This window comes from Dermochelys coriacea, chromosome 14 (genome assembly GCF_009764565.3).
Source record: "Dermochelys coriacea isolate rDerCor1 chromosome 14, rDerCor1.pri.v4, whole genome shotgun sequence".
NCBI classification, from domain to species: Eukaryota; Metazoa; Chordata; order Testudines; family Dermochelyidae; genus Dermochelys; species Dermochelys coriacea.
In genome coordinates this window covers 39,521,023-39,589,288 of record NC_050081.1, presented here as the reverse complement: position 1 = coordinate 39,589,288, position 68,266 = coordinate 39,521,023, and the positions used below count along the sequence as shown (strand labels likewise).

Here is a 68,266-nt window from a genome sequence, read left to right as displayed (position 1 = left end):
CGGGAGAAGCCTAAGCTACTGGGACAGCTGGTGACCATGAATGGCTGTGGTCCCAGTGACCCAACAACCTGGACTACTCCAGTCCCAGGCGGGGTGCGACAGGGGCTGGGAGACTAAAGCTAAGGAAAGAGCAAACCTAAGTGGAATTTACCTCCGGGCTTTAAATCCTTGAGCGCCACAGGTGCACGGGGGGCTGGCGTTTAATATTGGGGTCACGTGATGTCTTCTACAAATTCATGGATGGGAATCTGCAAAACGCATTCAGGGCACAAGAGATTAGGTGGGGAAGTGTCTGGGTTACCTGTAAAGCGGCTGCCTCACCTCATCCACACCTTTGGAGGGAGCAGTAGGGAGGAGCGGCTGTTCTGGGGAAGCTCCCAGGACAAGCCAAGCAGGCCGGATCTACAGGGACCTGGAGACCCTCAGCTCTGGGACAGCATGGAACCGGCTGAGAGAACACCACAGGTCAGGAAGGAGGAGTTGGGGATGGCACAGCCCAGGCACCTGCAGCTGCATCTTTGTGGCACAGATCCCAGGATGGGACAGTGCTGTCCCTGGGACTGTCAGGCTGGGGGGCGGTGGGGGAAGAGAATACTTTAAGTTAGGCCACACGGTGAAGCAATATTTGAATGAGGCATCCTCTGAACACCCTTGGAACTGCACACACTCCCCCAGCCAATAAAGATCAACTGGGGACACACACACACACACACACACACACGCACCTCCCACCCTCTGGGCCTCAGACACTCCCATGCCCAGCCCACAGGGCTCATTACCGGCAGGCCCAGCTTGACAGCATCGACCGGCTGGCGGAAAGGCCAGGCGAACTGATGTTTCCACAGGGCCTTCATCACCACTTTGTGGAGATACTGCAGCTGGTTGGTGACCCTGCCAGGCTTTTTGGGGTTGGACACCTCCGGTGGTGGAGGGTTCACCTGAGGCAGGTGCAGGGCTGGCACCGACGCCATGGTGGGGCTCTCGAAACCCTCGTAGAGCAGTGACGGCTTGCGGATCCGCTTGCCCGGGGTCGACTCTGTTGCCAGGCCCATGAGCCCAGTACTGCCCTCCCCCAAAATCCTGAAATGGGAGCAAAGACACCATTAAAAGGGCAACTCTAGGACTAAGAGAGAAGCTCATGCCATCTGGCCCAGGGCCACCAGCACAGAGCAACACTTTGAGCAAAAGGGCCTGCAGACACCACTGGGGCAGGACACCTGTGGTGCAGGGAAAGAACTCCCTGCCTGTTGGCGACAGCTACTCCTGGGTCCGGGAAGGTGCTCTTCTGGAAAGCCTCCCCAAAAACTATTCCTGAAGCAAAGCCAAGAGGCGCCTGTGCTATATATACACACCCACTCCTAGGGCACAATTCGTGCTGGGAAGATTCCTCTGCTTATCTTTAAGCTCCGAAAACATCCATCCAAAACTAAGCGAAAGGCGTACCAGGCAATCTGTTTCTCAGGGACTTGAATTCTCAGCCCCACCCGTGCCCAGGGAGAGGCCATGAACTCTAGCCAGTTGCTGCTAGCCTAGGGCTACATTCCCAACTGTTTCTATGGGAGCACGAACCAAGGGCCTTTCCTAAGGGCCCAGACCCCAGAGATCTTGCTGTCCAACACCAACGCCCCACACAACACTAGTGTGTCACCAGTGAGGGACTAGCTACAAATCCACACTGCAGGCACCAGAGAGATTCAGGGCTGCAGAGCCAAGGTTCTGGCACACATCCAGGTTATGTCTGGAAACAAAGGGTGGCAGATTAGCTCCATGAAAAGCCTCATCTATTTCTATCCCTTCTGGACAGGACTGTTCCCTAGAAGTCACTGCCCAAGGTCCCTAGCAGAAGATACCGAATGGCACAGGGCAGGGCACTGCACCAGGAAATGGAAGGGACAGGAGATGGGGACTCCACTTAGGCAGCATTACACGCCCATGAGGCACAGGTAGCAGAAGTCACACCACAGCGGTCTCCTGCTCCTCAGCAATCTAGCATGGAAGAAGCTATAGATTCATTCCTACTTTAGGGCAAGTCTGACCTCCTGCGTATCCCAGGCTGGTACATTTCAGCCATTTCCCTCTAATGCTATGGGTCGCCAGGGCCAGCGTCAGACTGTCACCGCCCAGGGCTCAGGCTTCTGCTTCAGCCCTGGGTGAATGAGTTCAGGTTACAGCACCCTGCCCCCCCAACATGAAGCTCTTGGGCCTTTGGCTTTGACCTCCCCCAGCCGGCTCAGGTCCCCACTCCTAGGGTTATTTAGTCATTTTTGTTGAGAACCCCTGCTCTAATGAACCGAGGCACGTGCCCTATACAGAGCGGAGCTGTGCACACTAGCCAGAGACAGACAATGAATAAACTCAGGAGAACAGCATCCCCAGGGCCAAACTGTAAGGAACCAGACATCCCCACCACTCTTCTTAGAGGCACACACAGCAAGGCAATGGTAGGGGCTGGGACTGTGTCACCAGGTTGCTATGGGGCCCTCTAATCACAGCCCTGTAATAACCAGGGGAACTGACCAGCTGTTACAATCCCAGTTCACAGCCTGCATCGCACTTAACAAGGAATGAGGTGGGGGGTCCCCTGGCTCCACAGTTTGGGGAACCTGGGTTTCTTATACCTGGCAACCAGCCAGAAATCAGGGAGTAATCTTGGGATACTGAAATTCCCCGCCCCCAGCCCTCTCCAGCCAGGGCCTTTGGACAGGCTGATCAAAGGTGGAGGGCTGGCCCCTTAGTAGATCTAGTCCACACCTGAGAAGCTTATTTTCCACACAGGGGATTTAAGTCACCCCCACAAGGCTGCATATGCTTCTGTTTGGGTTGGGTTCAGTGTCAGGTCCAGCCCAGGTGGTCCCCTTGGGAGGTCTGGAGAGAGGCTGAGGTCATAAGCAATCCCAAAGGGTTGACCTCACACCTGTCCCCTCTCAGGCACTGGAGATAACAAGGGAGCTGGAAGCAGGGATCGTGGAGTAGAATTCTCTATGTTGTACAAATCAGACAGGTTTCTAATGACCCCTTCTTGCCTTAACATGAACCTATGAATCCACTCTTTCTACCTCCGTGGACTAGGAGCAGTGGTGGGAGCAGGCCAGGGACAAGCTGGCAAACTGGCCACCCGCACAGAGGGCTGACATGTGCCTGACTGCAGCCCTCCTCCCTCTGCCACAAGCATGACTGCACAGAAAACTCACCCCTCCCAATACATTCCCCAACCCAAGCCCTGAGAGAAGCCCCAGACCCCATTCCAATGACCCTGCTGTAAGGCACAACTGCAGTGACAGCACAGCCCCACCTCTGGGCAGGCCCCCATCAAACACCCCAATCACCGAAGCCAAGAAATAGCAGTGCAATGAAAGCTGTGCTAGGACTCAGAGTACCCATGCACATAACACCAAAACGTGGCAGGTGCAGACCCAGTATCCTCCCACAAAAGAGCAGGATAGAAATTGATTCTATGTAAATAACCCCAGACCATCAAATGCATAAATTCCCTACATAATACAGGAACCCCAGAGGCAGAGCTCCCTCATTTAACACATTGTTTATCTAAAAAAAAAAAAACAAAAACCACTCCACAAATACACTGGCAGCATCTGGCGCTCCCAATTAACATAATAAAGCAAATAGTTACTACACAACTAAACAGTACCTCCACATGCAGTGACATTGGCCGGCAAAGCACACCCTTGTAAGTAGGAGCTGGCACCCCCAATTAACTGTGCATTGCAGAAACACAGGCTGCCAGGCGCCTTGCTACCATAAAGCGAATCAATGAAAAACCCTAACCCTGCATAAATAGAAGGTCCCCAATTTGTTTCCCTCTCCCCCATGTAACATAGCACTAATCACATACAACAGTGCTGAAAAGTAATGCTGAACAGCAACTTTCCCCACTACGTACCACGAGGACACTGAATGCAAGTATCCCCCAGTGCAAACCAGTCACAGGCCCCAGTCCCTCCATTTACCCCAGTAATGGAAAGTGACGGTGTAAATAAACCCAAGTCATCTAACACATGACAACGGGTCACTGAAGACGCACCATTTCCCTGCAGTAGAGGCAGCAACGCAAGACAGCTTTGCCCAGAACATACATGGGGCCTGCTGGGGGCAACCCCAATCAAAACCGGTGGCAGAGCCCACTGCCGCCATCCCCTGGGCATACCACACCGCCATGAAATGCAAACCGGGGGAGAGCCCAGGCTCCCCCAGGGAGAGACCTAGGTACCTACTTGTTGTGGGGATTCACATTCTGCAACATGCCTGCAGCTGCTGCTTTCCAGGGTCTCTCTCCCAGGAGTCCACCTCCTCCTCCTCCTCCTCCTCCTCCAGGTTCTGTGTCCTCGGATGACCCCCCCACTTTGCCAGGATGCGGGGGGCAGGCGTGGGGAAGAGCAATCTCAGTGACACATGCTGTGACCGCACCTCTGGGAGCAGGGGTGCCCGCTGCCGAGCATCACAGACGGAAGGCGGGCGGCTCCCCCCAGCACGCCCTTCACACGAGGGGGGAAGGCGCTAGGGGAGGGGGATCAGCCTGGCACCCCCTCCCCCCCCGCCGGTGGATTCTAACCAGATGCAGGGGCTCAGGCTAGCAGCAGCCGGGGTGCCGGGCCCATGCACAGCAGCGGGCCCGATGGTCTCCAGCTAGGCTAGCAGCGGCACCAGCAAGGGGCGGGGGGCACCAATCCAAGGAAGCGGGGACCCCAGCACCATTCACCGGAGTTTACATGAATGGAAGCAAAGAAAATGGCGGCGGCGGCAGCTGCGGGGGGGATGCAGGGTGGGGGGCCCCCCTCTTCGGAGCCCCCGACGGGCTCCAAATCCTGACGGGATCCGGTCAATATAGGGCTCGTTGGGTCCCTCGGCTCCTCCTCTGCCCGTAGAGGCCGGTCCCGAGAAGGATGGTCCCCGTCAGGGAGGCGGATGGCAGTGGATTGTGCTGGGATCACTGGCCCGGCTCCATCTTGGCTGCCAGGGGCATGGGAGCGTTCTGCGAGGGCCCTCGAGGCCGCAGGCAGGGGTCTCTACGGAAGCCGGGGAGGTCCTGCGAGCCCGTCGGTGGTGTGGAGGCGGGGGTTGGGGGCCGCCCGGCGGAGGATGGATCCGGATTGAGTCCGCCCCCTTCACGGACCAGGCCTCGACCAGCTCCTTCCTCCGCTTCAGCGAAATGGCGCCTCCCGGCCTGCCCCCGGTCGGCCTTATATAGACAGCAGCTCGCCTCTGATTGGGCGTCGACAGCTGTGACATCACCCCACCGTCCGGACTCGCCCCTTCGCCGGCTCATTGGGCGGAGGCTTGCCAGGCGCCGCGTTCTGATGGGCCTCCATAACCATCAGTCACATACCCCCTCGTCCCCGCCCCCTCGTCAGGCGCCCGAGCCGCCGGCCTAGGCGTCGCGCGCTGCCATTGGCCAGCGCTGCCATTCGTTGCTGGCTAACTGGCTGCCGAGGCACGCGGGGGCGGGGCGACCGTTGGAACTGGCAGTTGGATGTTGTTGTTCTGCACCCCGCGAAGGAGGGGGAGAGAAGCGCCATTTTGAGCTGCAGCAGGGAACGGGCGGTGCTCCCTTCAGACGGCCCCGCACCCCCATACTCAGCCAGCCGCTCCGAAAATCCTGTCTCAGACGTGCCCCCGAAGTCGCGCCGCCCCTCAGCCTGGGCGCCCCCTCGCCCCAAAAGACGGAGAGCCCCAATAAAAGATGCAAGGCACCCACAAACCTGTCAGAAAACCTGCCCCAACCTGGTGACCCCAAAACTAAGCTGGCACTTGTGCCAACGCCTGGCGCTCAGTCCAGCCCCTGCTCGGACGCGGACAGCAGCGTCCCCCATCCCAGCCATACCCCACCTATGCAGTTCGGGCCCCCCAAACATGGGGTACGCGAAATCCCGCCCGAAACGCATCCCTATGCCCCCCACAATGCTAACATCTCCCTCCCCATCCTGCTCTCACCCCAACCTCTCTGCAGCCCCCCCTCAGAACAGATCTCAACAGCAGCGCCCCCCCATCCCAGCGAACCCCGATAACCCACAGACGGCACCAAAAATCCTCTCCGAAAACCACTCCAACCCCCCCGGAACTCCCGTCTCCGCACCCCCTTCCGAGCTGAGCCCCCCAGCGCGGGCGCTCATGGCGCCATCGCCCCCAGCGACCTCCCCCTCGTGCCCCGGCACCTTTCGCACCGCGGGGCCGGCTCATCTCGGGGACACAGAACCCCAGGAGGGAGCCGGCCGGCCGGGCTCCCCCGAGGGGCAGATGTGGGGGTTCTAAGTCACCCCCAAAGTGGCCAGCAAGGGTAAGCGAGCGGGGCTTCTCCCAGAGCGCCACGGGTCGCCGGCGGGACGGACACGTTGCGCTGGGCCTCCGCTGCCAGCCTGTCTCCAAGGCGCGGGCAGCCGCCATCTTGGCAGCCCCGCTCCCTCCGCCTCCCCCCTAGGGCGGGCAGCAAGTCTCCGGAGGGCGGGGAAAGGGACGATTACGGGGTAACTGGAGGGGGCGCCGGGGGGCTTTCGCCCCCCTTGTCCCGCAGGCGGGCGTGGGCCCCGCCCCGCCTTCTCCGCCCTCATTCAGCGAGACGGTTCCCCGCTCACGCCGCGGTCCCGGGCTGAGCCCCAGGCGGGACGGCGCTGCTGCGGGCATCGGGGATCTCCGAACAGGGGCTTAGAGCCACACGCAGCGCGCAGGCCGAGCCCGCCCCTCAGCTCTGCCTGCAGCGGCCATTTTACACGGGCCGCTCCCAGCCCGACGCCCCAAGAACCCCCCGGCGGCTCAGGCGCGGCCCCTGCAGGCTGGCGGACGCGGCGCGCCGCGAAGTCACCAGGTCTTTGCGCGAGGCGGGCCCGCGCGCTCCCGCTGCAGGGCCCGCGCGCTCCCGCAGCCATGACCCAGCGTCGCCCCGGCCGCGGGAAAGGGCCCTGCAGGGACAGATGTGCAGTTGGGGAGGGCGATGCGAGGGATCTGGGGGTGTTCAACCCCTTGCGCTGCAGGCAGTGAAGAGCTGGGAAGGCCCCGGCAGATTTGAACCTCATTTGTCCTGGTACTTTACATCCGACCCCATCATTTCATATGGTTGCTTCGTACCAATATTTGGTTTTAAGCATCTTTTATGGTTGGCACCAACTCTCCGCCTCTCTCTCGCCCACTCACCCCCACGGCTGCTTATCCAAGGGGCAAATACCCCCTTTGTGCAAGGTCAGCAACAGACCCCTGGGCCACGGCGGAACCAGCCCCCTTTCGAGTAACTGCGCTGCCCCTACCCTGCGTGAAACCCAGATCCCAAGCCAGGAGAACGCCCATCGCACAGGCCCCTGCGCTAACCCCGAGATACGGCCACACCCCTATTCGCCTTCCCCCCACTCCAGGGCTCCCACTGCCCCCCTTCCCCAGAGCAATCCCCACCCCTAGCTCCCTCAGCCCCCCTCCACAGCAACCCCTCAGCCCTCCTTGCCCTGACTGACGCCGGCTCCCACTTCCCTCCTTCCCCACAGTGACCCCCACCCCCTTCTCCAGACTGGCCCCCCCCAGGCTCTCGCTGCCCCCTTCTCCTAGGGATCCCCACCCCAGAGATCTCCCCCCGCCCCTACCCCGACTGGCCCCAGCCCAGGCTCTCCCTGTTCCTTCCCCCCAGGGATCCCTCCCCCCAGGGATCCCTCAGCCCTCCCCCCAGGCTCTCGCTGCCCCCTTCTCCCAGGGATCCCCACCCCAGGGATCCCTCAGCCCTCCCCCCAGGCTCTCGCTGCCCCCTTCTCCCAGGGATCCCCACCCCAGGGATCCCTCAGCCCTCCCCCCAGGCTCTCGCTGCCCCCTTCTCCCAGGGATCCCCACCCCAGGGATCCCTCAGCCCCCCCCCAGGCTCTCGCTGCCCCCTTCTCCCAGGGATCCCCACCCCAGGGATCCCTCAGCCCTCCCCCAGGCTCTCGCTGCCCCCTTCTCCCAGGGATCCCCACCCCAGGGATCCCTCAGCCCTCCCCCAGGCTCTCGCTGCCCCTTCTCCCAGGGATCCCCACCCCAGGGATCCCTCAGCCCTCCCCCAGGCTCTCGCTGCCCCCTTCTCCCGGGATCCCCACCCAGGGATCCTCAGCCCTCCCCCAGGCTCTCGCTGCCCCCTTCTCCCAGGGATCCCCACCCCAGGGATCCCTCAGCCCTCCCCCAGGCTCTCGCTGCCCCTTCTCCCCGGGATCCCCACCCCAGGGATCCCTCCGCCCCCCCCCAGGCTCTCGCTGCCCCCTTCTCCCAGGGATCCCCCCCCCAGGGATCCCTCAGCCCTCCCCCCAGGCTCTCGCTGCCCCCTTCTCCCAGGGATCCCCACCCCAGGGATCCCTCAGCCCTCCCCCCAGGCTCTCGCTGCCCCCTTCTCCCAGGGATCCCCACCCAGGGATCCCTCAGCCCTCCCCCCAGGCTCTCGCTGCCCCCTTCTCCCAGGGATCCCCACCCAGGGATCCCTCAGCCCTCCCCCCAGGCTCTCGCTGCCCCTTCTCCCAGGGATCCCCACCCCAGGGATCCCTCAGCCCTCCCCCCAGGCTCTCGCTGCCCCCTTCTCCCAGGGATCCCCACCCCAGGGATCCCTCAGCCCTCCCCCCAGGCTCTCGCTGCCCCCTTCTCCCAGGGATCCCCACCCCAGGGATCTCCCCCCGCCCCTACCCCGACTGGCCCCACCCCAGGCTCTCCCTGTTCCCTCCCCCCAGGGATCCCTCAGCCCCTCCCTTGCCCTAACCGGCCTCACCCCAGGCGCTTACTGCCCCCTTCCCCCCACCCCAGACCCCCTCCCCCTGTCAAGCCTAGCCCCTTTGCTCCAGGAATCCCCAGCCCCCCAAGAGCCTGTCCTCACCCCCACCCGAGTTTCCCCAAATTAATAAGACCTATGCTAATGTTTGCTAATTACCACCCTAGACTGTTCGTTACGGCACCGTACCCCTCCCCCCCGATTATAAAGCCCCCCCCCACTGTTCGGCCCCACACAATGGTGGCGCCCCCCACGAGCAGACCACGTGACCCAATCGATGGGCGCGAGAGTCCCGCGCCCGACTATCACCGCCATCCTCGGCCCCAATTGGCGGGAAATCAGCGCGGGGGCGGGCACACGATTGATTGACGGCTCCACACGCCACGTGGCTCTCCCCTCCCCCCAGCCCTTAAAGGCACAGGACGCACTCACCGCATGGGCTGCCGGGCGGGCGGCAAAGCCCCGGCCCGGGGTGCGGGGGTCCCATCTCCTCGGCCCCCGGCGGAGCCCGGCCGAAATCCCCGCGGCGCGGCGCCCCGCCCGGGTGGGGGCCCAACGCATCCCGGGGCGGAGGGAGCCGCCGCGTACGTCACCGCCGCGCTGATTGGCTTCCGCCGTCACGTGACGCGCCACCTCGCTCTCCCCCCCCTCGGGGGCCGATCCCCCCCGCTCGGTGCCGGGAAAGCCGCTCGGGGGCCACGCGCCGGCCGGGCCCGAGACGCGGGGCCCGCGGGGGGGGCCCTGCCCACCAGGCCCCCCCGGGCTCCTGCTTTGGGTTAATGTCAGCATGGCGGCAGCACAAGGAGCCCAGTGCGCGTGCGCGGGGAGGGGCGCATGCGCGTTGGGCTCTCGCTGCGGACCCGACTCTCCCACACCTCCTCCAGGGCTGGGCGGAGCCGGCCGCGAGCTGCTGCTCCGCGGGGGAGGGGCGGCAGCCTTGGGAGCAGGCAGCGCTCTGCAGTGTCTGGGGCAGCGTGCACGTGACTGCAGTGCATACAGTGATGCAGTGACCCCGGGCGAGCAGCGTGAGGCCGCCGGACGCGCCGCGAGGGAGCATTTCACTGCAAGGGTAACGAGGTTAACAACGCAGTGGCAATTGGGCAGTGCCAAAGAAAGTGAATGCAAGCAACATCCTGCAGTGTGCAATGGGAAAACCCTGCAGGGAGAGAGGGCGCATGTCCAGCTGGAAATACTGGCATGCAGTGTGAGTCAGAGAACCACACTGTGAATTGGCAGGCTACAAATAGAAATGACCCCATGCTGCATGCAACAGTGCGCAGTAAAATAGAGCAGCGGGCATGCTACATTCTGCGCTATTGAATTTGAAAGTGAAAAGCAAGAAAATGCATTGCAGATTTCCCATTTGACCTCTGCGTCTGAAAAAGTGGGGGGTTTTTTACCCATAAAAGCTTACGCCCAAATAAATCTGTTCGTCTTTAAGGTGCCACTGGACTCTTCCTTGTTCATGTGCACGCTAGTTAATAGTGCAAAGCACAGATGCTATGCAGTTTGAAATTCAGCACATGCAAAACAAGAAGAATACTGCATGAAGTAGCAGAAGGCTACATTGGAAGGAATATTAAAAGGTCCTAGTCCTGCTAACGCTTAAGCAAGTGCCTGATTTTACTCCCACAAGTAGTCAGTGGAATGACTCTAGTGCTTAGAGTGATGCAGGGCCAGAAAGGGTTAAGCATCCGAGGAAGAGACTGTAGTCCACGAAAGCTTATGCTCTAATAAATTTCTTAGTCTCTAAGGTGCCACAAGTACTCCTGTTTTTGTTTTTGCTTTTTTTGTAAACATAGTGACATCTGACATCTGCTGGGAGAGGAATATAGCAGTGCACAGACAATCCAGGAAGTTTTTGGAGTGCGTTGGGGACAACTTCCTGGTGCAAGTGCTGGAGGAACCAACTAGGGGCCGTTCTTTTCTTGACCTGCTGCTCACAAACAGGGAAGAATTGGTAGGGGAAGTAGAAGTGGGTGGCAACCTGGGCAGCAGTGACCATGAGATGGTTGAGTTCAGAATCCTGATAAAAGGAAGAAAGGAGAGCAGCAGCATACGGACCCTGGCCTTCAGAAAAGCAGACTTTGACTCCCTCAGGGAAATGGTGGGCAGGATCCCCAGGGATGCGAATATGAGGTGGGAAGGAGTCCAGGAGAGCTGGTTGTATTTTAAAGAAGACTTTTTGAGGGAGCAGGAACAAACCATCCCGATATGCAGAAAGAATAGCAAATATGGCAGGCAACCAGCTTGGCTTAGCAGAGAAATCTTTGGTGAGCTTAAACACAAAAAGGAAGCTTACAAGAAGTGGAAACTTGGACAGGTGACTAGAGAGGAATATAAAAATGTTGCTCGACTAGGAAGGCCAAAGCACAATTGCAGTTGCAGCTAGCAAGGGATGTGAAGGGTAACAAGAAGGGTTTCTGTGGGTATGTTAGCAACAAGAAGAAGGTCAGGGAAAGTGTGGGACCCCTACTGAATGGGGGAGGCAACCTAGTAACAGATGATGTGGAAAAAGCTGAAGTACTCAATGCTTTTTTTGCCTCGGTCTTCACAGACAAGGTGCACTGGGCAGCAGGTGAGCAGCCCTTAGTGGTGAAGGAACAGGTTCAGGACTATTTAGAAAACCTGGACGTGCACAAGTCCATGGGGCCGGATGCGCTGCATCCGAGGGAGCTGAGGGACTTGGCTGATGTGATTGCAGAGCCATTGGCCATTATCTTTGAAAACTCATGGCGATCGGGGGAGGTCCCGGACAATTGGAAAAAGGCTAATGTAGTGCCCATCTTTTAAAAAGGGAAGAAGGAGAACCCGGGGAACTACAGACCAGTCAGTCTCACCTCAGTCCCTGAAAAAAATCATGGAGCAGGTCCTCAAGGAATCCATTTTGAAGCACTTGGCGTAGAGGAAGGTGATCAGGAACAGTCAACATGGATTCACCAAGGGCAAGTCATGCCTGACCCACCTGATTGCCTTCTCTGATGAGATAACTGGCTCTGTGGATATGGGGAAAGCAGTGGACATATATCTTGACTTTAGCAAAGCTTTTGATACAGTCTCCCACAATATTCTTGCCAGCAAGTTAAAGAAGTATGGATTGGATGAATGGACTCTAAGGTGGATAGAAAGCTGACTAGATCAATGGGTAGTGATCAATGGCTCGATGTCTAGTTGGCAGCCAGTATCAAGTGGAGTGCCCTAAGGGTTGGTCCTGGGGCCGGTTTTGTTCAACATCTTCATTAATGATTTGGAGGATGGGATAGGATTGCACCCTCGGCAAGTTCACAGATGACACGAAACTGTGGGGAGAGGTAGCTACGCTGGAGGGAAGGGATAGGGTCCAGAGTGACCTAATCAAACTGGAGGATTGGGCCAAAAGAAATCTGATGGGGTTCATCAAGGACAAGTGCAGAGTCCTGCACTTAGGAAGGAAGAATCCCATGCACCGCTATAGGCTGGGTACCGATGGGCTAAGTGACAGTTCTGCAGAAAAGGACCTGGGGATTACAGGTCTACTTCAAAGTCTCCATGATTGCCTATTTTTCACCTAAGGACTCCAAGCTGTCAAGAGAAGACCTGGAACTGTATAAAAAACCCCTTGGGTCCTGATCCTTTTTATTTCAGATCTGTGTGATGCTTCATGCAGGGGAAGTTTAAATCGTAAAACTAAGATCTCCAGTCCTAATCTAGATCACCCTGAGTATGAACATTGGACTATAACATATGGACTGATTCTGAAAGAACTCTTTGCAACTACAATGCTCACCATCTCTACCATGAATCTGAGCTCAGAACTGTACTCATGTCTGTATGTATACTGATCTTTTAACCAATATTCTCTTTTCTTTTTAAATAAATTTTAGTTTAGTTAATAAGAATTGGCTGTAGCGTGTATTTGGGTAAGATCTGGAATATTCATTAACCTGAGAGGTAATGTGTCTGATCCTTTGGGATTGGTAGAATTTTCTTATATGATTAATACGATTTTCAGTAATCCTTATCATATTTGACTTGGCTGGCTGGCTGGGAGCCCACGGCTGGATTGCTTCAAAGGAACTGTGTTGTGCTGGCTTGGTGAATTTAAGTATTAGACTATCCACCAGCTTTGGGGATTGTCTGCCCCATTCTTTGCAGTTTGCCCTAATTGAGTAACTCCAGTGTGGCCCCCTGGGAGCCCAGTCACATATGTACATCACAGTATTGGGGTTTAGATATAGTAACTCCAGCTTGTGATAGCAGAGCACGGGGAACAAGGCTACTAAAGACTGCATAGGTTCTGGGCCTGTGCAGTGTGACCTATACAATGCAGCACAGAATACAATCATGCGCTGTGAAATAATGCAGTACAGCTTGATGTCAAATGAAATAAAACCATATAATAGTCACTAATACAAAGCACTATAAAAATGGGAAAATATACCCAGGAAATCATTCTAGGCAATACAAGAGGAAATGCAATGCAATGCACAACAGCATATTACAGCATAAAATAGGGTAGCACTCTGTGAAATATTATCATCAATTATGCAAAGTAAAAGAGTGGTGGGCAATGCAATATGAAATCACATATTGTAAAATACATGCAGGTCCATATCCGAGAAGACTGACCAGTGCTGTAAAGCACTGAATGCTCACTCTATACTGCCTCTAGGGTATGAGAGGATCAAGCCTGAAATTGGGCAGAAAGGAATTTAAAAGCAAATAGATATTGGGACCTAGCTGCTGCTGAAATGGACTTCAGGCCCTGGGGCAGTTTGCAAGATTTTAGTCTTAGTGCCGTCTTCTGCAGAGTTTAAGATTTGATTTAAAAAAATAGATTTCTATTTAATTTTGCAGCAAAGATGGAGTTAACCCTGTCACTTACCCTGTTAGCCAGACAGTGTTGCAGGAAATAAATAGCAGCTTCAGCAAAACCCCATTCAGCTCAATGACCTGTTAATTCAGCCCAGCTATGAATCCTTCCAGGGCTCAGATCTGGGCTCTGCAAACCATTCACCCAGTTAAGATCACAGTTGAAATTAAAGGTACGAAAGTTTCTATTAAAGTTATTAAATTGCAATTTAACTCAATGGCGTGAACTAGTTTGGAAAGGCTAGTCTAGAGACACATCCCAACCCTTTGAACAATGACTCTAGGGACAGGACATGAAGGTTGTGATTTGCATGCAATTAACTCAGGAGGAATGATTGTAAAAAGTGACATTAACTCCTCTGCAAGGGTCAGGGATAAATAGTTCCAGCATTTCCTCAACCCCCCTGGTCACATCCTGGGGTGCAATCCAGATCAGTGCAGGGCAGGCAGTGACACCCCTGCATCCAAAGATCAGTAAGGCTGGGACCAGAAGGGACCGCTGTGATCATCCAGGCTAGTAGAGCACAGGCCACAGGGCTACCTTGAATTTACCCCAGATTGAGCTAGAATAGCTTTTAGAAAAACAACCAAGCTTGATTTAAAAATTGCCCCGATAGAGAACCTATTATGAGCCAGAGCCGCAGAAATAATGAGATTTCATGATTTTTAAGCCAATCTAAAGAAAGTAATAAAGGCTGGGTTCTTTTTACTTGCCTCCTATTATTGTTTGGTTTTTTGAGCCATTCAGGATCATTGCTTCAAGATTTTCTCCCCAGCCATTTAGAGTTAACAACTTGCTTTTTAAAGACAAGCACCGAGGTTCTTATACAATCTCACGACCCTGGGAGCTGAGACGTCACTCACTTGCCACGAGAGAGCTGGCCACACAGCCTCTGTTCCAAGAGACAAGCTGCAAATGTTTCTATCCCAGATGAAGTTTGATTAAATAGATATTAAGGCCAAAAGGGTCCCCTGTAGTCTGACCTCCTCTACATCACAGGCAGAGAATCTCAGCCACTCATTCCAGCATCAAACCCATGGCCCCTGCTTAGCTCCAGCTTGTCCTTTAGAAATAGGGTGACCAGATGTCCTGATTATATAGGGACAGTCCTGATATTTTGGCTTTTTCTTATATAGGCACCTATTACCCCCCACACTCTGTCCTGATTTTTCATACTTGCTATCTGGGCACCCTATTTAGAAAGAGCTGCAGTCTTGATGTAAAGACTCCAGGTGATGGAGAACCACGAGAGCCCAGGTTAGTTACCCTCACTGTTTAAAGAATTGCCCCTCACTTCTACCCTGAACGTATCTAGTTTCAGCTCCCTTGGATTTCATTGTGCCATGCCCACTGGGTGCCCTGACTAGCCTTTGTAAATGCAGGTTAATTGACAGGCAATTAACTTAATAAAACCTCCAGTGCAGACCTGCCCAATGGAAGGTGAATTCTGTAACCTATTCCGTTGAAAGCCTTGGGAGTCTCTCAGAGCCCGGAAGAGTCATTCAAAACAAGCCATTCTACTAAGATGAATTAAATAGAGGCACTGTAACTCCATTGATGAGGCATAAAGGTCATGGCTTTAAATGAATACACTCGACAGAAGGATCCCAGAGTGGCTCCCGGAGGAAATACTTCTGATGGGACTAGTTGGGCAGTGAAGGGTATGTTCTGTGTATGTTCCAACTCAGATCTGAGCTGTAGTTTTAATTGCTAAAGACTTAATTATTGTGCTAGCCTTCTAAAGGGGAGTGAATGCAGCATTGCCAACTCTCCCCATTTTATTGCAAGTCTCGTGATAGGTGGTGGTTTTCTTAAAGCCCCAGCTCCCAGAGTCATGGTATTACGTAAGAATCTCAGCTTTCATTTTAAAAAAAAAGTTTCTAGCTCTCTTAGCTGTGGAGAAAAGCTTGAAAACACAAACTAGAAGGCAAATAAAAGATCTCAAAATTGTTGTTTTGAAAATGTCATGATTTTAAACCAAACTTATGGGTTTTTTTTGCTGGGGGGGAGGCAGTGATTCATGACTTTTTGAATCCTTGTGCTTGCTGATGATGTGAATTTCATTTCCCATAATAAAACCGGGATTAAGTATTCATTGACTCTTAGGCCTGAGGGACCCACTGTGATCATTCTAGTCTGACCTCATTTATACACAGGCCATAGGACTGCCCTGAATTCAATCCTGATTGAATTAGAGCAAGGGCAGGCAAATATTTTGGCCCACGGGTCACATCTGGGAATAGAAATTGTATGGTGGGCCACGAATGCTCACAAATTTTAGGTTGGGGTGCAGGAGGGGGTGAGGGCTCTGGTTGGGGGTGCAGACTCTGGGGTGGGATCTGAGGAGTTGGGGGTGCAGGAGGTTGCTCTAGGCTGGGATCGAGTGGTTTGGAGGGTGGGAGGGGTTCAGGGTTGGGGCAGGGGGCTGGGCCACAGGGAGAGACTCAGGGATGCAGGCTCCGGGTGGTGCTTACCTCAAGTGGCTCCTGGAAGCAGCAGCATGACCCTCTTCAGCTCCTACGTGGAGGTACAGCCAGGTGTCTCTGCACGTTAACCCATCCGCAGGCACCACCCCTGCAGCTTCCATTGGCCGTGGTTCCCGGCCAATGGGTGCTGCGGGGGTGGCATTGGGGTGGGGGTAGCAGGCAGAGCAGAGCCCCCTGGCTGCCCCATGCGTAGGATCCAGAGATGGGCCATGCCGCTGCTTCCAGGAGCTCTTTGGAGTGGCCCCCGACCCTGCTCCCTGGTTGGAGTGCAGGAGCGGGGCAAGCCCCAGACCCCACTCCCCAGCAGGAGCTCGAGGGCCAGATTAAAACAGCTGGTGGGTCGGATCTGGCCCTGGGGACATAGTTTGCCAACCCCTGAATTAGAGCAAATCTTATAGAAAAACATTGCCAGTGACAGCAAATAGATCTAAGCGTTGCTAGTGATGTCACCATTTGATTTAAATCAGTCTGCCCTGATAGGTGTTCTGGGAACATGATTTCTACAGGCTCTAACTGAAATCACGGAACTGTATATAATTAATTAATCAATCCAAATGTTAATATTTATAGATAAACATATACAAATATGAGCACAATAGAAATAAATACATAGGAAGTGTTATATTTGTGCGCCCCTATCCTAGGCAATGCATATAAACATCATGATCTGTATAAATAAAGCATTTCCAATTGTTTTACAGCACCCCAGCCCATGCTTGGCATAGCACATGCTTTCCTGAATCGGGGCCCATGCTCGGTAGTGTACATTAAGGCAAAGGACTTACATACTTCACTTGAAGCATGTGCTTAAATCCCATTCACTCCAAAGGGATTTAAGTTAGTCCCATAACGTTGAATGCATGAGTAAGTGCTTTGCTGAGTTTGGGTGCAGATAAGTGCATTCCCTGCCCTGTGTTGCTTACATCCAACGGAACTGGTACAGATGCAGGGGCTGGATAGCAAAGCAGAATTAGCATTGTATTATTATCATTTCGCTAATTTTTCTAGGTACAAAACCGCGGAATTCCTGCGCTGGATCAGTTCAATGGGCCCATCTATCCCGGCATCCTGTCTCTGAGAGCGGCCAGCACCAGCTACTCCAGAGACAGGGGCTAAAGCCCTACAAGGATGGGCTCATCTGCCCTCAGGGGATGAGTCCCCACTCCTCAGCCATATCAGATTAGGGTTTGAGAGTTTACATCCCCAGTCAATTGATGTTTGATCCTATCTAGTGTCACTCTGGATTGCCTCACTGTCCATAGAAATCTCCCACCCTTTGGGGGATCCCGCTGAGCTCTTGGCCCCAGTGAGGTCTCGTGGTAATGAGTTCCACAGTCTAACTATAGGAGAGACAGTGTTACCTAGTGGCTAGAGCACTGGACTGGGACTCAGGAAACGTGGCTTCCATACCTGGCTCTGCTGGGTGACGTTAGCCAGTCATAGCCCCTCTCTGTGCCTCAGTTTCCCCCTCTATATGAGGGGAATAATCATCCTGACTCCTTTGTACAATGCATTGTGAGCTGCTGATGAGATGAGCACGCCACTATTGTTTTCAAGTCCCCTCTTATTTGCCTCCTATTGTTAATTATTCTCTCCCTTGCTGGGGTGCCGGCAGGCTGCAGTCCTGGCTCAGGGCTGTGTAGAGAGACAGGCCATTCCGCAATCTGAGATAGACAGACGGGGGAGCACAAGGACGCAGTGAGGCTCCACATTGGGGGCACCCCACTGGCCAGGCGCCCACCAGCCCAGCCCTGACAAAGGTCTAACGACCTCCTATGGCTGGAAGTTGAAGCTGGACAAATTCTGCTGGGAAATAAGGTGCGAATTTGTACCCCAGTGGAACTAACGACTGGGACAAGATGCCCAGGGCAGTGGTGGGTTCCCTGTTCTTGACAATGTAGGGCACTGAGATGGGGGGGTTTGTCAGGGTGTGTCTGCATGGCAATACCCCCCCCCAGCAGTGAGTCTCAGACCCCGGGTGGGGTCTGCAGACTGGGGCTCATGCTACGGCCCTACAAACAGCCATGTAGCCACTTGGGCTGGGGCTGGAGCTCGGGTTCTGCACCCACCCCAGGTCCAGTGCTTGGGCCCATTTCCCCCCCCCCGCCCATGGGGTGTACGCCCCCTCGAGCTCCCCCATATCCCCCTAGTGGTGAACTCGTTATGTGCAGAGTTGCCACTTTAGCCATTTTCCAACTAGCTCTAATTCCAAATTTTCTAGTTAGAAAATAATTCCATTTGGTTGGAAATTTGAATTGAAACTGAAACCTGACCAGTCACTTTCAAAGCACATAGGTGATAAAAGGCTCGTCTCTGAAAACACATAACAGGTTTGAAAGGAGGAATGACGACTCGTTGCCTCACATCGCTGTGTTTGTTCTGACAATGCCAGCAGCCGGCACCCAGCCCAGCGCCCAGCCCAGCGCCCAGCCTAGCCACATTGGCCGACCTGATAATGTCACATTCTGATTTATAAAAAGAAAAGGAGTACTTGTGGCACCTTAGAGACTAACAAATTTATTAGAGCATAAGCTTTCGTGAGCTATGCATCCGATGAAGTGAGCTGTAGCTCACGAAAGCTGATGCTCTAATAAATTTGTTAGTCTCTAAGGTGCCACAAGTCCTCCAGTTCTTTTTGCGAATACAGACTAACACGGCTGCTACTCTGAATTCTGATTTATAAACAACAATAAATCATCAGAAGCCCCAAGGCTGCTGTTTATTGGTGTTTTATTCTGTCTAGAATGTGGGGCTGAGACTTAGCACCGAATGGCCTTCCTGGTGAAAACATACGGTCCACCTTCGCCTCAGGGCCTTGCCCTTCACCCCTGGAAAATTCAAACACCCTCTCCCCTCTGATTTCAATTCCTGGGGAAAACACTGACACTGCCGACCACGTCTGCAGACCCTGGCTTTGCGCGGCCCCGGTTTTTGTTTGGCTGCGTGGACATCCCAAAGAGATCAGCTCTAGTTTAGCCCGGGGTGAATCTGGAGCAGGGCCTGGCCTGTCTATACAGGAGTGAATCTGGAGCAGGGGCTATCGGGGTGAATCTGGAACAGGGCTCTGGCCTGTGCTATACAGGGGTGAATCCAGAGCAGGCCTCCAGCATGTCTAGACAGAAGTGAATCCAGAGCAGGGCTCTGGCCTGTCTATACAGGAGTGAATCTGGAGCAGGGCTCTGGCTTGTCTATACAGGAGTGAATCTGGAGCAGGGCTCTGGCCTGTGCTATACAGGGGTGAATCCAGAGCAGGGCTCTGGCCTGTCTATACAGGAATGAATCCAGAGCAGGGGCTATCTGGGGTGAATCCGGAACAGGGCTCTGGCCTGTCTAGACAGGAGTCAGACCAGATGCTCACAATGGTCCCTCCGGGCCTCGGACCTTCACACGTGTCCCCATCCCAGCCGCCCGTCTGTGCTACCCGGCCCTCCGCGGAGGGCGTCCCCCCGGTAACAGGTGACAAGGGCTGGCGGGCCCCAGCCATTGGCCAGGAGGCGGCGGGGCGCCCGGGGATTGGCCGGCAGCCGGCCGGGGATGCCCCGGGAGCCCAGGCTGGGACGGCAGCAGAGGCAGCCCGGCGGGGATGGAGGCGCCCGGCTGCTGGGGGCTGCTGCTGGCCCTGGGGCTGCTGCGGGGGGCGGCGGCCATCGCCGCGACAGAGGGTAGGAGCTGCCCGCGGGCGTTACTGGCGGGGGGGGACCATTGCACGGCCAGTGTGCGTGTGTTTTCTGTGCACAAGGGGATTGTGTGAGTGCAGTTGTGTGTGTGCATGTTCGGGGATTGTGTGTGTGGTTGTGTGTGTGCACAAGGGGATTGTATGTGTGGTTGTGTGTGCACAAGCGGATTGTATGTGTGGTTGTGTGTGCATGCTCGGGGATTGTATGTGTGGTGTGTGCACAAGGGGATGGTGTGTGTCGTCATGTGTGTGCATGTTCAGGGATTGTATGTGTGGTTGTGTGTGCATGCTCTGGGATTGTGTGTGTGGTTGTGTGTGTGCACAAGGGGATTGTGTGTGTGGTTGTGTGTGCATGCTCGGGGATTGTGTGCACATAAAGATTGTGTGTCTGTGCAGAAGGGGACTTTCTGTGTGTATGTACAGGGGGACTGTGTCTGAGAATGACTGTGCACATGCGGACAGTGTGTGGGATTGTGTGTGTACAGGTCCATGGATGCATCTCGGGGGAGTGTGTGTTTTTGCGTGGGGGTGAAAGTGTGTCACGGTTGTGTGTGTGTGTGGAATTGGGCACGCATGGAGATTGTGTGTAAATAGGGTGTGTTATACTGTATGTGCATGAGAGCAAGCACTTCCCAGGGGTTAGCCAGGCACTACCTGAGTGTGTGTGGGAAGGATTGTGTGTGTTTGAGGGAGCTATTTCTGCTCTTTCAGTGTATGTCCATGTCCGATGTTGTGTTCATGGGTATTGCTGGGTGTTTATGGGGTTGCAGGGTGTGTAACCATATAAATGGGAGCGTGGTGTGGCAGTAGATTTTGCGAGTGTATGTGATTGTGCACACAGGGAAGTGAAAAGTGTGGGGGGATTGGTTGTGTGTGATTGTGTAGGTGTGCAGTGTGGGGTCAGGGTTGGGGGGCTTGTGGTGTGTTTTGTCACTACGTGCACATGCAGACTGTGTGTGTATATAGGGTATTTAATGCATGTGTGTGGTTGTGTGTACAGGGTGTGTAGTGTGGGTGAGCGTGGGTGTATGGGAAGAGTATGCTTACACATGGGTTGTAATGTGTATTTGTGTGTGAGGGATAGCAGCATTGTGTGATGGGGGGGTCTGTGTGTGCCCGGGGACTGTGTGTGTACCAGGGCTGTAGTGTGAGGGTGAGTGTGTGTGGGTGAATGGACTGTGTGTGCAAAGGAATGTGTGTGTATAGGGACTGTCATGCCTCTGTGGGTATGTGACTATGTGTGCTTGCATGTAAATGGCAGTCATGTGTGTGAACATGTATGTATAGGGTGTGTGTGTCTGTGTGCATGAGGAGTGTGTGAACTGGTGTGTGCATAGAAAACGGGGTACTGTGTGCACAATGTGTGTGAATCGTTTGTGTGACAGTGTGCGTATAGGGGGATGGTGAGTGTGTCATGTGGGGGATTGTTTGTGTAGTACTGTGTATGCACAGCATGTGTGTGTGCCCCGTTGCTGACCCCGGTCGGTGTCTCTCTCCCGCAGCGCCCCCGGCCCACGTCCTGTCCCGGGTGCTGTTCTGCCAGCCGGACCGCCCCTCGCAGGGCCTGGCCGACACCTTCGACGGGGACCAGCTCTTCTCCTTCGACTTCCCCGGGGCGCGCTGGGAGCCCCGGCTGCCCGACTTCCAGCCCTGGGTGGGCGCCCAGGAGAGCACGGAGCAGATCCGCAACAACTCCCGTCTGTGCCAGCACCTGCTCTTGGCACTCACCAACATGACCGAGGGCCTGCTGCCCGAGGCCAAAGGTACCCGGCCCTTGCTGCCCGTGTCTGCCCCCATACCCGCGGCCCCTCCTCACGGCACCCCCAGCGCCCAGGGATCACTGATACTGCCCTGTCCCTGCCCGAGGCCAAAGGTACCCGGCCCTCAGTGCCCATATCTCCCCCAGCACCCGCGGCCCCTCCTCACTGCACCCCCAACACCCAGCGATCACTGATACTACCCTGCCCCTGCCCGAGGCCAAAGGTACCCGGCCCTCAGTGCCCATGTCTGCCCCAGCACCCGCGGCCCCTCCTCATAGCACCCCCAGCGCCCACTGATACTGCCCTGCCCCTGCCCAAGGCGAAAGGTACCCGGCCCTCAGTGCCTGTGTCTCCCCCAGCCCCATGGCACCCCCAGCACACAGCGATCACTGATAGTGCCCTGCCCCTGCCTGAGGCCAAAGGTACCTGGCCCGCGGTGCCCGTGTCTCCTCCAGCGCCCGCGGCCCCTCCTCATGGCACCCCCAGCGCCCAGGGATCACTGATATTGCCCTGCCCCTGCCCGAGGCCAAAGGTACCCGGCCCTCAGTGCCCATGTCTCCCCCAGCGCCCGTGGTCCCTGCCCACACCACCCCCAGCTCCCAGGGATCACTGATATTGCCCTGCCCCTGCCCGAGGCCAAAGGTACCCGGCCCTCGGTGCCTGTGTCTGCCCCAGTGCCCGTGGCCCCTGCCCACAGCACCCCAGCGCCCAGGAATCACTGATACTGCTCTGCCCCTGCCTGAGGCCAAAGGTACCCGGCCCTCAGTGCCCATGTCTCCCCCAGCGCCCGTGGTCCCTGCCCACAGCACCCCCAGCTCCCAGGGATCACTGATATTGCCCTGCCCCTGCCCGAGGCCAAAGGTACCCGGCCCTTGTTGCCTGTGTCTCCCCCAGCGCCCACGGCCCCTTCCCACAGCCCCCCCAGCACCCACTGATACTGCCCTGCCCAAGGCCAGGGTGCCCACCCCCCCCCCCGTGGCACCCCGGTGTCTGTGCACCCATGCCCTTCACCTCACAGCACTCCCTGCACAGGTGCCCATGCCCCTTATGGTGGTACCCCCCCCCGCCGACATCCCCTCAGCAACCCCATCCCCCCTTCCCCAGCCCCCCACACCCCCTCCTCCTCCCCACATATCCCCAGTGCTTCATCCCCTGCATGCCCCCCCTTACCATCTCCCCTCTCCCCACAGGAACCCCCATGGCCAACGTGTTCACAGCCCGGCCCCTGGAGCTGGGAAAACCCAACACCCTGATCTGCCAGGTGGGCAACCTCTTCCCGGCCTCGGTGACAGTTTCATGGCAGCGGCTGGGGAAGCCGGTGAGCCAGGGCATCAACACCACGCGGTACTACCCCACTGAGGATCTGGGCTTCCTGCTCTTCTCTTACCTGGAGTTCACCCCGCAGGAGGGGGACGTCTACACCTGCACCATCACGCGGCCCAGGGACCGCTTCACCACTGTGGCCTACTGGGGTGAGAGATCCTCCCGATCCTCTCCCTAATCCACCCCCCGCACTCCGATCCTCCCCGCTGCACCTCGTTCCTCTCACTGCACCCCTACCCTCCTGCTGCACTCCGATCCTCCCCGCTGCATCCCGTTCCTCCCACTGCACCCCTATCCTCCTGCTGCACCCCGATCCTCCCCCTGCACCCCGATCCTCCCCCCAACACCCCATTCCTCCCACTGCACCCCTACCCTCCTGCTGCACTCCGATCCTCCCCGCTGCATCCCGTTCCTCCCACTGCACCCCTACCCTCCTGCTGCACTCCGATCCTCCCCCCTGCACCCCGATCCTCCCCCCAACACCCCGTTCCTCCCTGCTGCACCCCTACCCTCCTGCTGCACTCCGATCCTCCCCGCTGCATCCCGTTCCTCCCACTGCACCCCTATCCTCCTGCTGCACTCCGATCCTCCCCCCTGCACCCCGATCCTCCCCCCAACACCCCATTCCTCCCACTGCACCCCTACCCTCCTGCTGCACTCCGAACCTCCCCGCTGCATCCCGTTCCTCCCACTGCACCCCTATCCTCCTGCTGCACCCCTACCCTCCTGCTGCACTCCGATCCTCCCCGCTGCATCCTGTTCCTCCCACTGCACCCCTATCCTCCTGCTGCACTCCGATCCTCCCCGCTGCACCCCGTTCCTCTCACTGCACCCCTACCCTCCTGCTGCACTCCGATCCTCCCCCCTGCACCCCGATCCTCCCCCCAACACCCCGTTCCTCCCTGCTGCACCCCTACCCTCCTGCTGCACTCCGATCCTCCCCGCTGCATCCCGTTCCTCCCACTGCACCCCTACCCTCCTTCTGCACCCCGTTCCCCCCTGCACCCTATTCCTCCCCCGCACCCCTACCCTCCTGATGCACCCCGATCCTCCCCCCTGCACCACGATCCTCCCACTGCACCCCTATCCTCCTGCTGCACCCCTCCCCTCCCCCCGGCACCCCATTCCTCCTGCTGCACTCCGATCCTCCCCCCTGCACGCCGTTCCTCCCACTGCACCCCTACCCTCCTGCTGCACCCCGTTCCTCCCCCCTGCACCCTGTTACTCCCACTGCACCCCTACCCTCCTGCTGCACTGCCATCCTCCCCCCTGCACCCCAATCCTTCCTCCTGCACCCCATTCCTCCCCGCTGCACCCTGTTCCTCCCCCCCCTGCATCCTGACCCTGCTGCTGCACCCTGGCCCTCCCGCTGCACCCCAATCCTTCCCCTGCACCCCCATCCTCCCTCCTGCACTCCGTTCCTCCCTCCTGCACCCCAGTCCTCCCCCTGACCCCGATCCTCCCCCTGCACTCCAATCCTCCCCCCTGCACCTCGATCCTCCCCCATCCTTCTATCCATCCCCGGCACGTCTCCCCATCGGCACCATCATGCAGCCCGGGGACCACTTCTCCACTGTGGCCGACTGGGGTGAGAAATTTCCCCCCTGCACTTGATTCAAGCCCCCGCCCCGAACTCGATCCCCTCCATACCCAATCCCCCTCCACCTGATCCTGCACCTCCCTAGCTACCCCCCTGCTGCTGGGATCCTTCCCTGATTTCCCGCCCTTGGCCTGTATGCCCCACACCTCCCACCTCCCCCGCTACCAGGAGCCCCCCCAACCTCCCTGGTAGCCCTGGCCTCACCTTGTATCGCCCCCCCCGCGGTGTCTCTAGTGCCCCAGAACCCCATCCCGTCGGAGCTGCTGGAGAATGTACTGTGTGGTGTGGCCATCGCCCTGGGCATCTTCTTCTTGGTCACCGGGATCGTCCTCCTCCTCAAATCCCGCAGGCCCAGCCCCACAGGTACACCAGGCGCTGCCCCAGCTTGGGATGGGGGGGAGTCTAGAGCAAGGGGCTGGGGGCCAGGACTCCTGGATTTTTTCCCAGGTCTGGGAGGGGAGTGGGGGCTGGTGGGTTAGAGCAGGGGGGCTGGGAGCCAGGGCTCCTGGGTTCTATCCCTGCCATTGAATCTCCTTGTGCTGTGTTTTCACCCTCAGAGTGAACACCGAGTGGCTGGAAACGCCTGAAGAACTATGAGGAGACGTCCCGTGTTCCCCGAATCCCTCCCCATTCCAGCCCCCCCGCCCTTGGGAACTGTGGGAAAGGTAGTTCCTGGACCAGCTGCAGTCAGCACGGTGCTGAGACTGGACACACTACACACGGGGCACGTCCATGGGAACCTGGTGCCTCTCCTCCAGGGGTACCACGCTCTGCCCCCTCCAGCATTCCAGCAGATCCAGAGGCAGACTCCGACCCCCAGCCTGTGCCGGGATCGCCCCACTCCGGCGTATCGGTGCCTTATCCAGCCTCCTGCTAATAAAGGTCTATTTCCTGGAGCTGTTGTGCCACTGCCCCTCTGTATCCGGAGCTCTCCCCATAGCCTTCGCCACATGCACCCCCCAACCCGTCTCCTGTCCTGCAGACACCCCGCTGGGTGGGAGGGGAGCTCACACACTGCGGCCAGTTCAGCCCTCAGCCCGGCTGCTGGCGAAGGGGCCGGTTACTGCCAGTGCTGGAGGCACCTGCCCTGCTAGGATCTGGGCTGAGACCCACCAAGTTCGTTACACTGATCAGAACCTGCATCCCATTCTTTGCCGCCCGAGCCAGCCAGTCCCTGCCTGGGGCCGTATCGGAACCAATGCCCCCTGGAAGGGAAAGGCCCCGGTTCCCATTCCCCACTGCCCGTTCCCGAACTGGCCAGTTCCCTCTGGATAATCAAAGTCTCTGTCTCCGTCAGAGGGGAAGTGAAAGTGTCTCAAGCTGAGCCCGTTCACGTCCCCATGCAGCTTGGGGGCCAGCTGCCTGTGAAGTGCCAGGCTCCACTTCCCCATGCCGGGGGGGGGAGGGGAGAAGGGGGAGGGGATACATGCGGGAGGGGGGCGTTAGCTTTGCTGGAAACAGAAAGCCGTTGGCACCAGGCTGAGGGGAAGAGTCTGGTGCACCGTGGGGAAATGGGGCCATGGTTTTCACCCAGGGGCCCCCTCGGGAGCCTCAAGCAGGTTTCAGGGGGTCCTCCAAGCATGGCCAGCGTTAGACACTCAGGGGCCCAGGGCAGAAAACCAAAGCCCCACTACATGGGGCTGAAGCCCACGGGCCCCGAGTCCTGCCACCTGGGGCTGCAGCCGAAGCCTGAGCAGCTTAGCTTCATGGGAGGCCCCGTGGGGTGGGGCCCTGAGGAATTGCCTGGCTGGCTGCCCCCTAACGCTGGCCCTGGCTTTATGTGCAGAAAAACAGTTATTGAGGCAGAGATGGGTTGTGGAGTTTTTATAGCATGGGGGGGGTGGGGCGTGGGGGGTGGGGCCCCCAGAAAGAAAAAGGTTGTGAACCCCTGAAATAGGGGAAGCTGGGCCCAAAATAGGGGAAGCAGCAGGCCAGGAGGTTTCAGTCACGCCAGAGCCAGCCCTGCCCATGGGAGAAGTGAAATCCTCAGGTTGGGAGACATGGGGCCCATCCCCTGTTCTGACTAGAGCAGCCGCCCCTCCCCGCAGCTGTTCCTCTGCCAGGATCCCATCCCCTCCTCCATGGCCCCCTCTGCCAAGATCCCCCCGCAGCTTCCCCCTCTGCCAGGATCCCCTTCCCCCAGCTGCTCCTCTGCCAGGATCCCATCCCCTCCTCCATGGCCCCCTCTGCCAAGATCCCCCCCAGCTGCCCCCTCTGCCAGGATCCCTTGCCCAGCTGCCCCCTCTGCCAGGATCCCTTGCCCAGCTGCCCCCTCTACCAGGAACCCCTCCCCCCAACTGCTCCTCTGCCAGGATCCCATCCCCTCCTCCATGGCCCCCTCTGCCAAGATCCCCCCCAGCTGCCCCCTCTGCCAGGATCCCTTGCCCAGCTGCCCCCTCTGCCAGGAACCCCTCCCCCCAACTGCTCCTCTGCCAGGATCCCATCCCCTCCTCCGTGGCCCCCCTCTGCCAGGATCCCCCCCAGCTGCCCCCTCTGCCAGGAACCCCTCCCCCCAGCTGCTCCTCTGCCAGGATCCCATTCCCTCCTCCATGGCCCCCTCTGCCAAGATCCCCCCCCAGCTGCCCCCTCTGCCAGGATCCCTCGCCCAGCTGCCCCCTCTGCCAGGAACCCCTCCCCGCAACTGCTCCTCTGCCAGGATCCCATCCCCTCCTCCGTGGCCCCCCTCTGCCAGGATCCCCCCCAGCTGCCCCCTCTGTCGGGATCCCCACCCCCCAGCACTCGTCCCTTTCCCCGGCAGCCAAGCCCTCCACCACACGTCTGGCCCCGTTCCCCATGGCTGCTCCGTGCCTCAGTTTCCCCACCTGTAATGGGGGCGGGGGGGGCTGTCACAGATCCCCTGATGCCGCGCGAGGTCCGGGGAGATAAACCCACCACGGACCGAGGGCTGCCCCGAGTCTGGGCCCAGCCCCCAGGCGTAGCGGGACATCTCCCCGTCGGGCTCCGGGCCCGGCCGCCTCCACCCAGCGACTGATGATGCTGCAACGGAGCCGGCTGCCATTGGCCAGGGCCGGCTGTGGGCGGGGTCAGGACTGCGGGACCTGCCTGCACAGTCCGGAGCCAGACCCCAGGGATCCCAGTGGGAGATCTGCCCCCCCAGAGCCCGGGATCCCAGTGGGAGATCTGCCCCCCCCCGAGTCTGGGCTCCCAGAGAGAGATCTGCCCCCCCAGAGCCCGGGATCCCAGTGGGAGATCTGCCCCCCCAGAGTCTGGGCTCCCAGAGAGAGATCTGCCCCCCCAGAGCCCGGGATCCCAGTGGGAGATCTGCCCCCCCAGAGTCTGGGCTCCCAGAGAGAGATCTGCCCCCCCAGAGCCCGGGATCCCAGTGGGAGATCTGCCCCCCCCAGAGTCTGGGCTCCCAGAGAGAGATCTGCCCCCCCAGAGCCCGGGATCCCAGTGGGAGATCTGCCCCCCCAGATCCCGGGATCCCAGAGAGAGATCTGCCCCTCCAGAGCCCGGGCTCCCAGAGAGAGATCTGCCCCCACAAAGCCAGGGATCCCAGAGAGAGCTCTCCTGCAACAGACCCAGAGATCTCCAGCACCCCCAACAAGCCAGGGATCCTGTGGGATCACCCCAAAGCAGCTGGAATCCAGCAGCAGAGAAGTCTGACGCCCAGGATCCAGAGAGAGCCTCTCCCGGAGCCCCTGGGATCCAGCGATCTCCCCCCACAGAGCCGGGGATCCCAGGGCAGGGAGAAGGACCTGTGGGACCCCGAGAGATCCTCCAGCCAGAGATCCCAGAGCACACCCGCCACAGAGACAGGGAGCTGGAAACGTGCTTCAAGGAGCAGAGACCCCCGAACCGAGCCGGGGACCCCGCACCACAGACCTGCCCTGGCCTGGGACCGAGGGGCCGCCATGAAGCTGGTGCTGTGGCTGCTGTCCATGGCTCTGAGCCACCACGGAGCAGGTGAGGGCGCCCGTCGATGCCACAGGCCTGGGGGGAGCTTGGGGTCCCTGCCCCCTATAATCCTCTCCCGGGGTCCCCGCCTCAGAAACCGGCCTAGCGACCATCTGACCACCTGTCTCCAGGGACCAGGACCCATGCTGGAGATGTCAGGATAGGGCTTAAACCCCATGTCTACCCTTAGGGGACAGTGCCTGTGTGTGGCTGTGGTTTAACCCCAGTCTGTACCCCTCCACCCAGCGTCTGCTGGGCTGTGTCTGTGTGTGGATGGGGGATAACCCCATTTTGTACCCCTAGGGGGCTGTGTGTGTGTGGGGGGGTATAACCCCAGTCTGTCTGTACCCCTGGGGGCTGTGTCTGTGTGTGTGTGGGGGGGGGGTATAACCCCAGTCTGTCTGTACCCCTGTGGGCTGTGTCTGTGTGTGGGGGGGTATAACCCCAGTCTGTCTGTACCCCTGGGGGCTGTGTCTGTGTGTGGGGGGGGGTATAACCCCAGTCTGTCTGTACCCCTGGGGGCTGTGTCTGTGTGTGTGGGGGGTATAACCCCAGTTTGTACTACTAGGGGGCTGTGTCTGTGTGGGGGGGTATAACCCCAGTCTGTCTGTACCCATGGGGGCTGTGTCTGTGTGTGTGGGGGGGAGGGTATAACCCCAGTCTGTCTGTACCCCTTGGGGGCTGTGTCTGGCTGTGCAGGGGGTATAAGTCCACTCTGTCTGTATCCCTAGAGGGCTGTGCCTGTGTGTGGGGCATAACCCCAGTCTGTACCCCTAGGGGCTTTGTCTCTGGGGAGGGCTTGTCTGTGTGGGGGTATAACCCTAGATTGTACCCCTAGGGGGCTGTGTCCATGTGTGTGGGGGGGTATAACTCCAGTCTGTCTGTAAGCCTGGGGGGGAGGAGCATGTCTGTGTGTGTGTAGGGGAGGTATAACCCCAGTCTGTACACCTATGGGGCTGTGGCTGTAACCGCAGTCTGTACCCCAAGGGGCTGTGTCTGTGGGGGGGTATTACCCCAGTCTGTAGCCATAGGGGGCTGCGTCAGTGTGTGTGGGGTGATAACCCCAGTCTGTACGCCTAGGGGGCTGTGGCTGTGTGTAGATGTGGGTATAACCCCAGTCTGTACCCCCAGGGGGCTGTGTCTGTGTGTGTGTGTGGGGGTATAACCCCAGTCTGTAGCCCTAGGGGGCTGTGTGTGTGGGGGGGTAGCCCTGTTCTGTACCCCTAGGGGCTGTGTGTGTGTAGGGGAGGTTAACCCTATTGTTCCCAGTGTACACACCCACAGTAGGGCTCTACAGTTGCAGAGGAACCATCTGGATGGGGTTTAAACCCAACATCCCCTGGTCTACACCCCAGGGGCATGGCCTACTGTAGAACCGGTCCCCATCTGTCCCCATAACCTCCCTGATCCCCATCCCCCCAATGGCCTGCCCTCCTTGACCCATTCCTCCATCACCCCCTGGTCACTTCTGACCCCCAACCCCCATTGTCCCAACGTCTCTGTGCCTGTCCCCTATGTCCCGTCCTGCCCCTGCCCCGAACCCGCTTCTGACGGCCCCATCCCCGCAGGTGGGTTCCTGGTGCACCTGGCCAGCGAGTGTCCCCTGGCAGCCAACGGCTCCGTGCTCTGGTTTGGCTTTGCCTTCGTCTTCAACAAGAACCCGCTGGTGTGTTACAACGACCACGACCAGCTCTTCGAGGCCTGTGACATGGGGCTGCTCCACGACGTGGCCGTGGACATGGCCACCCATCTCAACTGGGACGCTGACTGGCGCCAGCGCATGGCAGGGGGGCGCCAGGCCTGCCAGAGCCAGATCCAGCGGCTCTGGAGCCGCACGGGGCAAAGGAAGAGTGAGTGGGGGCTGCAGGGCACCGAGCCGGGGTGGGAGAGGGGGCTGTGGGACCCGTGGCACTGAGCTGGGGTGGGGAAGGGGCTGCGGGGCCCCTGGCACCAAGCCGGGGCGGGAGAGGGGGCTGCGTGGCCCCTGGCACTGAGCCAGAGTGGGAGAGGGGGCTGCGGGGATCCTGGCACTGAGCTGGGGTGGGGAAGGGGCTGCGGGGCCCGTGGCACCGAGCCGGGGCGGGGGAGGGGGCTGCGGGGCCCGTGGCACCGAGCCGGGGCGGGAGAGCGGGCTGCGGGGCCCGTGGCACCGAGCTGGGGCGGGAGAGGGGGCTGCGGGGCCCCTGGCACCGAGCCGGGGCGGGGGAGGGGGCTGCGGGGCCCGTGGCACCGAGCCGGGGCGGGGGAGGGGTTTGATGTGGGGGGATACTGGGCTGGGGGCCCGTGGGTCCGATCCCCGTGTGTGGTGGGGGGACCAGGAGCCGGTCCACACAGTGACCCCCCCCAACAGCGCCTCCTAGTGTCCGCATCGTCTCCATGGCCCTGTCGAACCCCGCGGGGACCATGCACCTCACCTGTTACGTTTGGGGCTTCTACCCGGCGGACGTGCGGGTCACCTGGCTGCGGAACGGGAGCCCCGTGGAGCCCACCGAGAACGGCCTGAGCCCGGCGCTGGCCAACGGCGACTGGACCTACCAGACCCACGTCAGCCTGCTCACCACCCCCAAGCCCGGGGACACCTACACCTGCCACGTGCAGCATGCCAGCCTGCCCGAGCCCCACCAGGAGGAGTGGGGTGAGCCCGAGCAGGGCAGGGTATGGGTTTGGGGGCCAGAGGCATAGGGTGGGGGGGACAGAGTGCTGGGTGGTTGGGGTGATGGGGGGCAGCATGAGAGGGGTACAGAGCAGGGGAAGGGCAGGTTGGGGGGCAGGGCATGGAGTAGGGGGAAGGGGGTGCAGGGGCAGGGGTACAGGGTGGGGGAGAGCATGCTGGGGTTTGGGGGGCAGCAGGAGTGGGGTGCAGGGCAGGGGAATGGGGTGCTGGGGGGCAGTGGTCTGGGCAGGGAGCGGGGAGAGAAACATGGGGTGAAGGGGATCTGGGTAGGACTCCAGCTAGGGGTGCAGGGGTGCTGTGGGGGGCTCCCCAGTCTACCCCCATGAACTCCTCCCCTGCTGTCCCCCCCAGGGCCCAGCCTGTCCCCAGGGCTGACGGTCAAGGTCAGCGTGGCTGTCGTGGTGCTGATCGTGGGCCTCATCGTCCTGGGCAGCGGCCTGGTCTCCTGGTGGAGGGCACCTGCCCCGGGTAAGGGGGGGGCTGGGGCCGTGTGTCCCCCTCGCCTGGGGCCCTGAGCCCCCAATTCCCAACGCAGGGGGGCGCCCGCCCCGGGTAAGGGGGAGGCTGGGGTCATGTGTCCCCCTCGCCTGGGGCCCTGAGCCCCCAATTCCCAAAGCAGGGGGGCGCCCACCCCGGGGTCCCTGCAAGAGATGGGGACAATGTGAGGCCCATTTCCCGGGTGCTGGGGATTGAGAGAGAGAGAGAGAGAGAGAGAGAGTGTGTGTGTGCGTGTGCGTGTGCGTGTGCGTGCGCTTGTGCGTGCGCTTGTGCCCCGCTGCCCCCTGCTGGCTGGGGCAGAGCATGTGCGGGGGGGGCCGGATCTCCTCTGACTCTGTTTCCTTCCCCTTTCCAGGTTATTCTCCCCTCGCAGGGCACAACTATGCAGGAGGTAACAGTCACCTGGCTGGCTGAGTATCCCTGCGTCCTCCCCACACCCCCCATCTCCCCACAGACCCCTCCCTACACCCTCCATCCCTCCCCTCACAGACCCCTTCCCACCCCCCCATCCCTCCAATCATCCCTCCCCTCATCCCCCCATCTCCCCACAGACCCCTCCCCACACCCTCCATCCCTCCCCTCACAGACCCCTTCCCACCCCCCCATCCCTCCAATCCTCCCTCCCCTCATCCCCCCCTCTCCCCACCGACCCCTCCCCACACCCTCCATCCCTCCCCTCACAGACCCCTTCCCACCCCCCCATCCCTCCAATCATCCCTCCCCTCATCCCCCCATCTCCCCACAGACCCCTCCCCACACCCTCCATCCCTCCCCTCACAGACCCCTTCCCACCCCCCCATCCCTCCAATCATCCCTCCCCTCATCCCCCCATCTCCCCACAGACCCCTCCCCACACCCTCCATCCCTCCCCTCACAGACCCCTTCCCACCCCCCCATCCCTCCAATCATCCCTCCCCTCATCCCCCCATCTCCCCACAGACCCCTCCCCACACCCTCCATCCCTCCCCTCACAGACCCCTTCCCACCCCCCCATCCCTCCAATCATCCCTCCCCTCATCCCCCCATCTCCCCACAGACCCCTCCCCACACCCTCCATCCCTCCCCTCACAGACCCCTTCCCACCCCCCCATCCCTCCAATCATCCCTCCTCTCATCCCCCCATCTCCCCACAGACCCCTCCCCACACCCTCCATCCCTCCCCTCACAGACCCCTTCCCACCCCCCCATCCCTCCAATCATCCCTCCTCTCATCCCCCATCTCCCCACAGACCCCTCCCCACACCCTCCATCCCTCCCCTCACAGACCCCTTCCCACCCCCCCATCCCTCCAATCATCCCTCCTCTCATCCCCCATCTCCCCACAGACCCCTCCCCACACCTCTCCCTTCCTCCCTCTACAGACCCCTCCCTACAGACCCCTCCCCACACCCTTCCATTCCTCCCCCCACAGACCCCTCCCCACACCTCTCCATTCCTCCCCCTACAGACCCCTCCCCACCCCCCCATCCCTCCAATCATCCCTCCTCTCATCCCCCATCTCCCCACAGACCCCTCCCCACACCTCTCCATTCCTCCCCCTACAGACCCCTCCCCACCCCCCCATCCCTCCAATCATCCCTCCCCTCATCCCCCCATCTCCCCACAGACCCCTCCCCACACCCTCCATCCCTCCCCTCACAGACCCCTTCCCACCCCCCCATCCCTCCAATCATCCCTCCTCTCATCCCCCATCTCCCCACAGACCCCTCCCCACACCTCTCCCTTCCTCCCTCTACAGACCCCCCCTACAGACCCCTCCCCACACCCTTCCATTCCTCCCCCCACAGACCCCTCCCCACACCTCTCCATTCCTCCCCCTACAGACCCCTCCCCACACCTCTCCACCCTCCAACCATCCCTCCCATCATCCCCCATCCCCACACAGACTCCTCTCCACACCCCCCCCACCACTCCCCTCATCCCCCCACAGACCCCCTCCTCCGACCATCCCTCCATCCACCACCCCCCTCTGTCTCGGTCTCTCCATCCGTCCGTCTGCCCCCCTCTGTCTCTGTCTCTCTGTCTGTCTGCCCCCCCCTCCGTCTCAGTCTCTCCATCCGTCTGTCTCTGTCCCGGTTCATTCACGCCTCTCTCGCTGTGTTTACCCTGCAGGCAGCACCTAACACCCCTGGGCACTGAGACCCCTGGCTCCAGCCCCCCAGCCCCAGTGGAGGATCCCGACTCATCCTGTCTGTCAGCCCCCCAGCTTAGCCACCCATCCCCATGGAGTTTCGATCCATGGGACCGAGACGGAACATGTCTCCGTGCCAGCCGGGCACCGCAGTGAGGACGGCTCAGACGAGATCCCCCATGGAGCCTGTACAGCCCAGCACCTCCTGCTCCCCTCCCCCCACCGTGGCTGTATATACTGGGACCTATAGATGACTATAGAGACCTCCCCTTCCCAACTCCAAGCACCAGATGCAAGTAGGACAAAATAACAATATAATGACCTGATTGCTGGCCTCAAGCCCCATCCCAAATTAGAGCTGACTACACTATATAGACCAGAGGGCCAATACAGAGATATAATGACCTGAATACAGATCCCCTACACAACCCATTCTCAACTTCTCAACTCCGAGCCCCAGAGCCCATACAGACTGCCCCCCCACTCTTGCACACTACACTTGTATAGTGGGGCTATAGGTGGATATAGGGACCAGACCCTGCCACCCCCTCCAGAGAGAGAGCCCCTGAGACCACAAGGACTGCCCCCCATGTACCCACTGTGTATAGCAGGGCCCTTAAAGGGCTAGAGGAACCCCAGGATAGACCCCCATCCCCATAGACTTGGAGTCCTCTGCCCTGTACAGCTCAGTGGGGCAATACAGGGATATAATGATCTGATCAGATCCCTAACCTCTTCCCAGCCCCCCAGATCCCTCAGCATTGGGGGATGTGCCCAAATCCCCACACCCGGTACAATCCCACTCCCCCCACCAGGGGTCACCCTAGACCAGGGCTCCCACCTGATTCATCATACAATTCCCCCATTACTCACCCAGCCACCCCTCAAGCCTGGCAGCCAACACCCCCTCTTCCCCCCCATTAGCCCCTCCTCCTCCCAGGCAGGCAGAACATCCTCACACCCCCACCTGGCAGACAAGCCCTGGCACTCTCCACCCCGGGGTGGGGCGCGGGCAGGGCTATAGGGAGTGGGTGCCCGAGTCAGGGTGCTGACCGCGTGTGGTGTATACGGAGAGGGTGGCTGTTGTAATCTGCTGCCCCCCCATTAAAGATCCTCTCTGGTGCAGCAGGGAATGCTCTGTGGATGGCTGCCCATGTCCTCAGCCACAAAGCGGGCGGAGGGGGCGTGGAATTTGGACAGAGGGATAGGAACGTAGCACTGGTTCCTCCCCACCCAGAGATCAAACCCAGGAGTCCTGGCTCCCAGCCCCCCTGCTCTAACCCACTAGCCCGCACTCCCCTCCCAGAGCTGGGATAGAACCCAGGAGTCCCGGCTCCCAGCCCCCCTGCTCTAACCCACCAGACAGGAGCGGCAGGTTTGTATAATTTTTGGTGGTGCCCAGAACAGGTCCAAGTTGTGCCCCCCGACCCCACCTCCCTAAGGGTCTGGGCGGAAGTTTGGGCACAAGAGGGAGGAGGCGTTGGGCTCTGGGAGGGCGTTTGGGTGCAGGGTGTGGGTTCTGGGCTCGGGCAAGGGGTTGGGGGGCAGGAGCAGGTGTGGGAGGCAGGCTCTGGGAGGGAGTTGGGGTGCAGGGGGGGCTCAGGGGTGAGGCTGAGGGTTGGGGTGCAGGGGGTGAGGGCTCTGGGGTGTGGTGGGGCTGGGGATGAGGAGTTTGGGGGGCAGGCAAGCTGCGCCGGGGCTGGGGCCAGAGAGGAGGACTCCCCCCAGCCCTCTTCCTGCCGGCAGCCGTGAGCTCTGGGGGGGCCCCCTCTCCCCCCCGGCAACATCCTCACCCCCACCACTGTCACTGCACATGCTCCTAGGGCCCCTCTCAGGTCCAGGAAGCTCCCTCGCCTCTCCCAAGCTGGGTGCTGGGGCGGGGCTGCCATCACGTGTGGCCTCCTCCCTGGCTGCTGCCCCTCACCGTAGCCTCACTGTGGGTGGGGGATGGGCTTCCCCGTTGCACAGCATGGGGCAGGAGCAGTGACTGCGGGGTGGGGGGGTCACAGGGTCAGACACTCACCGTAGCCTCAGCGTGGGCCAGGAGCAGTGACTGCAGGCAGGGGCGGGGAGGCACGGTTCACAGGGTCAGACACTCACTGAAGCCCCAGCATGGGGCAGGAGCGGTGACTGCAGGGCCTGGGGGCAGTTCACAGGGTCAGACACTCACTGAAGCCCCAGCGTGGGGCAGGAGCGATGACTGCAGGGCCTGGGGGCGGTTCACAGGGTCAGACACTGTAGCCCCAGCATGGGGCAGGAGCGGTGACTGCAGGGCCTGGGGGCGGTTCACAGGGTCAGACACTCACTGAAGCCCCAGCATGGGGCAGGAGCGGTGACTGCAGGGCCTGGGGGCAGTTCACAGGGTCAGACACTCACTGTAGCCCCAGCGTGGGGCAGGAGCGGTGACTGCAGGGCCTGGGGGCAGTTCACAGGGTCAGACACTCACTGTAGCCCCAGCGTGGGGCAGGAGCGATGACTGCAGGGCCTGGGGGCAGTTCACAGGGTCAGACACTGTAGCCCCAGCATGGGGCAGGAGCGATGACTGCAGGGCCTGGGGGCAGTTCACAGGGTCAGACACTCACTGAAGCCCCAGCGTGGGGCAGGAGCGATGACTGCAGGGCCTGGGGGCGGTTCACAGGGTCAGACACTGTAGCCCCAGCATGGGGCAGGAGCGGTGACTGCAGGGCCTGGGGGCGGTTCACAGGGTCAGACACTCACTGAAGCCCCAGCATGGGGCAGGAGCGGTGACTGCAGGGCCTGGGGGCAGTTCACAGGGTCAGACACTCACTGTAGCCCCAGCGTGGGGCAGGAGCGGTGACTGCGGGCCTGGGGGCAGTTCACAGGGTCAGACACTCACTGTAGCCCCAGCGTGGGGCAGGAGCGATGACTGCAGGGCCTGGGGGCAGTTCACAGGGTCAGACACTGTAGCCCCAGCATGGGGCAGGAGCGATGACTGCAGGGCCTGGGGCAGTTCACAGGGTCAGACACTCACTGAAGCCCCAGCGTGGGGCAGGAGCGATGACTGCAGGGCCTGGGGCAGTTCACAGGGTCAGACACTCACTGAAGCCCCAGCATGGGGCAGGAGCGGTGACTGCAGGGCCTGGGGGCAGTTCACAGGGTCAGACACTCACTGTAGCCCCAGCGTGGGGCAGGAGCGATGACTGCAGGGCCTGGGGGCAGTTCACAGGGTCAGACACTGTAGCCCCAGCGTGGGGCAGGAGCGGTGACTGCAGGGCCTGGGGGCGGTTCACAGGGTCAGACACTCACTGTAGCCCCAGCGTGGGGCAGGAGCGATGACTGCGGGGCCTGGAGGCAGTTCACAGGGTCAGACACTATAGCCCCAGCATGGGGCAGGAGCGATGACTGAAGGGCCTGGGGGCGGTTCACAGGGTCAGACACTCACTGAAGCCCCAGCGTGGGGCAGGAGCAGTGACTGCGGGGCCTGGGGGCAGTTCACAGGGTCAGACACTGTAGCCCCAGCATGGGGCAGGAGCGATGACTGCAGGGCCTGGGGGCGGTTCACAGGGTCAGACACTCACTGAAGCCCCAGCGTGGGGCAGGAGCGATGACTGCAGGGCCTGGGGGCAGTTCACAGGGTCAGACACTGTAGCCCCAGCGTGGGGCAGGAGCGGTGACTGCGGGGCCTGGGGGCAGTTCACAGGGTCAGATACTATAGCCCCAGCATGGGGCAGGAGCGATGACTGCAGGGCCTGGGGGCAGTTCACAGGGTCAGACACTGTAGCCCCAGCATGGGGCAGGAGCGATGACTGCAGGGCCTGGGGGCGGTTCACAGGGTCAGACACTCACTGAAGCCCCAGCGTGGGGCAGGAGCAGTGACTGCGGGGCCTGGGGGCAGTTCACAGGGTCAGACACTCACTGAAGCCCCAGCGTGGGGCAGGAGCGATGACTGCAGGGCCTGGGGGCGGTTCACAGGGTCAGACACTCACTGTAGCCCCAGCGTGGGGCAGGAGCAGTGACTGCGGGGCCTGGGGGCAGTTCACAGGGTCAGACACTGTAGCCCCAGCTTTCAGAGTAGCAGCCGTGTTAGTCTGTATTCGCAAAAAGAAAAGGAGTACTTGTGGCACCTTAGAGCTATTTGTTATTTGTTATTTGTTAGAGAATTTGTTAGTCTCTAAGGTGCCACAAGTACTCCTTTTCTTGTAGCCCCAGCGTGGGGCAGGAGCGATGACTGCAGGGCCTGGGGGCGGTTCACAGGGTCAGACACTCACTGAAGCCCCAGCGTGGGGCAGGAGCGGTGACTGCGGGGCCTGGGGGCAGTTCACAGGGTCAGACACTGTAGCCCCAGCGTGGGGCAGGAGCGGTGACTGCGGGCGGGAGCATGGATCACAGGGTCAGATGCTCACCGAAGCCCCAGCTGCTGCTCAAATGAGTGAAGTCCGCTCCAGATGTCTCCTGGCCTGAAGCCCCCCCAGTAGCGCCTCCCACTGCGTCTCGGGGCAGGGGAGGCTGCCAAGATGCCTCCTGAGGACTCCTCAGGTCCAGCCACCGCCTCCGGTGCTGTAGCCTCGCCTGAGGGCCTGTCTTCGCTGGCGACTCGTTAGCGTGGCTCGTGGAGTGAGTCCCAGTGCTGGACCGTGCTGCACTCAGGGTGTTTCCCCCCGCAAGCGAGAAAGTTGCGGCGCTGTGAAGCAGCCGCATGGACAAGCCCTTTGGGCTGCGTTCTTGTCAACTGCTGGAAATGGCCCACCTTGATTATCAATACAAAAGGTTCTCCCCGCACCCCGCTCTCCTGCTGGTAATAGCTCACCTTAAGTGATCACTCTCCTTAAGGCGTGTATGGTAACACCCATTGTTTCATGTTCTCTATGTATATAAATCTCCCCACTGCATTTTCCACTGAATGCACCCGATGAAGTGAGCTGTAGCTCACGAAAGCTTATGCTCTAATACATTTGTTAGTCTCTAAGGTGCCACAAGTCCTCCTGTTCTTTATTCTGGATATTGTGGCGAGTCACAGAAGTTTCCCTTTCTGTATCATGCTCTGTTCTTGGCCTCTGCAACATCCTGTGGCAGAGAGTTCCACAGGCCAATTACATGTGCTTCCTTGTATTGGGTGTGAAGAGGTGGGAACTTTTCCCCTTTCAATTCCACAGAAGGCTGGTCTACGCCACGCAGCTTTTAGCGACAAGGGTGTGTCGAATAAAAGTCGGAGTGTGTAAATGCTCTTTGTTGGCACTTTGTCGGCACTTTGGCCGACAAAATACTTCCAGTCCCGCAAGTGGCATTTGCTTTGTCGGCAGGAGAGTGCTCCTGCCGAAAAAGCTGTGTTCACACTGCCACTTGCCAAGGCAAAACTTTTGTCTTTTGGGGTGCAGGGCGGTTTTTTTAAGCACCCGTGAAAGATAAAAGTTTTGTTGACAGCTTGGTAGTGTAGACAAGCCCTGAGTGTCCCCTTGTCCTTGTGTCCTGACACAGGGAGAACACAAGCCAGCAATAGCCAGGAATAACTAGTCTGGATATTTTTGTGACTCACAAGAGTCCAATGTCTTTGTGACTCTCTGTCAGTTCTTGGCCTCTGACAGTGGCAGTGAGTTCCACAGGCTGAGCCGGGAGAGGATCACCCTGGGGGTGCACCATCCAGCAAAGGAATCAAGGGTTTGTGGGGTGCTAAAAGCTGTTGGTCGAGCTCCGCCCATCAGCCCTTCGTTGCAAGGTGCGGCCTGGCTTTGCTGGGCTCTGCTGCCAATGAAGGGCAGGGCCCAGGGGTGGGAAGCAGAAGGCTCCTCAGCCTCACCCTGCCGTCCTAGGGCCTCTGTCCCACCCTGCAGCAGGCCCCTCAGGTGGCCGCGCACTCCTCCTGCAGGAACTCCTTTGCAAACAGGGTCCAGGTGTGACCAGTGTCCCAGTAGTGCGTCTTGTTGAGGGCTCCTGGAGCCAGCGGCACCCACTGGATTCGTTTCTCTCCAGGATGAGGAAATCCTGCCCGTCGAAAGCAAAGTGAAAGTGCCCTCGCACAGTTCACATGCAGCTGCAGGGTGTGAATCCCTGAGGGAGAGAGACAGAGGGAGGAAAAACTATGCAGGATATTTTCTAATTATTGGTACATCTACACCTCCTGCCCCTCCCCATCCCTACGCATGTATCCCCATCATCTCATACAATAGGGCTGGGTCATTGTCCCTGGGTCACAGATGGGGAAACTGAGGCCAGTGATACAGAGTGACTGGGCCCAGCTCACACAGGGCATCGGGTGCACTGCTGCAGAGAGCCCATAGCTCCTGATCTAACTCCAGAACAGGGTATCCAGCCTCCACAGAGAATCCCCCACGTCCCTGGGTGAGCTGATCCCCCGCAAGTTACTCTCAGTTAAAAATTAGACCCTTTGAATTTGGCTTCCTTCAGCCGCCAGCCATTGGCTCTCGCCTGGGATTAAAGTGCTGTCTGTGCTCAGAAATCCCCATCCCACGTGGGTACTTACAGAGCGGGATAAGTCACCGCACGGACACCCCACCCGGGGGCGTGATTCCTAGCCAGCCTCTGGCCACAGAGACCTGATTCCACATCACTCTGTCTAAGGCTGCTTTAGCCACTCCATCCTGCACGGCTGCAGACAGGTTGGGAGGCTCCACATGTGAGGCAGGGCCCCTGCTGAGACTCTTCCCGTCTGTGGTCCTCTGCAGGACTTGAACCAGGCGATGGGGCTGGCAGCTACTGCTCGGCTCCCCAGGCCAGCCCAGCTAAGAGCCCAGACCCAGAGTCAGGGCCGCAGAGCCAAGCCGAGACCAGAGCTGAGGAATTCCCAGGGCTGCACTGTGTGTGGGGTGGGGGGCTTGTGACGTGCCCTGATCCAGGTATAAGCAGAGTCTGAATGAATTCTCCCCTGACAGCTAGCTGGGATAGGGAAAGGCTTCAGGAGTAAACTGTATTTACATGAACACACCTACTCTGCGTAGGTGTCCAGCAGACAGGGCGGTGTTGCTCAAAGGGATAAACTTTGGCTGGTGTTGGGTTACAAATCACTTTAGTACTGAGGTGAGGTGAGGGAGCAGAGAGGGGCACAGAAAAGGAACTTTGGGTTGTAGAACTTGAGAACACAAGGGGGAAGGCTCTGCCCCACACACACTGGGGTGAGTGCCCTGCTCACAGTTTTATGATTATGAATCCTGCTCATGGTGTTTTCCCTAATTAATGTCAGGTGACTTCCCTCCTTTTATTAAAAGTTTCTTTTTTACACTCAGACTCTGTGCTTGCGAGCAGGGAAGTATTGCCTCTCAGAGGCACCCAGGGGTTGTGTGTAAATTTCTCAGGTTACTGGATGGGGGCTCAAGCTGGTTCTGTCTTGTATTGTTGAAAAGGAACCCCTAGATATTTAACCCGGCCCTGGTTGCTGCCGGCTCCATCTGGCATAAGGGTTACACGGGGGACAGATGGATGGAGAGTCCCTGTCTGAAACATCAGGAGCCAGACCCCAGATCATGATGGTGCTTTCTGGCTGGAGAGAGGGGGACAGGTGCTGATGGGCCAGGGAGTTCCCAGCTGCTCCCCAAACCTCTGTGCCCCCCAGCCCAACCTCTGCCCATCCTCCAGTCAGCATTTCATTATGCACCCCATGCCCCACGTTAATTCTGTGCCCCAGCCCCACATCAATTAACTTTGTGTATCCAGCCCCAACATCTGCCCCAGTCCCCAGGTCAATTCCGTACCCCCCCACTACCAAACACAGAATCTCCTCCCCTTGCAGCTATGGAGACTCTGACCCCCACAACCTTGCCAGGCCTGTTGGGGAGAGGGGCAGGTCCAGGGGTTCTTTGCACCCCCAGCTCCCAGGCCTGGTGTTGCAGGAGCTGGACAAAGAGGGGGAAGCAGTGGGAAGCCTGACCCATTGCTCACAGGAGAGGGGGAGCAGCAGGAAGTGGAGCTGCCCTGAGCACTCTATGGGGAGGAAGAAATCTGATTGGCTGCTCTACTCCTGGAGGCGGGACAGTGGGGAAGGGCGGCCAATCAGGGCTGGAAAGCTTATGTGGGTTCCCGCGCCCCAGGGCTGCTGGCAGTGAGGTTGTGGGCGCTGGGAGGTCGGCACGGGGGCAGCACTCACCGCTGGTCTGGTTGAGCAGTGCCATCCACCGGTGAATTATTGCTCTGAAGATGGTCTCATACACCCTGAATTCCTGGGACTTCTTCCTTAACTATCTTGTGCCAAGAGCCTGTTCTACCCACTCACTCTTGGGTTTCGTCTCTCGTGTGTTGCTGCCGTAGGAGGCGAATTCGAGATTGTCTATCTTGCTAAGCATGAAGAACCTGTAAGTCACGTCCGGCTCGTTCAGTACAGTGAATGAGATGTCCAAGCTGTTGGGCTCTAGACCAGCGGGAAAGACAAGTTAAGGACCCTCTTAACCCTTTATCCAGGGGAGGAGGAGTTTGCTCCCATGACTCAGGCTGAGCCCCCATCTCCAATCACACCCCTATTCTTACCCCCCTCTGCTACCCCTAGTGATAGGGCTTGCAGAGTCAGTGGAAAAGGGGATGCAGCAGCCATGGGGGTCAGAGCAGTGGGGCAGGGCTGTACCCAAATCTCACCCACAATGCCAGAAAAACCAGAGGCTTCTGCTAAAATGTTCAGCAGTGACATACTGAGAAATGTCAGTGTGTACCATCACCATCATTAGGGTTCAGAGCATGAACCATCATTAGGTTTCAGAGTTAACATACCCATTAAGAAAAGGAGTACTTGTGGCACCTTAGAGACTAACAAATTTATTAGAGCATAAGCTTTCGTGAGCTACAGCTCACTGCATCGGATGCATCCGATGAAGTGAGCTGTAGCTCACGAAAGCTTATGCTCTAATAAATTTGTTAGTCTCTAAGGTGCCACAAGTACTCCTTTTCTTTTTGCGAATACAGACTAACACGGCTGCTACTCTGAAACATACCCATTGAGATGAATGGGGCAGCTCAGTCCTTCCAGGGCTATTGGCTCAGGATGGCTGTAGCCAGTGAGAATCCTCCCCCACCCCATTAAGGTCACAGCTGGGAGGTTTTTATAGCCATTGGAAGAGCCAGGAGTTTTACTGTATTTTGAAATGAAAGCTGAGATTGAACCTGGGGGAGATGCCAGAGAAGGGCTGTCACTGCCAGTGCCCCATGGGCCTGCTCAGTCCAGACCCCCTGGAGAAGGGGAGCATTAGAGGCAGAGGAGCAGAGCCCCCAGGAGAGAGAAAGCCCCTGAGCTTAGGGGGAGTTGAACAACCACTGGTGCACTACGGCACGTGGGGGATGGAAGACGCCCTCTGCAGAGTGGCAGAAAGCTGCCTGCGGAGGGCCAGAGAACACAGCCAGGGTGGCCGACAGGGGCTGAAGTGGATAGGACAGTTTGGTGGTTAGGGGACCAGGCTGGGACTCTGATGGGTGCCAACACCCTTAACTCTACCCTCTCTGAGGACGCCGGGTGCTACAGGCTCTAACTGCAGGGGCACTGACTATTTTAAAGGCTGCAGCCACAGGTGGGCAGCGTGTCGCGTACGGCCCCTACCCACCCTGCTACCACGGGTACACCAGCAGTGCAGGCAGCGAGGCCTAGCGTAGGCGAGTACGGACACGGCTCTCTACAGGCCTGAGCGCGACATCCCTCCTCTTCACTGCTGTGTTTAGCAGACCTGCGTCCCGCTGTCTCCCCCCGCCAGAGCCTCTCACGGCTGCATGTCGCGACCCCCGCGGTGTGGACACAGCCTGCCTTCCCCGGTGGCACGGCGGCACACAAAACCGACTCGCTGCCACCAGGGCAGACGAGGTCTAAGAGATCCCTGCGTGGGGACAAGGCCTCGGGCAGGGAGAACTGGAGCAAAAGTTGCTGTGTTAAGAAGCAGGATTAACCATTGCACTGATGTCATGGAGACTGCAGCGTTATCCTGTGGTTCACAGCTTGGCCACCTCTTCCCGGGGTGTCAAGAGGCCAGCACACGGCACCTCCCTGACCCCAGGGCCACCCCCAACCACATGTCAGGGTCCTTCTCCAAGAGTCTCTGGCACTAGGGCTTGTCACAGCCTCCCTCCCCACCCCCATGCCCTCCTGGAGCCAGCCGCAGTGTGACAGGTGAGGCCTGTCTTACCTCCCCCTCCTTCAGTCCCCGGAACGAGCCACATTGCCCATCCATTCTGCTCCAGGCCAGACCCCCATCCGTCCTGCCCGCTCAGGAATGGACCCAGGCCCCTGGCAGAGGCCAGGAAGAGCCCTATGTCCCGGCAGCTTTTAACCACCTCCCCAGGTCTGTTCTCCCTCTGCTGGTCCCCTGCCCGAGAGCTCCCAGTCCCTGGGCCCCCGCCAGCCAGACTCCACACCTCCTCACGACTGCTCCACCACATCCTGCACCCCAGGGCTGCCCCGAGCGGGTCCCCACAGCCCGTCACCCCAGCCCTCCCCCTGCTGAGCACTCCAGACCCACCCTCTGCCCGTGGGTGCAGCCTGCCCCGGCTCAGCTGGATGCCCCCTTAGCTAGGGGCTGCTGGTGGGTCCAGCCAGTGCCAACCCCCAGCTCCGTCTCTAAACCAGCTTTGCACCTGCAGGTCCATCAGCTCCAGCTTGGCTCTCTGTCTCCTGCTTCTCAACTGCTGCCAGTCACCTGTGACAGCTCTTCGAAAACAGGTCACCAGCCACGTCACACAGCTGGAGCTGGGTGTGCTCCACACGCACTCTGTTCTCCGAAGCAGCGGGATTGTTCCTGACCGAGCTTTCTCACACTCCCAAGTCAACTGTCAAAGTGAGACAGAAACCGAGCCAGGGAAGTGGAGGTCTGCAAGGAGACAGCGTGACCGGGTCATCAGTTCAGCTGTGTGAATAAAGGAGTTTCTGGGTCTCAGGCACTTTCAAAAAAGATGTGTCAAGGGTTGAACCAAAACTGAAATTTTTCAGTGACTCAGGCGAGGGAAGAATTAATTCCAAGGGACACAAAGGTTTTGTTCAGTCCCAAATGGAACAATTTGTTTAGATTCTGAGCTTTTTAAAATGTTTTTCAGGTTTTTGGGACATTTCAAAAGAAAAAGTAATTTTGAACCAACCTCTCCCCCCCCACCCCCCCCGCAAAAGTTGCATTTTTGGAGGGGAGCATTTGGCTACATTGACACAAATTCACCAAATGTTTGCATAGCCAAAGCTGCATTTTTGGCTGAAAAAAAATGTGGGATGCAAAATTCTTGCCCAACTCTGGTGAGAAGGTGCCGAGAGGCAGAGGGGCCCACAGGAAGGACAGTCTCATCCCGCTGGGAAAGTCACCTGGCGCCAGGTCGGACACCCCCCGACCCCGCCGTGTCTGAGCCAAATGCTGCAAACATTCAGGGTTGTAAAATTCTCCCCTTAGGTCCCAGGTCTGTCTGGGAGCCACGGTGCTGGCTTTGTTATTTACCCAGCCCCACGTTCCCCCAGGCAGTCTCTGGGCTGGTGCCCAGCCTGGCCTGGGTCTGGAGAACTGCCGAGCGCCCGCCGTGCCGGAGCATGGGAGAGGCAAGGAAGGCGACACCTCAATCAATCCAAGGCCTTGCCTGGCTCCCACTCTTGTCTGGCTCCCAGCAGACGGGGAGTAGGAGGTGGGTCAGACAGCTCTGCCTTTGGGTACCGGGCCTCAGCCCCGCCTCGCCCCCTCCTGTTCCCTCCCGACCTCACCAGCAGCTGTGGCCCCCAGGAGGCCCCAGGAGGGCCCCAGAGCCAGAGGCAGGCCCATGATCCCGGCGTGGCAGAGGGGTCCAGCCTCGGGGAAGGTGCGAGTGGCCCAGCTCGGGGCATCAGCCCGGTTCAGGCTGCGAGCTGGAACGGAGAGTGGGCGGTAAATCAAATGGGTTTATTACCAGGCTGTGTTCGATACACACTCTGCCCTCGGCAGCCCAGCCCAGCCCCCACACAGCCGGTGGGGTGGCCCGTGGTGGTTGGCAGTGTTCCTGGAGGTGCCCTCACATGACGTAATCCTTAATGAAAGATTAATTTGTAATTCTTGGAGACTCCAGGACCATCCTGGAGGGTTGGCAACCCCCACACCAGAGCCCTCCCAGCCCCACCCAGACTGACTCCACTGGCTGCCACCCCCACACCGCTGAGGGGCCCAGTCACTCGCCCTCTGCTTCCAATGCGCCCCCCGTCTGTCTTCCCCTCTAGGGCCGCGAGCCTGGCACAGGCAGACGCTGACGGGCCGAGGTTGTGGGTAGTTTCCCGTGCAGTACGCCACCACCCTCACCCCTTCCCCCCCGTGGGCCCCCATGGGCCGGTGCGGGGAGCCTGCGGGTGGCGCATTAGGTGATGAGGGAGTCGGCTGTCTCTAGCCCTGCCCTGCCTGCGACGAGGGGCTCGCTGGCTCTGTTGCACGCGTTGCACATGGTCCCTCGTGCCTCACCCTGCCCATCGCTCTGTGCATGGCTTGCTCAGCCCCTGGGCGCCCGCTGCTGCCAGGGCCGGGCACGACCAGCCGCCCACCGGGTCCCTCGCTGCGCCAAGGGAGTGTTGATGGTGGGTGCCACCAGTCGCAGGCTCGGGAGTTGGGCGACACCCTGGCACTTGTGGACTTTGACTGGTGCGTTCCCCGGCTGACCAGGTACCAGGAGCCAGGCTCCCTGAAGCTTGGTGCCAGGTTTGGTGCTGTGATGTCCCCAGGGTCTATGGGTCACCGCTGCCAGCTGCCTCCCCACGGCACAGGGGTGCTGGGGGGCAGACAGCCCACAGGTGGCTCCGTGACACCAGGCCCTGCTCGGCGCCCACGGCCAGGTGCAGGGCAGAGGTGCCACAGGGTGCCCGTGTGGTTGGCGCGGGGGGAAACCCCGGTGGTTTTCTCAGCCCCGCTGTTCCAACAGCAGCCTCTGCCCCACACAGGGAGTCCAGCCAATCAGAGACCAGGGGCTTTGGCAGCCGAGGGGGATGGAGGCCACAGATTGGTTGGAGGCCTGATTGCGATCGGGGGGGGGAGACAAGCAGGTGTTGGGCCCCTCAGCGAGGCAGGAAGCTTCCAGCGGGGGTGGGGGGGCGCTGCTGTTAGGAGCATGAACTTCAGTGTACGGGAATGTATTCCAACCACCCATCTCCCCTGGCATCCCGCCCCGTCCCCACTGCCCCGGATCGAAACCATGGGCCCATCTACCCTGGTATCTCGCCCCGTCCCCACTACCCCGGATGGAACCCACCGGCCTATCTCCCCTGATATCCCGCCCCAACCCCACTGCCCCGGATTGAACCCACAGGCCCATCTACCCTGGTATCCCGCCCCGTCCCCACTGCCCCAGATCAAACCCACCAGCCCATCTCCCCTGATATCCCGCCCCATCCCCACTGTCCTGGATCGAACCCACGGGCCTATCTACCCTGGTATCCTGCCCCGTCCCCACTGCCCTGGATGCAAACCACAGGCCCATCTACCCTGGTATCCTGCCCCATCCCCACTGCCCCGGATGCAACCCACAGGCCCATCTACCTGTGTGGGGAGGGGAATTGGGGGACCCTTCCCGGGTTAATGGGGCACACAGAACCCCCTGGTGGGTGGGAGAATGGGGCACTCAGAATCCCTGGTGGGGAAGAATGGGGGTCCCTGCTATAAGGGTAATGGGGCACACACCAAACCCCAGGTGGGGAGGGACACGGGAGACCCTGGTATGGGTGGAATGGGGCACACACAAACCCCAGGTCCAGGGGAATGAGAGCTGAGGGGTGCAGGGATGCCAGGGCCCGTGTGTGGAGGGAGGCCGTGCGCCCCCCGAATTGGCTGTTGCGGGGCGGGGGGATGAGCCCCCCGGCGCTCACCTGCAGCAGGCGGTTCCGCCGGCCACGCGGAGCTCCGCCCAGAGATCCCGCCCGGCGGCCCCATTGGCCGGGGCCGGCCCCACCTGTGACGGGGCTAGTGGGCTCTCCGCTGCCGGCGTGGGGAGACCCGGCCCCGGAGCCATGGCGCTGGCGCTCGCCGTGGGGCTATGCTGGGGGGCGCTGGCGGCAGCGGCGGGTGGTAAGTGGGGCTGGGGGACGAGCAGACCCGGGAGGATCGGCTGGAAACCCGGGAGAGAAACGCCCTGCGGTGCCGGTCCCGTCCCGGAGGCGGGGTCAGGCCGGGGCTCGGAGCTGGGGACGCTGCGCTGGGGCCCGGCCGGGGGAGCAGCGCGGCTGGCCCGGGACGCGGGGCTCCCTCCCCGCAGGGCGCGGCCCGGACGCTGGCCCAGGGTGGGGGAACGGGGCCAGGGGTCCGGGGTCTGTGGGGCGTCGCCGGGGGGCAGCCGTGAGGCGCTGTGGAGAGCGGCCGGTGGGGCGAGGCCCTGGCATCGGGGCCCAGGCCCGGGAGCGCTGGGGCAGGGGACTGGCAGAGGGAGGACGGGCCGGGAGCTGCTGCCTCTAACTCAAAAAGAACAGGAGGACTTGTGGCACCTTAGAGACTAACACATTTATTAGAGCATCAGCTTTCGTGAGCTACAGCTCACTTCATCGGATGCATTCAGTGGAAAATACAGCGGGGAGATTGATATACACAGAGAACATGAAACAATGGGTGTTACCAGACACACTGTAAGGAGAGTGATCACTTAAGGTGAGCTATTACATGTGAAGGGTGGGGGGAAAGGAGGAAAACCTTTTGTGGTGATGATCAAGGTGGGCCATTTCCAGCAGTTGACAAGAAGGTCTGAGGAACAGTGGGGGGTTGGGGGAGGGGGAATAAACATGGGGAAATAGTTTTACTTTGTGTAATGACTCATCCATTCCCAGTCTCTATTCAAGCCTAAGTTAATTGTATCCAGTTCGCAAATTAATTCCAATTCAGCAGTCTCTTGTTGGAGTCTGTTTCTGAAGTTTTTTTGTTGAAGGATAGCCACTCTCAGGTCTGTAATCGAGTGACCAGAGAGATTGAAGTGTTCTCCAACTGGCTTTTGAATAAAAGAAAAGGAGTACTTGTGGCACCTTAGAGACTAACACATTTATTAGAGCATCAGCTTTCGTGAGCTACAGCTCACTTCATCGGATGCATCACGAAAGCTTATGCTCAAATAAATGTGTTAGTCTCTAAGGTGCCACAAGTACTCCTGTTCTTTTTGCGAATACAGACTAACACGGCTGCTACTATGAAACCTGGTTTTTGAATGTTATAATTCTTGACGTCTGATTTGTGTCCATTCATTCTTTTACGTAGAGACTGTCCAGTTTGGCCAATGTACATGGCAGAGGGGCATTGCTGGCACATGATGGCATAGATCACATTGGTAGATGCGCAGGTGAACGAGCCTCTGATAGTGTGGCTGATGTGATTAGGCCCTATGATGGTATCCCCTGAATAGATATGTGGACAGAGTTGGCAACGGGCTTTGTTGCAAGGATAGGTTCCTGGGTTAGTGGTTCTGTTGTGTGGTTGCTGGTGAGTATTTTCTTCAGGTTGGGGGGCTGTCTGTAAGCAAGGACTGGCCTGTCTCCCAAGATCTGTGAGAGTGATGGGTCGTCCTTCAGGATAGGTTGTAGATCCTTGATGATGCGTTGGAGAGGTTTTAGTTGGGGGCTGAAGGTGATGGCTGGTGGTGTTCTGTTATTTTATTTGTTGGGCCTGTCTTGTAGTAGGTAACTTCTGGGTTTATATACCAGTTGGAGAACACTTCAATCTCTTTGGTCACTCGATTTCAGACCTAAAAGTGGCTATTCTTCAACAAAAAAAACTTCAGAAACCAACTCCAACGAGAGACTGCTGAATTGGAATTAATTTGCAAACTGGATACAATTAACTTAGGCTTGAATAAAGACTGGGAGTGGATGGGTCATTACACAAAGTAAAACTATTTCCCCATGTTTATTTCCCCTTCTATTATTCTTGTAAAGTGCTTGAAATGGGCCACCTTGATTATCACTACAAAAGGTCCCCCCCCCCCCCGCCACCGCTCTCCTGCTCGTAATAGCTCACCTTACCTGATCACTCTCCTTACAGTGTGTATCGTAACACCCATTGTTTCAGGTTCTCTCTGTATATAAATCTCCCCACTGTATTTTCCACTGAATGCATCCGATGAAGTGAGCTGTAGCTCACGAAAGCTTATGCTCAAATAAATGTGTTAGTCTCTAAGGTGCCACAAGTCCTCCTTTTCTTTTTATGGATGCAGACTAACATGGCTGCTACTCTGAAACCTGCCTCTAACTCGTGTCCTGTTGGGGTGCAGCCGGCTGCTGGAGGGCACTGGAGAGGATGGGGGGTCTGTGACAAGCCCTAGCGCCAGAGAGGCTTGGAGAAGGACCCTGACTTGTGGTTGGGGGTGGCCCAGGGGCCAGGGAGGTGCCATGTGCTGGCCTCCTGACGTCCCGGGAAGAGGTGGCTGAGCTGTGAACCGCAGGATAACGCTGCTCATGTCACAGAGTCGGGACAAGGGTTAATCCATCCATCTTCAGACAGGAACTCCTGCTCCCCCCGGACCTCCAGCCGCCTTTCGCACGTAGAGAAAATCAGCCAGTGCCCCTGCAGTTAGTGCATGTGGCACCCGACATCCACAGAGGGGGCAGAGTTAAAGGCGTTGGTGCCCGTCGGAGTTCCAGCCTGGCCCCCTAACCACCAAACTGTCCCTCATCCACTTCAGCCCCTGTGGCCACCCTGGCTGTGTTCTCTGGCCCTCCAGAGGTGGCTTTGTGCCACTCCGCAGAGGGCGTCTTCGACCCTCCTCCCCACATGCCATAGTCACCCAACTCCCCCTTAGCCCAGGGGGTTCCTCTCTCCCAGGGGCTCTGCTCCTCTGCCTCTAATGCCCCCCTTGCCCAGGGGGTCCGGACTGAGCAGGCCTATGGGGGCACTGGCAGTGACGGCCCTTTTCTGGCAGCTCCCTCAGGTTCTGCCCACTCTTCATTCCAATTTCTAACTACAATAAAACTCCTGGCCCAGAAACTCCTGTCCATGAAAACCTCCCAGCTATGACCCCTGACAGGTTTCTCACTGGATACAGCCAGCCTGAGATAACAGCCCAGCGAGGGCTGAGCTGCCCCATTCATCTCAATGGGTGTGTTTACTCTGAACCCTAATGATGGAGATGGAACACATTGACATTGCTCAGTATGTCACCGCTGAACATTTTAGCAGAAGCCTCTGGTTTTTCTGGCATTATGGGCGAGGCTTGGGGACAGCCTTGCCCCACTGCTCTGACCCCCATGGCTGCTGCATCCCCTTTTTCCACTGATTCTCTGCAAGCCCTATCGCTAGAGGTAGCGGGGGGGGTTAAGAATGGGGTGTGATTAGAGATGGGGGCTCAGTCTGACCCATGGGGGCAAGCCCTCCTCACCTGGGTAAAGGGATAAGAGGGTCTTTAACTTGTCTTTCCCGCTGGTCCAGAGCCCCACAGCTTGGACATCCTGATCACTGGGCTGAACGAGCTGGGCGGGACTCACAGGTTCTTCATGCTCGCCAAGCTGGACAGTCTGGAGCTTGCCTCCTACAGTAGTGACACCCGAGAGGTGAAACCCCTCAAGGAGTGGGCAGTACAGGCCGTTGGCATGAGATATTTAAGGAAGAAGACCCAGGAGTTCAGGATCTATGAGGCCATCTCCCGAGTGGTGACTCGCCGGTGGATGGCGCAGCACAACCAGACCGGTGGTGAGTGCTGCCCCCACACTGAGCTCCCAGCACCCGTGACCTCACTGCCGGCAGCCCTAGGGCGTGGGAACCTGCACCAGCTTTCCAGCCCTGATTGGCTGCCCTTTCCCACTGCCCCACCTCCAGGGGTAGAGCAGCCAATCAGGGCAGCGGCAGGAGCGTGGCTGAGTTCTTGCTCCCTAGAGTCAGGTCTCTGTGGCCAGAGGCTGGCTGGGAACCAGGCTCCGGGGGCGGGGCGGGGGGGGGTGTCTGTGCAGTGACTTATCCCACTCTGTAAGTACCCGCGTGTCATGGACTCACAGATCGTGCCCACTCTTGGCCCCGTGCGGTCGGGGGGGGGGCCCTTTCAGTGTGACAGCCCTTCTCCTGGGGTCCACTCTCTCTCGGGGTTAAGCCCCTCCACCTCCTGGAGCCGCACCTTTCTGAGCCTTAGCACACCTGTCTCTGCCATGGGTCCCCTCAGGGAGTCCCCTCGCTCTGGACCCCCCCGGGCCACCATCCCCCCGAAGGGGACGATGTCCCCCTGTTCTCTAGGCTGGAGCGACTCTCAGCCAGCATAAAACAGGTGGGTTTATTGAGCATTGAACCCAGCCCAGGAAACTCTCCAGGCCTGGCCTCTCTCAGCCCAGCACATCCCAGTCTCCCCTGCATCCAGGGGGGCTCTGCCTGCTCCCTCTCTCTGGCCCAGAGCCCCCCTGCTTCCCAGCTGGGCATTGGCTATCACCTCCCCCAGGCCCTGCCTCTATCCATTGTCTTCTCTCGGGTAAATAGGGTCGTAAACAGGGTCCCCTGAGCCTCCTCTCCTCTCTTCACAGCCCATTGTCCTCCCACTGGCCAGACCCGGCTGGGCCTCCAGGTCACCAGTCACTGGGGTCTCCATTCTCCACGCCAGTGGTTGGTTCCCTTGCCGGTCCTCTGTAACAACAAACTCCCTCTCCCATCACCTCGTTAAACCTGTAGCACCTAGGGAAACTGAGTCCCACCCCCTCTGCATCCAAACCATAGGAAAACCAAGAAACTCCCCCATAGGAAACAAGGAAAACCAAGTTTCAGAGTAGCAGCCGTGTTAGTCTGTATTCGCAAAAAGAAAAGCAGTACTTGTGGCACCTTAGAGACTAACAAATTTATTAGCGCATAAGCTTTCGTGAGCTACAGAATGCATCCGATGAAGTGAGCTGTAGCTCACGAAAGCTTATGCTCTAATAAATTTGTTAGTCTCTAAGGTGCCACAAGTACTGCTTTTCTTTTTAAGGAAAACCAAGAAACTCCCCCACTTCATCACACTGCGTGGGCGGGGATTTCTGAGCGCAGACAGAGCTTTAATCCCAGCTGCCGCTGAGTGAGAGCTGGTGGCTGCAGCGAGACAAACTCAAAGGGGCTAATTTTAACCGGGAGTAACTCCCGCTGGGATCAGCTCAGCCAGGGTTGCAGGGGATTCTCCGCAGAGGCTGGACACCCTGTTCTGGACTTAGATCAGGAGCAATGGGCTCTTTGCGGGATGCACTCGACGCCCTGTGTGAACTGGGCCCAGTCACTCTGTATCGCTGGCCTCAGTTTCCCCATCTGTGACCCAGGGACAATGGCCCAGCCCTGTGGCAGAGGGTGATGGGATACGGGCATTAGGGATGGGGAGGGGCTCAGGTCCTGCAGTGATTGGGACGGGCAGGGGCTGTAGATGTACTGACACTTAGACAATATCCTGCACCGTTTTTCCTCCCTGTCTCTCCCCCAGGGATCCACACCCTGCAGCTCCATGTGAACTGTGCGCTGGACGGAGACACCCCCGTGCGAGGGCACTTTCACTTTGCTTTCGACGGGCAGGATTTCCTCATCCTGGAGCGAAACCAATCCGCGTGGGTACCGCTAGCGCCAGGAGCCATCAACGAGACGCACTACTGGGACACTGGTCACACCTGGACCCTGTTTGCAAAGGAGTTCCTGCAGGAGGAGTGCGTGGCCACCCTGAGGAGCCTTCTGCAGGGCGGGACAAAGGCCCTAGGATGGCAGGGTGAGTCCGAGCAGCTGGCTGCACGGGCCGGAGGGAACCTCCGGCTGATGATGGAGCCATGAGCGCCCCTCTCTTGCTCCTGTGCCCGCTAGTCCTCGGGGCTTTGCAGAGTGCTCCGCACTGGCTCAGGGCTGATTGCACCCCACTGACGTGTTCCCCTCCCATCCAGTCCCCCCAGGGATGTCGGTGACCTACAGACACACCCCCCACGGCTCCACCACCCTCTCCTGCCACGCCAGGGGCTTTTACCCGCGTCCCATCCGCGTCTCCTGGGTGCGGGACGGGGCGGAGATCCTGCCACCCATGAACGCCAGTGGGATCCTGCCCAACGCTGACAGCACCTACCAGATCCAGCAATCCCTGGAGATCCCTCCGCGGTGGGGCCACAGCTACGCCTGCCGGGTGCAGCACAGCAGCCTGGTGGAGCCGGCACTCACCATGGGTAAGGGGGGGCGAGTGGCGGAACCCGGGGGGGGAGGGATGTCCCCTGTGGGGCAGCACCCCCTAGGAGCGGGCACTCCACAGCGGTGTCTGTGTGTCCTGATTTGCACCAGACAGCGCCTTGCACTGGTGTGAATAGTGCCCTTTGAAAAGCATCTCCGGGAGCCCCTAGCGTGGATGTCCTGAGACGGGGCTCCCCACCACCGCCCCCCTTTGGGACTGTAGCCGAGGGCTAAGCTGGCCGGGAAGCCCGTTGCTCCCGCGTGGGGCGTCTCAGAGCCATGCCAGGCCGAAGGTGCCTCTCCTCCTCAGCGGATCAGTCCCCGGGGGGCAGTAACACAGTGAAGACGAACGTCCGACGCATGGATGGAGTTGATAATTGTGCCACGTGTAACTAGCAGGAACGCTCCTGTCCGGGCAGCCCCCGTTTTGCCACGCCCGGGGTGGCGTTTGCAGCTGTGATGTTCCCTTTCGCTGCTTCCGCTCCACGGGGCTGACAGGGCAGCTCATGGTGCTAAAACCGTGGGGCAGTCACGGTCCGAGCGCCGGTTCTGGGGGTCGCGAGGGCCCCGGGGGAGCGGGGCAGCCTGGGGCTGCAGGGCTGAACCTCCCTCGGGGTCTGGGAGTGGAGCTACATCCATTCCCCCCACTTTGCAGGCCGTTCGGCTCGGTATAAGGCCGCCGGGACGTGTCGCTCTCTAACCCTTGGGTGTAAACGCGTCCGTGTCCTGTAACCACTGAAATGGGGGGTTTGGAGACGGCGCTTCCCCCTCGGTCCTGACACCACAGCAAGAACTTAACAGTCAGAGCAGGACAAATTTACTGTCGCCTTTTCTCTCCCCCACGCCCGCCCCGCCCCGCAGGTCTCCCCGAGGTCTCGGTTTCCCGCAGAGACGCCCCTGACGGCTCCGCCACCCTCTCCTGCCGCGCCCAGGGCTTTGACCCACATCCCATCCACGTCTCCTGGGTGCAGGATGGGAAGGAGACCCCGGCGCCCCCCATCTGTGACCCGTCCCAGCTCCAGAGATCCGTGGGGATCCCACAGCAGGGTGCGGACGGGCACAGCTACTCCTGCCGAGTGCAGCACTGCGGCCTGCAGGAGGCGCTAGCGACCACTGGTAATGGGCTCTCTTGGGGCAGGGGGAGGGGTGGGACCCCCGCTGGCACCACCCCCAAGCGGGTCTCCAGCGTGAGTCATTGCTGAGCACGTCCGGCTGCATCTCCTGCCCGGGGCAGGTACTGGATTGATGCCCACGGACCTGGCAGCTGGAGCCAGGTGCCCCCATCGCCCACGGCCCCCACGCTGTTCCCACCCACCTATCCCCATTGGAGGTTCCCGACAGTCGGGCCTCTCAGGGACTTGGACACCAGCCAGGTTTGCTCCCCAGCTGGGGGAATGAGACGTCTCACCCCGCTGCCCCCCCGAAAGGGGCCTGTGCCAAACCACACTGGTCTGTGCCCCCGCGACCAGCCTGCAGCAAGCAGGGTCCAGTGTCCCACGGGTAGGCACCTTGGGCTGCAGGGGGGCTGGGACAGCTCCTTCCCAATGAACAGGAGCCTTTTACCCCAAGATCTCCAAGCTCAGGCCCCACTGGGCAGGGCTTGGCAGTTACCCTGTTTCACGTTACCCCCGGGGGGAAGGCTTTTGCCTCCAGCCGGTCGAAACTGGAGCTTGGTGTTACATGGTTAGCCAGGAAGGAGGGAAGCTGCAGGAGTCTGTCAGGCACTGTCTGGGGTTCGCTCTCCCTACGGCCGGCACAGCTGGGGCTCCAGGGCCGGGTGCTATAGGATTTAGGGGCCCAACTCCCATTGACTTCAATACCGTTACCAATCTGGGCTCAGCCCCTTCCCCCCAAGGACACTTTACTGGCTGGACCCACCGGCTGGGAGCTGCCAGGTATGAGGAAAAGCCGGAGGCCTACAGTGTCTGTCAGGGACACATATGACCCCCCCCCTTCTCCACCCAGGATGGGGTCACGTGCTTTGTTTGGGGCTCGATCCCCGTGTCCGTTCCTGAGCTGGGGCAGGTCTCTGCAGCGCGGGGCCTGCTCTGTCCATCTCCACCGATCAGGTGCCGATTTTCTACGTCGCTTTTTGATGAGACATGTTTAAGGTTCCTGGTGGTTTGAGGGAATCTCTCTCATATTCCACACATGGCATAGAAAGTGTCCGTCTCCCTCTCCTCTGTCCCCAGGGCTGCGCATTTGCTCCTCTCTGGGGTCAGACGAGAGCAGAGCAGGAAACCATTCTCCCAGCCTGGGAAAACCTGAGATTTCCAAATACTCCAACTTTTCATCCTCCTGCAGGATGGGAGAATCTCAAACTTTCACAAACTGAAAATCCGAAGGATCTCTCTCTTCAGGTCAATGGAAACACTTTGATTTGAGAAATTTGAAATGTTTGGTTTCAGTTTTGACCTTTGATTTTTTTTAAAAAAACATTTATTTACTGTAAATTCATGTACTTGTTTCGCTGCAAAGTTGTTTTGAGCTGAGAAAGGGGATTTCACATCGAAAACACTGAAACAGGACGTCTGACAATTTCAAAACTTTTCCAAAAGGGGAAATTGGTTAATACCGACCCTTTGCCCGGAACCGTTTTTTTCGCAGAGGTGACGCTTTAGGATGGAAACCGTTCCAAGCAGTTCCCATCTGTGCCTTTCAGGGGAGAGGGAAGGAAACTGTCACACGGATGAGGGACTCTCCCGGTGTCCCTGCAAGGGGTGGCCTGTAACACACATGATAGGAGCAGCAGGGAGTGGGTCCAATCCAGCCCTCAGGAACTGTCCCAGGTTCCCAGCTGGGCTCTGCCCCGGCCTGTCCCCAGTGACCCCGTTGCTGTGTGGGCCCCCAAGCATCCTTGGGCAGCCCCGCGGCCCAGCTCCCCCTGACCGGGTCCTGTGACTTCAGCCCCACCTTTCACGGCCGCTGTGTGTGGTGGGGCCAGCTGAAGTCGGACTCTGCGGGGATGTTTCCTGCTTTCGGGACACAGACAGGGCTACTCGGGGCTAACGGCCCATCCTGGCTCTCTCGGTGCCAGCTCAGGGCCCTGCCAGCCACGGGTGGAGATCCCAGGCCAAGCCGTCTGGTTCCAGCCTGACCTGGACCCTGGTCCTTACCCCCCACCCCGGGCAGGGGGACAACTCGGCCCCCCATGGGCAGCGACACAGAGCGGGGAGGGCCCTGAGTCAGACGCCCGGTAAATCCCCCATTCGCCCCAGTGACCATCTCTCCTTGTCCCTGCAGCACCCAGAGAGCTGGGGGGCCTGGCCCCCGGGATCCTGGCCACCCTTGGCCTTGCTGCGCTGACTGTGGCCAGTGCCGCGGTGGCTGGTTTCGTAGTGTGGAGGAGAAAGCGCCTGGGTAAGGGAGCGACCGGGGGCAGGGGAGGAGGTTCCCATCAGGCAGAACCTGGGGAGGGGCACGGAGAGGGTGCCAATCTCCTGGGGGGGGCGGAGCCAGGTCATGGAGCCGTGGGGTGGAGTGGGTAGCCCCATGGCAAGGGGCTGTGGCGTGGGGTGGGGCAGGTTCCTGCCTTGGCAGAGACAGGTGATGAGCTGGGCTGGGGTAGGTGGGGTCAGGATCACGGCGGGGTGGGTGTCCTTGGCTGGCTGGGGGGGTGGAGATGGGGGTCACTGGGACAGGGGGGTTCAGGTGAGGCAGGGATTGCTGGAGGGACGCGGGGGCCCCCAACCATTTCAGCCCTCCCCCCCCCCCCCCTTGCCCGGTCGTGACGCGCTCGGGTTCTCTGCTTCCATTTCAGACTCCGGCAGAAATGGCTTCACCCCGACTTCCAGTGAGTGACCCCAAGGACACAGGGACCGATTCCTTCCCCCCACCCCCAGGGACTGCCCTGCCCCAGTGCATTGTGGGTACACCGGGGGGGTCCCTTGCTGGCTGGGCCCTGCCCCTGGTCTGCTAGTCCAGATCACCCGCCCCACGCAGCCACCTCCCTAGAACCCAGCAGGGGCGGCCAGTCCCTCTGTGTCCACCCGACGCCAGGCCGGCTGGGGTGGGCTCGGGGTTAGCAGCCGCTGGAGCCGTCGTCCATTGGGCAGGGCCCCCAGAGACTCGGTCTGGGGTTCCAGGAGCTGGGAAAGCCTGCGGGGTGGTTGGTGAAAGGGGGTGTCACATCGTGAAATCGGGAACACGGAATAAACCTTCCTCTGCCTCCCCAGAAGAGGATCCCGCACCTGGCCCGCGCCCTGCTTGCCAACGTCAGACCACGTCCATGTGACAGGCCGGGTGCCTGGTCACCCCACACCCACAGCCCCTGCCAGCCCGGACCCTGCCGGTGTGAGAGGCTGGATGCTGCTCAGCCGGACTGGAGATAAGGTGCCAAGTTTTACCAGTGTGGGGGATGAACCCCTGCAGCTATTTCCCAAGTGGTGGATTCTTCGCCACTGGCCGTGTTTAACTCACAGTTGGCTGGTTTTCTCCAGGATCTGCTCTGGGGATTATTGGAGCAGGTCTCTGGCCCCTGCTGTACAGGGGATCAGACCCGATGATCGCAGTGATCGCTTTTGGCCTTGGGATCTGTGACTCTGTGAACCCACCACCCACAGCCCTGTCTGCTAACCTGGACCCCTTGGCCAGTGTCGGACCGTGCCTGTGTGATGGGCCGGGCGCCCAGTCACCCCACCACCCACAGCCCCTGACTGCCAAGAGTTGCCCACAGCAGAGACCCTGCGTGTGGCACCCGTGGGCACGGCTCCTCCCCAGCCGCCAAAGGCTCCGGCTACCCAGGCCCTGCGGCTCTCGCACCGGCTCGGGACACAAACTCCCCACGCAGCCCGCTGGGCCGGTGCGGGTCCCGGAGAGCTCAGCGGGGCTGGATTATCCTGCGAGCTGTGGGGTTCTGGCTCCCAGCTGGGCGGGCAGAGCCCTGGGGAATCAGACGTGGTGGGTCTGCCAAGCAGCCCCCTCCCCACAGCCCGTCCCCTTCCTGCTGGCCGGCCCTGGGGGAAGGGGCTGAGCCGGGAGCGGGTTGGGCTCTGGTTGGGGGCCAGGAGTCACTTGGCAGCTGGAGAGAAACCCAGGAACGGTGCCAGAGCTGCACGTGGAATAGGTTGCGAGTGCTGGACGTCCCAGCCGGAGCAGGTCGGCCTGGGACTTGGGGAACAGCAGAGACCCAGAGCCGGGAGCCCAAGGAGAGAGACTCCCTGAGCCTAGCCTGGAAACCCACAGACACCGCTTGGCTGGGCTGGAGTGCGGGCTGGAGCGGGGGCACGCGGCTGACGGGCCCGGACTCTCCACTGGGCCGCCCCAGGGGCCCAAACCCGAGCGGCTATCGCTTCCCTGGAACTACAGCTGCCTCTGGGCTGGGGGATCTGCCCTCGCCCCCTTTGCTGCCGGCCCTAGTAAATACCCCTCCCCTGAGCTGGTGTCTGAATGTTACTGGGACCCTGGGGCTGGCCACAGTGCTGGGGTACAGTGGGTGCTGCTGCTGACACCCCAGGGCTCGGGTTCTCTGGCACTGAGCAGCCTCAGTCATTACACGTGTGAGGAGGGGGATGTCCCGTCCGTGCCCCCCCCCCGCCCCCTCTGTCCCAGCCCACGGGGTTCTGGGATTCATGGTAAAGCTGCATTTCATGCCCTGGAAGCAGTGTGGGAAATACTCCTGCCCCGGGGCTGCCCCTGCCTGTGGGGAAGGAGGATGCGGCACAAGTTCCGACCAAGGGGCTTAGCTGGCCCCCAGGGCCCCATGCTCCCATCCTTGCTGCCCCAGAGCAAACCAATGGGTACAGCTAACCCCCTGCACCCCACTCCCTGCCTGAGGGGATAGAACCCAGGAGTCCTGGCTCCCAGCCCCCCCTGCTCTAACTCACCAGATCCCACTCTCATCCCAGGGCTGGGGGCAGGGGTGTCTGCTGGTCTGGATGGGTCTGATCCAGGCAGGCTGGATCTATGGGCTGATGGGGGAGGGGGAATACCGTCTGGCTGGACCTGTTGGGCTCTGCCTGTGATGGCCCCCTGGCCCTGGCAGAGCTGGCTGCTGCTCAGGGGCCCCATCCTGACCCCTCTCTCCCCATTTATAAATTGCTCTCAGGCCTCCAGCCCAGCAGCGATCTCGCCTCCTGTGGTGCCTGGTCACGGGAGTTGGGCAGGCAAGGGCTCCAGTCTGCTGGGCGTTTAACCCTGCACCTGCCATGGGCAAGTCTGGCGCTGGGGGGGTGGGGGTGTCTATGGCCTGGTTCAAAGCCCTGGGTATATGCTGTGTCCTGGTGGCCCTGGGGTGGTCGATGGGAGGGAAGGACCCTGGTTGTGGCTGGCTGGACCCCACGTGCAGTCCGTAGCCCCTTTGCTGTGATGCAGCTGGCCCCTGCCCTGAGCCCCCCGGCCGCCCCCTGTCCCCTGCTGGCATGTAGTGGGTGAGGTGGGCAGATTCTCTGCTCTGCTGGCAGCTCGTGTCAGTTCCCCGTGTTCTACGATCCCGCCCCAAGACTCAGCCGCAACGCGGGGGGTCTGGGGCTAGCACAGCTGCTGGGGGCAGGAGGTGCCCGGGTGAGTGCCAGGGTGTGGGGGAGATACAAGGGGTAGCCTGGGAGTGGGCCCTGAGACCTGAATGACCCTCCCTCTGTCCCAGCCCCCTGTGAGCCCCCATCCTTCCCTGGAATCTGAGGGACCCCCCTATGCTGAGCCTCCAGGGAGACAGGGTTCTGTGTGCTGTGGGGAGGGTGTTGGGGTTCCCCTGAGCAGAGCAATGTGGGGGTGGGGTAGTGCACAGGGGGAGTTGTGGGGGGGGAGCCCAGCCTTGAATTCCCCCCATCCGTCCTCTCCCTGGGCTGGTCCCTTCTGCCTCCCCGGCAGTGGCTGGACCCTGACTCCAGCAGCTCTGGTTCCAGCTAGGTGCTTCCGGCCTGGCCAACAGTGGCCCTGGCTAGTGACCAGCCTGGGTGCAATTTTAATAGTGGCGTGTTGTAATTTTTTGGCCCCCTTGTGTTTGTTTTTGTGGGTTTTTTAGAACATTTGGTTTGGTGATGGCCTTTGCACTTATTTTTAATACACATATTTTATTCACACACAAAACAGGACTGATTTACACAGAGCATTTTGAACGGGAACATCAAGTTGCAATGCAGGAGAAAAACAGTCATTCCATTCTTTTACTTATTTCAAAATGCTAAACCTGCAACAAAGTGGTGACCCTAAAGGTCTGTCACTGCCTAGAAATCAGCCCAGACACGCATTCTGGCTGATGCATCTTTACCAATGGCACACGAGGCCATTCCTTCCTGCTATTTAAAAAGAGTGGCTGCCAGGATATGGTTAAAATAAACATTAATACGTTTAATACATGCTACTTGATTATTGTTTATTTTAAATTATACAAAATACAAACATGACATTTTACTATTACATGTCCCCCTTTTGACCCCTCAGGAACAATTTTTGAGTGGGTGATATTTTATATAACTGTTTCATAGCAATATACGGAGAGGCCATTGGAGCCGTGGTGGTAATTTAATAAACATTTATTTTGTTTAACAGCACGTAACAGCACCACATTCCTGGCAAGCAGACACAGGACACTATTAGCACAACTAGTAATGGGTGAGACATAATAGACGATGTGCCCTTAGATGTCAGGGACCGGTCTGTAAAAAGTGGGACCAGGGATAAGCTGGCAGTTGTTCTTTAGACCTGGCAGCTTTTAGCACGTCTCCATTTGCACGTGATATTGGAATGACACGCTTTTTTGTGTTTGTTGTAAAAACGGAGTCACTTTGGTTTTTGACAATAAGTGATCAGTTAGATCGTGCCAATCAAGGCCAAGAGTAACAGAGAAATTAACCAGGGTAGCAGTTATAATGCTCTGTGCTTTTTTTATTTTTGGAAAATAGTACATGTGATTGCTGGTATATAATACATTGGCATTACATTCACATTTACTTACTGGGGGTTGGCTGATACTTGCATTTTCCCAAAGTACTGGTTCCCAGGATGTCTCTCTCTCTCACACACACACACACACACACACACACACACACAGTCCGTTGTACAAAACACACGTTACATTTTCTAATCTGTCCCACACACGTTCCCAATGAGGTATTTTTGCTACATGGTTTTGGGTAAGGACAAGCAGACCCATTTCCGAGGGCACCACTCCGTACACCCTCGGATGTCCAATAATTTCTCCCCTTTCCCAGTCCTGACCCATAACCTGGGGTAGCAAAAGGGATCCATGGTCAATTTGGGGAGCAGGTTCACTTTTTTTATATTTTTGTTTTATAGACAAATTGAACAATAATTTTACCTAATAACAAATCAGGCTTAACCATGCTGGAAATGTATTGCATTCATTTATGTTTGTAGGTATTGAACAAGGACCTTTTTTGTTGTTTTAAAAGATGCCTTAATACCCGAACATTCCCAGATATTACCCAAAACATTTTGTGTTCAAGTGATGCTAAACTAAGACTGTGCATTTCAGTACATCCTATGGCTAAGGCAGTTTTATTTTTTAACTTTACTCATTGTTTATACAGCAGCCAGGAGGTGGTGTTTAGCTACTGCCACATATTGCATGTTGCTTTTAGGTTTTTTAGATTTATTTGTACCAAGTTTATAGTAGTATTTGCCTGCTTATGAATGAGACTGTTTTGCAGTGGTGACAAGGAACTTAACTTATTTTTAATTACCTTTAGATTTATAGGATTTATAACTTTGGTTTTAAAACCAGTATTTTTTAATATGGTATTTATTACATTTTATTTTGCTCAGCCATTGGAGTGTTGATGTGTTTTTATTCAGGCCGTTATAATAGGAAGGGAGTAGGGTGAACATTTAGGTTCTAATTTAGACACATTTAGCTGAGTTTAATTTATACCAATTTTTATTTTTACTAATAGTGGATTTAACAAAACTTTTACTGGATCACTTTGAGTTACAAACAGTTTGTTTGGTTTTTTATTTTAATTGGGGTACCTTTTTCGAATGCATAGTTCCTGGTCCAGGTTCTGGCGCATGTGTCCGGGAACCATAGGTTCAATTCACTACAGGGTATTGGACAGTAGAATCATAGAATCATAGAATATCAGGGTTGGAAGGACCCCAGAAGTTCATCTAGTCCAACCCCCTGCTCAAAGCAGGACCAAGTCCCAGTTAAATCATCCTAGCCAGGGCTTTGTCAAGCCTGACCTTAAAAACCTCTAAGGAAGGAGATTCTACCACCTCCCTAGGTAACGCATTCCAGTGTTTCACCACCCTCTTAGTGAAAAAGTTTTTCCTAATATCCAATCTAAACCTCCCCCATTGCAACTTGAGACCATTACTCCTCGTTCTGTCATCTGCTACCATTGAGAACAGTCTAGAGCCATCCTCTTTGAAACCCCCTTACAGGTAGTTGAAAGCAGCTATCAAATCCCCCCTCATTCTTCTCTTCTGCAGACTAAACAATCCCAGCTCCCTCAGCCTCTCCTCATAAGTCATGTGCTCTAGACCCCTAATCATTTTTGTTGCCCTTCGCTGTACTCTTTCCAATTTATCCACATCCTTCTTGTAGTGTGGGGCCCAAAACTGGACACAGTACTCCAGATGAGGCCTCACCAGTGTCGAATAGAGGGGAACGATCACGTCCCTCGATCTGCTCGCTATGCCCCTACTTATACATCCCAAAATGCCATTGGCCTTCTTGGCAACAAGGGCACACTGCTGACTCATATCCAGCTTCTCGTCCACTGTCACCCCTAGGTCCTTTTCCGCAGAACTGCTGCCGAGCCATTCGGTCCCTAGTCTGTAGCGGTGCATTGGATTCTTCCATCCTAAGTGCAGGACCCTGCACTTATCCTTATTGAACCTCATTAGATTTCTTTTGGCCCAATCCTCCAATTTGTCTAGGTCCTTCTGTATCCTATCCCTCCCCTCCAGCGTATCTACCACTCCTCCCAGTTTAGTATCATCCGCAAATTTGCTGAGAGTGCAATCCACACCATCCTCCAGATCATTTATGAAGATATTGAACAAAACAGGCCCCAGGACCGACCCCTGGGGCACTCCACTTGACACCGGCTGCCAACTAGACATGGAGCCATTGATCACTACCCGTTGAGCCCGACAATCTAGCCAGCTTTCTACCCACCTTATAGTGCATTCATCCGGCCCATACTTCCTTAACTTGCTGACAAGAATGCTGTGGGAGACCGTGTCAAAAGCTTTGCTAAAGTCAAGAAACAATACATCCACTGCTTTCCCTTCATCCACAGAACCAGTAATCTCATCATAAAAGGCGATTAGATTAGTCAGGCATGACCTTCCCTTGGTGAATCCATGCTGACTGTTCCTGATCACTTTCCTCTCCTCTAAGTGCTTCAGGATTGATTCTTTGAGGACCTGCTCCATGATTTTTCCAGGGACTGAGGTGAGGCTGACCGGCCTGTAGTTCCCAGGATCCTCCTTCTTCCCTTTTTTAAAGATGGGCACTACATTAGCCTTTTTCCAGTCATCCGGGACTTCCCCCGTTCGCCACGAGTTTTCAAAGATAATGGCCAAGGGCTCTGCAATCACAGCCGCCAATTCCTTCAGCACTCTCGGATGCAATTCGTCCGGCCCCATGGACTTGTGCACGTCCAGCTTTTCTAAATAGTCCCTAACCACCTCTATCTCTACAGAGGGCTGGCCATCTCTTCCCCATTTTGTGATGCCCAGCACAGCAGTCTGGGAGCTGACCTTGTTAGTGAAAACAGAGGCAAAAAAAGCATTGAGTACATTAGCTTTTTCCACATCCTCTGTCACTAGCTTGCCTCCCTCATTCAGTAAGGGGCCCACACTTTCCTTGGCTTTCTTCTTGTTGCCAACATACCTGAAGAAACCCTTCTTGTTACTCTTGACATCTCTTGCTAGCTGCAGCTCCAGGTGCGATTTGGCCCTCCTGATATCTTTCCTACATGCCCGAGCAATATTTTTATACTCTTCCCTGGTCATATGTCCAACCTTCCATTTCTTGTAAGCTTCTTTTTTATGTTTAAGATCCGCTAGGATTTCACCATTAAGCCAAGCTGGTCGCCTGCCATATTTACTATTCTTTCGACTCATCGGGATGGTTTGTCCCTGTAACCTCAACAGGGATTCCTTGAAATACAGCCAGCTCTCCTGGACTCCCTTCCCTTTCATGTTAGTCCCCCAGGGGATCCTGGCCATCTGTTCCCTGAGGGAGTCAAAGTCTGCTTTCCTGAAGTCCAGGGTCCGTATCCTGCTGCTTACCTTTCTTCCCTGCGTCAGGATCCTGAACTCAACCAACTCATGGTCACTGCCTCCCAGATTCCCATCCACTTTTGCTTCCCCCACTAATTCTACCCGGTTTGTGAGCAGCAGGTCAAGAAAAGCGCTCCCCCTAGTTGGCTCCCCTAGCACTTGCACCAGGAAATTGTCCCCTACGCTTTCCAAAAACTTCCTGGATTGTCTATGCACCGCTGTATTGCTCTCCCAGCAGATATCAGGAAAATTAAAGTCACCCATGAGAATCAGGGCATGCGATCTAGTAGCTTCCCTGAGTTGCCGGAAGAAAGCCTCATCCACCTCATCCCCCTGGTCTGGTGGTCTATAGCAGACTCCCACCATGACATCACTCTTGTTGCACACACTTCTAAACTTAATCCAGAGACACTCAGGTTTTTCCACAGTTTCGTACCGGAGCTCTGAGCAGTCATACTGCTCCCTTACATACAGTGCTACTCCCCCACCTTTTCTGCCCTGCCTGTCCTTCCTGAACAGTTTATAACCATCCATGACTGTACTCCAGTCATGTGAGTTATCCCACCAAGTCTCTGTTATTCCAATCACGTCATAATTCCTTGACATCACCAGGACCTCCAGTTCTCCCTGCTTGTTTCCAAGGCTTTGTGCATTTGTATATAAGCACTTGAGATAACCTGTTGATCGCCCCTCATTCCCAGTATGAGGCAGGAGCCCTCCCCTCACAGACCTTCCTGCCTGTGCTTCCTCCCGGTATCCCGCTTTCCCACTTACCTCAGGGCTTTGGTCTCCTTCCCCCGGTGAACCTAGTTTAAAGCCCTCCTCACTAGGTTAGCCAGCCTGCTGGCAAAGATGTTCTTCCCTCTCTTCGTAAGATGGAGCCCGTCTCTGCCCAGCACTCCTCCTTCATGGAACACCATCCCATGGTCAAAGAATCCAAAGCCTTCTCTCCGACACCACCTGCGTAGCCATTCGTTGACCTCCACGATTCGACGGTCCCTACCCAGGCCTTTTCCTTCCACGGGGAGGATGGACGAGAACACCACTTGCGCCTCCAACTCCTTTATCCTTCTTCCCAGAGCCACATAGTCCGCAGTGATCCGCTCAAGGTCATTCTTGGCAGTATCATTGGTGCCCACGTGGAGAAGCAGGAAGGGGTAGCGATCCGAGGGCTTGATGAGTCTCGGCAGTCTCTCCGTCACATCACGAATCTTAGCCCCTGGCAAGCAGCAGACTTCTCGGTTTTCCCGGTCAGGGCGGCAGATAGATGACTCAGTCCCCCGGAGGAGAGAGTCCCCGACCACCACCACCCGCCTTCTCCTCTTGGGAGTGGTGGTCGTGGAACCCCCAACCTCAGGACATCGCATCTCATGCCTCCCAACCAGCGGAGTCTCCTTCTGCTTTCTCCCCCCAGACATATCATCTGGTCCACTCTCCGCATTGGTACCTGTGGAGAGAACATGAAAGCGGTTAGTTACCTGTGTCTGTGTTACTGGAACCCGGACATTCCGCTTACCTCTTCTGGAGGTCACATGTTGCCAAGCTTCTTCACTGGCCTCTTGGCTCCTCTGTGCAACCTGCTCTATATCTTTAGAGCTTTGTGCCCCTAGAAGGCTATCCTGAGTTTGGTCCAGAAAATCCTCAGTCTCTTGTATACAACGCAGGGTCGTTACCTGTTGCTCCAGACCTTCAATCTTCTCTTCCAATATGGAGACCAGCTTGCACTTTGTACAGACAAAGTCGCTTCTGTCCTGTGGAAGAAAGACAAACATGGCACATCCAGTGCAGGTCACAACAGCTGAACCCCCCCCTTCCATATCACCTACCTACTATGAGCTTCCTCAGAGACGTTGGCAAGATGTAAGCCTCACTGGGCTCACTCCAGGCGAACTCCCAGGCAAACTCCTGCTGTGAGCTGCTCTGCTGTCCCCGCTGCTCCGCTGGTTCGCGAGGCTCCGGCTATTTTCAAACAGCCAGGCTTCCCTGACGCAAACACACAGACACCCTAATGCCCGCCCCCTGCAGGCTAGCAGCCAATCAGACACTCACTCAGGCTCTCTCCCTGCCCTCCCAGCAAACATATCATCCCCCAATAACTGGTCGTATTGGTTTTGTTTTAATCAGCTTATTTTATTGATATGGTAATTGTGGGTAGCTGGACCTTCAGGTGGTATTCCCAACAGGGCTCTTCTATTTTAACCCTTATTTGTTAGTGGTTTGGTGGTTTTATGGTGTTTATAAGGTGAACTTTAAGGTCCACTTCCCCTTCCCAGGCATATACATTGGTATTTCCTAAGGGTTTTAAGAGTTGGCTGGTGTTTTTATTAGACCATTTCATGAGGATCCCTGGATTACGGGTAGGAATCCATGACTGGCTGCTAGGGAGTGAATTATTCCTTAAAGATTGGCTTATGAGGAAGGCTGCATTTTTTCCCATGATCATGCTAATTATTTGGGCACTGAAAGTTCCCAGAAGCAGGTGAAGCCAGACCTGATCCTGGAGTCTCATTTCCTGTGGATTAAGATGGTGATGGTTAAGCAGTGCCTCGTGCTCAGGTTCCGGGAAGTTCTTTTTTTGCAAAGAATTTAAACATTATTATTTCTGTAAACAATTGAATTTGTGAAACATGGACCCCTTTCAATTCTTCATCTTTTTCAGTGCGCTATACCAATGGGCTAAGGCAGTCCACTATGGAGTAAGGGTCTATCCATATTGATTTTAGTGAGTGGTTTCTTTAGTTTTTTTATTTTAAGGTACATGACTTGGTCCCCTGTTTCCCATAAGGCTGCCCCTCACAGCGGTGGTGTTATCCACCCAGAGTCACACCCCTAGTGCATGCTGGGAACCCTGGCTGGCTCCGCTCTGCCGCCTTTATGGGTACACGAGAGAGGGGAAGGACGCTGGGCCGTGACTCTCCCTCCCACCCGGCTGGGACAGGGTTACAGCACGACTGATCTACTGACACTGTGCGCGTACTCCACCCACGAGCACGTGCACTCACACGCAGCTCGCACGATGGCTGTACACGCTCCGCAGCACGATGCCTGGCCTGGCCAAGCTCACCGGGCCTTCGTCCCTTCCTCTCCATCATCAGCCGGGCAGGCTGCAGGGGACAAAGGGTAGGAAACCCCAACCCCACAGGGAGATCTCTGGTCCGGTCGCAGGAGGGTCCCCTGGCCAGCATGGGTCTGTTGGGCAAGGTCAGGGATGAATTATCCTGCTCCCTTGACTGAGGTCTGCCCAGGCCCCCAAACTATCTCCTGTCTCCCCAGTGCAGGGCTAAGAGCTGCTCCCGGCGCCTCCCCAGCCCAGGCGGCTCTGTCCCTGCTCAGGGTCTCTGCAGAGGCTCAGTGCAGAGCGACCCTGCCCCTGCTACGGAGCCTGCCGGGGCCTCCTACCCCACTGACTTGGCATGAGCCAGCCGCTCTTGGTGTGAACGCAGCGCTCAGCCAGGCTGTCTGG

General features: G+C 58.2%; 4 protein-coding genes across 10 annotated transcripts in view; 3 read left to right on the top strand and 1 right to left on the bottom strand.

Moving 5' to 3' along the window:
* Positions 1-9,411, bottom strand: part of BRD2 (bromodomain containing 2) — a 16,855-nt gene extending 7,444 nt beyond the window's left edge. For 2 of the 5 annotated variants that reach the window (XM_038370873.2, XM_043497192.1), the window contains exons 1-2: positions 4,233-4,373; positions 780-1,080 (exon numbers count right to left, since the gene is read on the bottom strand). In XM_038370873.2, coding sequence (XP_038226801.1) covers positions 780-1,080; positions 4,233-4,261 — 330 coding nt within the window. In that variant the 5' untranslated portion in view covers positions 4,262-4,373. Of the gene's footprint in view, positions 1-151; positions 249-779; positions 1,081-4,232; positions 4,374-9,151 lie in introns of those variants that run through there. The other 3 variants (XM_043497193.1, XM_038370878.2, XM_038370874.2) reach the window with 2 other exon arrangements.
* A 10,163-nt stretch (positions 9,412-19,574) lies between these two features.
* Positions 19,575-25,312, top strand: LOC119842606 (class II histocompatibility antigen, M alpha chain). The gene is made up of 5 exons (XM_038370983.2): positions 19,575-19,719; positions 21,236-21,496; positions 22,684-22,965; positions 24,651-24,779; positions 24,974-25,312. The coding sequence occupies exons 1-5, from the start codon at positions 19,641-19,643 to the stop codon at positions 24,976-24,978; spliced, it is 756 nt and encodes a 251-aa protein (XP_038226911.1). The 5' UTR covers positions 19,575-19,640; the 3' UTR covers positions 24,979-25,312.
* Positions 25,313-27,458: 2,146 nt separating this feature from the next.
* Positions 27,459-34,770, top strand: LOC119842686 (HLA class II histocompatibility antigen, DM beta chain). The gene is made up of 6 exons (XM_038371076.2): positions 27,459-28,343; positions 29,903-30,184; positions 30,685-30,969; positions 31,360-31,476; positions 31,862-31,897; positions 33,619-34,770. The coding sequence occupies exons 1-6, from the start codon at positions 28,292-28,294 to the stop codon at positions 33,627-33,629; spliced, it is 783 nt and encodes a 260-aa protein (XP_038227004.2). The 5' UTR covers positions 27,459-28,291; the 3' UTR covers positions 33,630-34,770.
* A 12,651-nt stretch (positions 34,771-47,421) lies between these two features.
* Positions 47,422-62,335, top strand: LOC119842577 (class I histocompatibility antigen, F10 alpha chain-like). 3 transcript variants are annotated; one of them, XM_043497216.1, is made up of 8 exons: positions 47,436-47,562; positions 50,899-51,159; positions 52,892-53,167; positions 53,337-53,609; positions 54,472-54,726; positions 56,854-56,970; positions 57,371-57,403; positions 57,786-62,335. In XM_043497216.1, exons 1-8 carry the CDS (start codon positions 47,508-47,510, stop codon positions 57,842-57,844), a joined length of 1,329 nt encoding a protein of 442 aa, XP_043353151.1. In that variant the 5' UTR covers positions 47,436-47,507; the 3' UTR covers positions 57,845-62,335. The 3 variants fall into 3 exon arrangements, with proteins under 3 accessions (XP_038226853.1, XP_043353151.1, XP_038226851.1); XM_038370923.2 differs by having other exon boundaries at positions 47,438-47,565; XM_038370925.2 differs by lacking the exon at positions 50,899-51,159 and having other exon boundaries at positions 47,422-47,565.
* Positions 62,336-68,266: the final 5,931 nt, after the last annotated feature.

Coding starts and splice junctions, on each gene's coding strand:
- LOC119842606 (XM_038370983.2), top strand. CDS start 19,641: ATGGAGGCGCCCGGCTGCTGGGGGCTGCTGCTGGCCCTGGGGCTGCTG. Junction 21,497..22,683: donor CCTGCTGCCCGAGGCCAAAG/GTACCCGGCCCT, acceptor CTCTCCCCACAG/GAACCCCCATGGCCAACGTG. Junction 22,966..24,650: donor CACCACTGTGGCCTACTGGG/GTGAGAGATCCT, acceptor CGGTGTCTCTAG/TGCCCCAGAACCCCATCCCG.
- LOC119842686 (XM_038371076.2), top strand. CDS start 28,292: ATGAAGCTGGTGCTGTGGCTGCTGTCCATGGCTCTGAGCCACCACGGA. Junction 30,185..30,684: donor CCGCACGGGGCAAAGGAAGA/GTGAGTGGGGGC, acceptor CCCCCCCAACAG/CGCCTCCTAGTGTCCGCATC. Junction 30,970..31,359: donor GCCCCACCAGGAGGAGTGGG/GTGAGCCCGAGC, acceptor TGTCCCCCCCAG/GGCCCAGCCTGTCCCCAGGG.
- LOC119842577 (XM_038370923.2), top strand. CDS start 47,508: ATGGCGCTGGCGCTCGCCGTGGGGCTATGCTGGGGGGCGCTGGCGGCA. Junction 53,168..53,336: donor AAAGGCCCTAGGATGGCAGG/GTGAGTCCGAGC, acceptor CCTCCCATCCAG/TCCCCCCAGGGATGTCGGTG. Junction 54,727..56,853: donor GGAGGCGCTAGCGACCACTG/GTAATGGGCTCT, acceptor TTGTCCCTGCAG/CACCCAGAGAGCTGGGGGGC.